General features: G+C 41.4%; 1 pseudogene; it reads left to right on the plus strand.

Annotated features, from left to right (window-relative positions):
• Positions 1-19478: 19478 nt before the first annotated feature.
• Positions 19479-25235, plus strand: LOC142848962 (large ribosomal subunit protein uL6 pseudogene; annotated as a pseudogene).
• Positions 25236-72089: the final 46854 nt, after the last annotated feature.

A 72089-nucleotide genomic window follows, 5' to 3' on the forward strand; every position in this document is an offset into this window, starting at 1 on the left:
ATAGGTTTAGCACAGAAAAAAAAACACAATTTATTTCTATACATTTGTCATTAACAACCAAAAAATGAAATTTAGAGAGTTGAATTTTCAACAGTATCAAAAGGAATACTAAATAAATTTAAGAAAATACATAAACTTTTGGCCCTGAAAATCGTAAGCATTATCAAAATAAAATCTAAATGAATTATAAACACTTGATACTTATAAATCAAAATACTCAATTTTTATTTGCATGACTTTTAATCCTTAAAGTATTTTTGAATCATATCTTAGTATGTAAAATACAATTGTAACAAAGATAGTTTATGTAGATTTGCAATGCTGTTTAATATTCCTTTTACTGTAACATTGTTATTAATTCCTTGAGAATTTAATCCTTACATACAATGTGTTTGGTCACATTTACCGTCTACTCCTTCCTACTAACTCCTGGTTCTCCCCTCACCCTTAATCCCCTGCCATCTCAATGTCTTTGCTATCTTTTTGTTTTCAGTCTCTGAGTCCAATCTGTGTTGCCCATACACTCGGGTCTGGTGCCACCCACTGGAGTATGGCTTCCTTTCCAGAGGATGCACTCTTTAAAAAAACCCAAATCCCTCTCCCTTAGCAACCAATCTCAGCTAGGGATGTGGACTCCCAAGCTCCTCCCCGTTCCATGCTAGAATGTTTACCGAGGTCTTGTGCAGCCATCACCGTTTCTGTGAGTTCGAGTGCATCAGTTTTACCATGGCAGAAGACCTTGTCACTCAAGTCCGTCCTACCTCTGGCTTTTACACCTGTCTGCCCCTCTTCCTGACCATTTCCTGAGCCTTGAAGGCAAGCAACAACACTCAATATTCAAGATAGCAATACTCACCAAGCTGATTTACAGATTTGGTAGACTCCTTGTGTGAACCTCACCTAATTTCTCTATGTAGTTTTTCCAGTTGCTTCTAAAATTAATGCATAATTTTGATAGGTGCAGAAAATTCAAAACAATATTGAAAAAGATGAAGTATTTAGAAAGACTAACACACCCTCATTTAAATACTATAAAACAATGGTGCCTAAGATCAATAGAGTAAAACTAATAGGATTAGAAATAAACTTGTTTCTGTGGCCAAGTTATGTTAAATACGAGCACAGAGATCACCTTATGTAAGAAAAAAATAGCATTTTCAACACGAGGCACTGGGACAACCCACTAGAGAAATGCAAAGAAATGTAGTTGGATTCTGAGTTTATATCACATAAACATTAGCTCAAAATGGATCAAATCTAAATTTAAAAGCTAAAACTGTAAAATGGAGAGAAAACAGTGAATCTTTATGAGCTTCATTTGCAAAATGGATTTCTAAAAGATTTAGTTTCCTCATTTTTAAACATGCGTCTATGTGTTTGTATATGTATGTGTACATACACACATACATACATATACATGTACATGCATGTGAGTATAGGTGACCAAGAAGGCTAGAGGAATCAGATTCCTCTGGAGCTGGAGTTACAGGCAACTGTGAGCCACCCAACACAGATTCAGGTTCTCTGCAAGAATAATGACTAAGATTAAGGGACAGAGCACACACAAGAAAAGCATGTGATACACAAATATGGGAGGGGTGGATGCTATGTAACTGGCCTATAACGGGTCGTCATTCATGAACATAGGACTTTTGTGTTTTGAACCCAATACCAGCTATTTAGCCCACATCCAATCACAGGAATGCCCTTTTTTTTCTTATAAACTGTCTCTATTTCTATCACTATCCTTGTGTCCCTAGTCCAATTCCTTATTCCAGAAATTGTACCTGGAAATCTCAGCCCTCTGGACTCTCACCCATGCCTATAACAGTGAGAAAAGTAAGTGGGAATAGATAAGAAGTATGGGGTTTCCTTGTGAGGTGACATAATTGCTCTAAAATTGATAATAATGATGATGACTACATGTATTATGAATGTACTGAAAACCAGCTGGATTCACTTCCTGTGACTTTCACAAATGAATACCACAAGCAGACTAGGTGGTTTGGTATCTTAAATAATAGGAATCTTGGAAGGATCCCCAAGGCCAAGGTCAAGCTGGTAAGAGTTGGCTTTCTCTCTCTGACTTGCGCGAGGCTATCCTCTGGCTGATTCGCCTTCCCATGGCCACTGCTCTCTGTAAACACAGAAAACTCTTCTCAGAACATATTAATGATACTGGATCAGGGCCCAGCCCTCCTGGCCTCATTTGAACACAATCACTTCTCTAAAGACCTGCACCCAAATACATGTTGAGGTCCTGGCACAAATTTAGGGAGATACACGATACCCCATGATATCATCAGCTCATGATACACTAGAACTGTAAACTCTAAACTGAGCAGATTGTATTATGTATATCTCATTAAATATGTTTTCAAGTAGCATATGAAAGCTCTAACATGATAAAATATTTTCTCAGAGTCACAATTAAATGCATTAGAGAAACGTCAGTCCCTTTCTTTGAAAGCCAACCCCAGGTATTGTGGGGCATTTATAATGAGATGTGCAGGTGATGGTACATGGAGTTCCTTTATCCTCCTAGAGAGGAAGGAAGAGGCCCTGCCATGGTACTGCAATTGGGAGTGAGCATATCACCTGAAATCACCGTTTTGTTTCATAGATCAATTGACACTTTAGCTGTTGCCGTTTTATTTTACTGTAAGTTTTTACTATTTGAGAATTTCACGTGTGTCTAGACACATGGTCTACATCATGTCTTCCTCTTCATCATTCTTTTATTTGTTAAATAAATAGTAAGTCCTCTAGTGCTGTCTATATGTGCATGGAGGTGGGGCCCTCTGCTAAAGCGCAAGATGCTTACACCCTCAATGAAGAATGACTCTCCCGCCTCCAGCTGCTATCAACTGCCAATAACAACTCCAACTGCCTCAGTGTGGGGTAGGCTGCTCCTCTAAGGCCCCAGGGGAAAGAACCTATGTTAGCTATATAAAAAACAGTGAAGACAGATGAGAGAGGGCAGTGAGATTAACCCCAGCATAGAGAGCAGAGCTAGGAAGGACACTGTAAGGACTTGGGTTCTGAGTAAGCTGAAGACCCTTTACAAACTCATAAAAAAAGAGAAGACCCTTTGCAAAGCCCTTGTTTACTTTCCAGGCACCCTCTGGCTGATGCTCTGAACTGGGAAAGGGTGGAGAGTGTCCACTAATGAGAAGAGCTGGTGAAGAATGGATCTGGATTTTATTTCTAAATGTTTGATTTAAGAGCATATATGTGTATAATGTGTATGGGTCAAATCTATCCCCCATTCCCTCCCTGCCAATTCCTATCTCCCTACCACCTTTCCCTCCCAACTTTCTTTTTTTTAAAACATTTTTAATGACTTGTTTATCTTTATTTTATGTGCATTGGTGTAAAGGTGTCAGATCTCGTGGAACTGCATATTCAGACAGTTGTGAGCTGCCATGTGGGTGCTGGGAATTGAACCCAGGTCCTCTAGAAGAGCAGTCAGTGCTCTTAACCGCTGAGCCATCTCTCCAGCCACCAACTTTCATTTTTAAAATAGTAATAAACCAGTGTGCATAGCAAGGCATGAGGGGAAAACAAGATTGGTATAATATAGCAGAACCACAGCCTATCATAACAAGGCATGGGAAAGAGAATATTTCAAATTAATTATTAAGGATAAAACAATCAAATCATAATGCTTAGAAACACTAAGTTAATCTAACAAGAGGTAGACAAAGTATTTTAAAGTGACTGTCACCAGAGACATTAGGGATAAGAGGAAGACGTTTCCAGTTAGGAACTCCCTCACTTTGCTTTTTAAGTCACGTGAATGTCTTGCATCCATAGAATTGTTTGTTGTTGCTTTGAAAGGATCCACACAGGTGATACTTATCTCTGGATTTATTGTTTAGTTGGGAGAGTTATTCAACAGCAGTAAGTTATAACGGAAGAAAAGAAACCCACCTGTTGGAGAAGTCCAAGTAAAATACTTTCAGATGGCGAAGAGCCTAGTTAAAAGAAGAGTCAACTACAAGGGGCATTTAAAGAAACTCGATGGTTAGTATAATGTCTTATTTATTAAATGTTTCTCTTGAGTGTAGTAGAGTTGTCTTGGCTACTAGACATGCTGCGCTAACTTCAGCCCTTGGCTATAGTGAATTATTGATACCCAGAGCCTTACACTGTAAATCCTAAAGATGAAACGACCACTAAGTCAGATTCTTCCACAGCAAAAAGATTTGAGAAGAATGACCAGCTACACTTGTGTGAAGAACCAATTTAGAGGTCAGTAAGGGTCTGTGGTAGCAGGAACTGAGAGAGGTTTGCCTGGTGTCAATGGGGTGGAAATATTGGAAAGAGGAAGAACAGAGACCCAGGAAATGTGGCAGATGATATTCACTGACTGCAAATGATACAACAATTGAGAAGCCGAGATGGGGAGATGACAAATTATAGGGAGGTGGGAGAGGAGATGTTAGGGCACAGTGGAGGGAAGGAAGGGTTCAGCACTGATAAACTCAACCACAGGCTGCAGGAGGGTAATATGAAAGAATGGACTGGAAAGACAAGGGAACCCGGAACTTCTATTCTGGAAAGACTATGGTCCACTTAGAAGGAGCTGCCCTTCCACACCTCCAGCAATCAGTGCCACATGGTGCCCAGTGTTCTCATACCTGCTGGCTTCCCAGAAGGACCCAGATCTGTACTGGGATGTGTGAGTATGAACTTAACACATACAACACATACGCCTTAAAGTCATAATCAAATCTATTGTATACACATCACCCTCCCCCCCCAAAAAAATAATGTCTGGTTTCAAGGTAATAGCTATTAATTTCCATTTCATATTCCTGTAAACCAAATTACATCCAATGACAAACAAATCGTATTACACATCATCATAAACTTCCGTTTTCTGGCCTTCAGTAGTGTAGTATATTCTGCTCATTTCAATTACCAGATTCTACAAGAACTAAATAGATTAATTTGTGGCAGTACCACACGTGAAGACGCACTTTGTTATTAAGTTGTCTTTGAGAGATTTTCACTAAAATCAATGGCATGTCACATACACAAGAATATGTATTATAGCTCACTACATAGTGGATACACTTAGCAGTGCATTCTACGTATATCCACGTGACTGTCAGTCAATGAGAGCTCAAGAATGAATGGTATGGAGGGTGTTAATCAAGGCATGTAGTTTAGGCAGCTGCTAAATTTCTTTCTGTCCCTTATTTTGTATGCTTGCAAACAGTTTTGACTTATCATAGTTGGCCAAGGCTGGGCGAGTGGTGATCTAGATCTCCCTATGGGTAACAAAGGAAGCATGTTAATCTGTACTGTCTCTGTGATTTTAAGGACTCCCTGGAAACAGTTACATTTCAGATGTTTCAGATAGGGACCACAGTGTGGGGTCATCTACTGGTCTGGAACAGTGTAAACGACATTCCTGAAACCCAGAAGGATCAACCAAAGATGGGATTAATGGAAGTTAGTAGAAACTGGGATTAAAGCCAGATAATGGTCTCCAGGAATTTGAAAGGGGACAGAAATAAATCTTGTGCAAAAATTTCCTTATGGAATATACCCACAACTCTTCATGCGGTCAGCAGTCTCAGTTCCAGGAAGTCTTGCTTTGAGCTTAATGGATCTTATGGTAGAGTTTCACACAGCACACAGAGCTGTCTCAAATATGACTTTATTATTATTTGTTTGCTATAGTTCATTTATAGGGTACAGAGTAGTGGTAGTGACTCAAAAGAAAAAGGGTCAAAGACCAGTTGAGAGAAGGTTTTGGAGGCTACATTAATTGGGGGGACAAGCTAAAGAATTTTAATAAAGAATATTAACCATCTACATTAACTATGGCATGTAGCAAATATCTCACTGCCTCTGTGGAATCACACAGTGAGCAACACAAAGCTGGGACCCATAGACTCATTTTCAGTTCATTCCAGTGTGAGAATTTATACACCTGGTAGAGTCTTTGGAATCTGCTTTTAATTAATGATATATGTCCCCAAGAAGAAAGGGAATCTAAGTACTGCATGTCACTGCTTCTGAACCTTGCACACTGATGGTTTCTTTGAGACAACATCAGCCAAGACAAGAACAAGGAGACTTCCCTGGGAAAGTGACATCTCCTCAAAACGCAACCACAAACTCCTAGACAGACACCACCAGTGAAGCCAAGGGTATGAGCTCTACTTCGTGCACCCTGAAAACAACAGCTGATGCGGGCAGGAGAGGTCTGGGAGTGGGTGTGGGGAGATAAGGGAGCTGTATTTTTGCTAGTGGAAATATTCTCTGAGTGAGGCACAGACACCCACAAATAATAAATGATTGGTCCCCCAAAAGCACAGGGAAGTTCTTTTAAGCTTTGGTAAGAAATGGAAGGCAGTAACTTTGATTCTAATTTTCTAATTATTTCTGGATGACAGCGCAAAAAAAAAAAAGTCCTGGTTAGCTTAGATGAAATCTCCTTTGTGAGTTTGCCTCCTTGACAATTCTTAAGCTTTTCACCCCAGAATCACAAAGTACAAAGAAAGCTAGCATTAAATGAACACATGCCAATCTGCTATGTACTGGGCATTTTGTTTGTATTGAGATCACAATTGTTCATGATTTCCTTGCCCACCTCTTTTCCTATTGCATTGCCCTCTCAGTCAATCTTTATCCCCATAAGCCAGAAACATTTAAAAGATATCAATAGCCAGACAGTTGCACAATGAGTGTTTTGAGTTCTTATCATTGTTATTGTTCCAAGTTTAGAGTTTCATGATGGCCTCCTGAAGCTCACGTTGGGATTACATCTAACACATGAAACAACTCATGGTCACAGAAATTCTAGTAAATATCTTAGAGAAAACAGAAATCCAAGTAGAAGGGGTCCTGGACAAGAAGCACCAGCTTTTTGCTTCCAGAGTATTTACAAGTGAACCTACTGTCAAGAATCTAGGAACATGAGGGCTGCTTCTCAGCCTGCTAAAGAATTCTAAAGGCCTTTCTCTTTGCATCTATTTTTAATGATCACTGCTGAGTACCACATGGCAAATAAGGATCTTAATAGTCTCCCAGATGAAGGGATCTATGTGCTCGCCTAAGCAGCCCAAGACCGAGGGAGGGTACTTGGCAGCCTAAGGCACAATGTAAGGATTGATGATGATTATTTATGAAGATGAGAAAATGCTTTTTTAAAATACTTGCATCTTCCCTGAAACTTAAGTTAAGCATTCCTAGAACGTAGTATGGTATTACTGTGCATGTTCCCATTGAGCAAGGTCAAAAGTGGGGCTCTCTATCCTCAAAACGGACCACAAAGGAAGAGAATAGAACAGTGGCTACCAGAAATTAGAGTGGGTGGAATAGAGGGAGGAATATAGAAGAGAGGCACAGAAATACAGCTAGATGAGATTAAGTTCTATTGTTATGTAACAGAATAATTAGCATTTAAAGATCTTTACTTAGAATATACTGTCAAAATGTGGTGTGACAGAAACTGGTAATGGCCTACTTCTCATCCATTGTTCCTTTGTCTTTAAGCAAGAGAGAGATTCAGCTCGGCTGAGGGCATCACTAAACACTGATTTAATGCGATTTTCTGGAGTCACCTTAAAATAAGGGTGTCCAAGTAACTAACTTCCAAGTAAGGCCTTCATGGTCATTCAGTCAGTCAGCTCCTTTCCTTTTTTCTCTTTATGCCTTCTCTTCCTGTCAGGAATGTAGACATGATGGCAGGTTAGAATGGCTATCTTGCACCTTGAAGATTAGGTCACATGGTCTTGATGGTAATACCTGTGTCTAGGACCTAAGTGACACCACAGAACAGTTGTACAATTGCAAGAAGTCAACCCCCAGAATGTCTGCACTTGAGAGAAAAGCCTTCCATGCTGTTATACCTTCCTTCAGACGTCTGTTGTGCATGCCTAAACAGCATCTCTGTTTATCCTCTGTAAGAAAAGATAAATAAAAGCAGGACAAAAGTGTTTTATCAAGGTGTGAAATAAAGAACATAGCATGTAAAATCTATGACTATCGGGGCAGACCAGGTACATTGTGGGGGTTGGAGGGACAGGGTCTAGGAGGGGATTGTGGGAGGTCTATAATTCCTGAGTTGATGGGGAAGATTTCTTACTATAGGAAGCTGAAAAAAAATCCAGTAAATTACCACTGTACTTCCAAATACTTTGTGCTCAAGGTAATTATTAAACAGCATTATTAATCAATACAATTTTCTAAATCTGGGGGTAAAACGACTGTCCCTTGTCAAGAGTTTGTAGGTAGTTTCTGAATCTACATCATGAGAAGTGACTTGACAACCAAGGACAGGCTCCTGCAAGAAGCACGGAGGGAACTGAAATGGTTTTCAAAGAGCTTGGCTCTGCCCTCCTAATTATTCTTAATCCACTAAAGAGCCGGAAACATCTTACACATGCTAATTAATTAAGCCCCCTACCAGTCCGTTGATGAGTCCAGGAAGTGGCCCCAGCGTTCCATGTTAGGACCGCTAAAGAGCAGCACAGTGGGCTGAAATGCATGCCCCTTTAGCTAGGTGAAGAGAAAACTCCAGAAAGGTCAGCAAGGCAGCGAGACGCACGAAGTGAGCTCTAAGGACAGCAGAGAGTTGAAGATGCCAAGAACACAGTCTGCATGAAGTCCGAAACCATACTATGTTATCCTAAGTGCCATTTCCATCTCTCCCTCACAGTGGAGAGATGCCGGCCATCGCGCCTTCCTCTCGAAACTCCTTATCTGCCAGGTTTCTTCCAAGTTTGACCTGTGTGGTTTTCCGTTACCTCTTAACACATCCACTTGAAAGAGATGATCACCTCATGCTTTGCGTTCTGGTCTCATGCCTCCCACATTACAATCGGCTGCATCATTTGAACTGGCCTAAGCGATTTTGACTGCAAATAAAAGACAGCTCAGCTGAAGTGGTTTGAAGGGGATTTGTTGTGTCTGGTTCACTTATCTGAAGAGTTTAAAGACAGTTCCACTTTGGGTATTGTTTTAGAGTACTGTCTCTATAGTTATTTGGCTGCTGTCCTCATTTATTTATTGCTCTTTTCTATGGCAGATTCATATCATAATAACCAAGTGTCACTGCATCCATGGGGTGTGTGGGAGAAGCTGCAGATAAATCACAGCACCAAGAGAGTCAGTGTGTCTTCACCCGGAAGTCTGTTAACAGGAGTTCCTGGAAACTGTGTGCAAAGGCTAGTTGGTTAGAACTGATTTGAGTGGAGACGTTGGAATGCCACGGGCCCAGAGGTTAATTATGACTCATCTTGGTCTAGCTTTAGCCACCTCAACAACCATTCCTTCCCACCTCTGTGTCTGAACTAACATCCTGTGACTAATAGATTAAAAAAAAAAAAAACCTTTGGAATCTACCATCTTAGCAGGCCTCTAGCTTCCGCCAGCCCCAAAGCTAAGAATGCCATCAGACAGCATCAGAACCGCGTCTCTGATGTACCCACTGATATATTTTAAATTTGCCTTGATTTCCTGGTTCTGTAATGCTAGAAAACTCCCTGAAACTACTTCCACACTGGAATATGGAATTCGGGGTAAACTAGATCTACATTTCCAGACTATGACCTCTCAAAATTGAATAAACTATCTCTTACTTCCCATGGAGATAATAGTCATGTGTGTGCACGCATGCCTGTTTCATTAAAAGTCAAATGTCCTGAGCTTCATAGTGAAAGGAAACTAGGTTAAAACCTCTGTCCTGTTAATGGTGCTGACTTCAAACGCAGTGTCATGCAGTGACAGAAGTTTATCCGTTTATGTGTGTGTGAGTGTGTGTGTGCATATATACATATATATATATGTATATATGCATACACGGACACAAGAAAATTAACATTTTTTTATTTAAAGAACACATAACTAGGAATTTTCGGCAGAAACATTTTCTTTTTGAACGTCAGTGATACACATTTTTTGATTTTGGTATCACTAAAGTGTATCCTCTACATCCGAAGTTTAATTTGCCAGCTAAAACTCTATTCCTATCAAGACTGAACAGAAGAACAGCTACTTTCTAATACTTTTAGATCAGTGGTAAAGGACAATGGGAAACATTCATATTGGTGCTGAAATTCCCACTTGAAAATGACTCTCAGAGGTTTCACGCACAGCTTAAAGTGCCGAGAAATCCATCGCCTAACCTCGTCCATAAGATAAGACATAAAATCCTGCTGTAGGAAAACCCAGATGGAATGAGTGTGAAGTTTCATCAGCGGAGAATAACCTGCTTCAAATGCCATGTGCTGACTGCCATAATCTGGCAGGCACATCCCTGGATTAGAGACGGGAGGCAGGATTTGACACTCTTGGGTATTTTTCAATCAAGCCAACCTCTCTAAGCGAGAATGGGATGAGTCACGCCAACACCACGTGCTGGCGCTCACCTACTTACACATGGGGTGGGCTATAGTCTCATTTGACAGATGCTGAAAAGCATCTTACCACTTAAACGGTAGTACCTGTTCAACTCCACTGGGGCCAAATTGGAAGGCAAGCCCTGTAAACTGATTCTGAATCATCGTACAGACTTTGAAGTTGGTGTCCCCACATCTAAAAATAATTTCCTCACCTACCTCATTTGACCAATGATCTTAACTAACATAGGTGGACACTCACTGTTCGAAGGCACTGATCAACCATAAAGTAACTCCCATGTTTAAAATGTGAAAAGCAGGGCAGGGAAAGCACACTTTATCTGGAGAAATCATCCACTCTCCTATAAGGCTCCCCCGGATTCACACTATAAAATCATCTTAAATATCAGTCTGTGTACTAACAAAAGGATCTAATTGTGTTCATAGACTAACCAAGAAACTCACAAATTTATCTCATGTGAAAACCCATGGATGAATAGAAAATAAAGACAAACTGCAAAGAGGCCGGAGAGAGGCTCAAAGGTTTTGTATATACACTGCTCCTGCAGAGGATCTGGGTACAGTTGCCAGCACCCACATCAGGTGGCTCACCTACTTCCTGTAACTCCAATTCCAGAAGATCTAATGCCCTCTAACCTCCACAGGTACCTGCACTACATGCACGCAGTCACAGGCCGATACACAAATACATACAATTTTTAATCTAAAAATTAAAATAACAGAATAAGCTGTAAAGATGTCTTAATAAAGCAGAAATTTGTTACTTTAAGTATTTTTTATTTTTAAGATTATAATGTAATTTTATCATTTCCCCCTTCCCTTTCCTCCCTCCAAACCCTCCCATGTTCCCCCTCCTTGATCTCTTTCAAACGCATTGTATATTTTTCATTAATTGTTTACTATATATATATATATATATTACGTATTTACATTTTCTCTGTGTTACTTGTGTAAATATATGCATTCTGAACTGATCCTTTGTTACTAAATAACCAATTGATATGCTCCTCCCTTCCTTGGTGGCCTGAAGTTCTTTGTCTAGGCTAAGACCTTAAAAACTTACCTCTTACCACACTAGCCTGTGTCATCTTTTGGATGTCATCTTTTGGGAGAGTCTTTTTAGGCAGCCATACCGGTGAGACTTCATGGATATAGCTTCTGATATTTCTAGGAGACTCAAACTCATTTTTTAAGTATCAAAAAATATGCTAAGTAAACCAGATTTATAACATATATTTACCAAAGAACTAAAGAATTATAAATATCATGCCTGGATGTTTAAATACATATTTTTATTGTGGTCTAGTAAACTTTTAAGTATTATATATGTAATATTCTTCCTTTTATATATGTGGGAATAAAGAAGATTTGGGTTTTTATTTTTTATTTTTTTTTTGATTTTTTCGAGACAGGGTTTCTGTGTGGCTTTGGAGCCTGTCCTGGAACTAGTTCTGTAGACCAGGCTGGTCTTGAACTCACAGAGATCCACCTGCCTCTGCCTCCCAAATGCTGGGATTAAAGGCGTGCGTCACCACCGCCCGGCCTTTATTTATTTTTTTGATCTATGCTTATGGTATTGCCTACTTTTCTGCATCATGTATATATTATTTTAGACTAAGAGATGAAGCAATAAAATTTTGTTTTTTAGAGAAATCACCCTCCCAAACCCAAGGCAGAAGAGCAGCAGATGACGTTGCCATCTGCAGATCTAATAAACTCATGAATGTTCTGCCCATTAGACGTGGCTATCTTTGTATACGATTGAGTAAATTCACTTGTAATCCAAGCCATAATGGTTTGTGGGAACCAAACAATGACTACAACAAAAACTGTCTAAAGAACTGAAAACTTCTAGTTAAGAATGGTCAGTGCGACTCTAATTCAGCCCATTAAGAAGGATGCAACTTTAGTCAATCTTATTAGAGTAAAGAAGAATTTTACCCAGGCAGAAGATGCTCATTTATCAAAATGTTCCAGCGTGGTGCTCAAAATGCCAGATTCTTTTCATTTTGATCCTACATGGTTCTAGATACCGTCTGTCATGTGCCACTTTTATTGACTGGTGATGTTCTCACTGAACGTGATGAGGTCAACATTCTGGTCTCTAAAGCCAGTGTGTGTCTGGGGGGGGATTTAATCAGTGTCATTTAATTTGCCAAACTGATTCCAAGCAAGTCCCAATTAACCCCATGATGTAGAGGGTAGGGAAATGGCTCCTTTTCTCCTTGTTATGGCTTCCACTTCATCTCCACCTGCAGTTTCTCAGTCCCACCAGATGTGCTATCCAACACTTGTGAAATTTCATGCTTGACTTTCCTAAGTCTATGTTCAGTGGAGCCTGTGTCCAGTATCTTCCCTAAAACGCTTGACTTAGCACTGGAGGCAGAACTATAGGAGCAGGCCTCCTTCACAGTGCGGCCATGCTTTGCCCTCTGTTTCAGTGATAAATCCCTTCACATATGAATATCCTTGGCACACCGTGCACTCTACACTTTGTTCCTTCCTGTAGCTATTGTTTCTGAAAATGAGGAATGCAAATTGCAAAAAAATCACTGCAACTTTACTTTTCTAATTCTCTTCTCACAAGACTGAGTACTTCTGAGTGCAGAAGAAAAGTTTTTGTCTGAATTTCTCATGGGTGTGGTTTGTGGTACACGTTACATGCACATTTAACTTGGTATGTGAATTCTTTTCCTATGTATACCTAAATAACAGATACACCCAGGTAACCTGATGTTTTTATTGTGTTTTTCTATATCCAATAATGAAAATATCAAACAATTCAAAACAAAATTATATAAACCAAAAATAAAGTGATCTCAAAAAAAAAATCAGACTTGAATCCTGAATGCCAAACTCATCACTGAAAAGATGAAACTCTCACCAGCTTCCTATCCAGGTCTAATTTAATGAATCTATTTAAGAAACATCCTTAAATGTCACTTGGAAAATTGAATCTGTGACTAAGACTTCTCGCTGAAGCATACACCAATATCAGAAATGAGACCTGTACTTCTTCTCAACATTTGTCCAGATGCCAAGTTCTCAGCTGTCTGTGAGGATAGCTGAGATTGCTGCAGTTTTCTCCCCAAGAAATGTACAAAAAAAACCAAAACAAAAAAAAAAGTGGCAGCGAAAAGCACCAAGACCCTGAGAATACTTACTCAAAAATGCCTTTTTAAGAAAACATGAAGTGAATAAAAAAAACAAGTCTGAAATGCAGATACCTCCACATGAGTGGCAAAAGAAATCCGGGCCTCACAGCACTTCTGACGAAATTTCAGTCTGCTCTTCCTACCTGGCACATGGAAGCGTATTTTTCCTTATTTCATTACTTCTTTGAAAATTTTATACAGTGTGTTTTGAACATACTCACTCCAGTCTTCACTTCCCTGCCCACCCAGTTTTGTGTCAGCTAATATGTGTGTGTGTTTGTGTGTGTGTGTGTGTGTGTGTGTGTGTGTGTGTGTGTGTATTATTCAGGTACTCATATGCTCTCAGATGTATGGCCTTCTACTGGAGCATGGTAGATCTACCAGAGGCCATACCCTTAAGCTTTTCGACTCTCCTTCTCCCAGCACCACCTATTGCTGTCCAGTAACTTCTCAGATGAGGCAGAACTTCATGCTCACCTCCCCCTCTATGCTGGGCTAGCATCTGGCTTGAACTTATGCATATTTCATGTATGCTTTCACAATCCCCATGAATTCACATATATAACTGCCCTGTGGTGTCCAAAAAACACTGTTTTAGGACCATCCACTATCTTTTATTCTTCCAATGTTTCTGACCACTCTTCCCGAAAGATCTATAAGCCTCAGCAAAAGGGGTATGGTATAAATGTTCCATTTAGGGCTGAGCCTTCCATAGTGTCTCATTCTCTAAACCTTGACTAGCTGTGGATCTCTGTTAGTCACCATCTACTGCAAAGAGACATTTCTCTGCTGGGAGCTGAGAGGTACACTAATCTATAGATAGAACTATTAGCCATTAGGAGTCAATTTCATACTATGACCATTTAGTAAAATAAAAGTTAGTAGTGGTTATCTCCTAGGCCTATGATCTTTCTACCACAGGCTCCTGACTCCTATTATGGTGCCAAGTATGAGTTTCAACTTGTAGAGTGGGCCTGAAATCCAATAAGAAAGTAGTTGGTCATGCCACTGTTGGCCAGTAAGCATGTCTTGCCAGACCAGTCTTTACTGTACCTCACAATGTTTGTAGCTCAGTGACACTGATGATTTCTTTGCTCCTCTGGTAGCATGATAACATCATTCAGCACTAGAAAACTAACCACTAGTGATAAGCTTCTAGGTTGATTTGGGGGTTTTGTTCATGTTCTGACTCAAGAATGTGGCTTTTTTTCAACAGGAGAACCTTACCATCAAGTTCTGGAGGATAGCCAAGTGCATTGACAATTGTCTGAAAAGTTTGGCTTCCTATGGGACCTCACTGGATAACAGCTCCAAAAGAGATAACCTATTCCTGGCACTGAGAGCTTTGTAAGACTAATAAGTAAGTGTGGAATTAAAATGTACATTTTTATTTCCACAAATAATGATAGAATCTCATAGCTGTGAAAATACCATAAGAAATTTGAACTTGGATCTGGAGAACAAGAAACATACCACTACAAACATCCACAAAGAGGAACATTGTGGGACAATAAGAAGTTAGTTCTCCACAGTAGACTAACGGTTTTAGCTATTTGGTACAGTCTACGGAGGAAAGATCTCAATGGGGACTGATAGAATGTCAGGCACTATAGCAGATGCCAGTGTATAGGGACTTTCCATTGTCCGATAAAGAGTCCAAGTAGGTCTATTAAACTTGACTCCAATAGGATAAAACAAACCAAATATAGACGAGGTTAGGGCCTCAGATATTAGGATATTAGAATTCACTGGCAGCTCTGAATATAATAGACACTGTAATAAGCCTAGAAAACTAAGGCACAGATGCACTGAACACTTGAAAATCCTGGCCAGTGTATACAAACAATGGCCATTCACACAGCTCTCTTTCATGCCACAAAGTATTTTCACTAAATTCCTGCTATTGTGAAAGGCTAGCCCTGAACAGAGCAGACACAGCTGGGAGCAGATCCTAGAAGGAGGGAAGGCTCTACTAACAACCTCAACTGTATGAGAGGCTTACAACGTGCCAGGGTTTGCACTGGGCCTAACATTCATAGTCCTTCATTGCCAACATTAACCACCACTACACCATAAAGTATTTTACTGAGAACATATTATGCTTTCTATATGTATTTTTGCCTTATGTTACTCCCAAAAATATCTGTGTGTGATTTAAATTCCTATTATTAGATTACAGGCTATGAATTGATGTGGGATTCTCCCTCTGTATGCTATGAATATTTTTTCTTACCATTGGTTATTAAGCTGTTTCGGCCGATGGCTTAGTAGAGAAAATCCAGGTGGGAAATCCAAACAGAGATATAGAGAGAAAGTAGGTGGAGTCAAGGAGATGCTTTGTAGCTGCCTAAGGAGAAAGATGCCAGGTGCCAACCAGAACCTTACCAGTAGGCTACAGCCTCATGGTAATTCATGGATTAATAGAAATGGGTTAATTTAAGATACAAGAGTTAGCTAGAAATATGCATAAACTATTGGCCAAACAGTGTTGTAATTAATATAGTTTCTGTGCAATTATTCGTGTCCAGGCAGCTGGGAAACAAATGACCAGTCTCCCGTTACAGTGACTAACTTAGCCTATCCACGATTCAGTAACTTGCTCCCAGGTCACACTGAAAGCAGCTGTCAGAACTAGGAATGCTATCCTTGTTTCTCAAGTCTAAAACCTTAATCACTGCCTCATGATCTCATTTAACTCATAGGAGTAGCTCTTGCTACAATTTACAGCTGATTTAGTAGACTCATAGTGGCTCCTTGGAGTGCAACTCTGTCTAGCCTCTTTATCTTATTGGCCTAGAAAGTCTGGCCCTGGGGTGAACTATTAGCAAGTGGCCACAGCACATGAGAGATGTGATTCCACAACATGAGTGTTTAAAAGTGAGTTATGTGTTTGGGAGTGCCTTATGTACTGTCCCATGGCTCTCCATCTTCCCCCTGGCTACTTCTTTCTTTTGCTGATGCAGAGTTACATCTAGAAAACTGCTGCCACTGCTTCCCCCTTACCAACTTCTGATGTTGTCTTTTCATTGCTGAACACTGAATAGCAAAAGAAGTAAATCTGGATACAGAGAGATGTCCCAGGCACTCAGAAGTTTCTGGGAATCAGATGCAGCAAATGAACCTCGCAATCCAGGTAGTAACCGAAGAGTCCCTATGTCCGCTCCTCCATTGCTGTCTCGAGTCATTGCATCAACCCAGAGAAAGTCCTTTGCTGGCACAAGTCCTCACAGCAGCTATTATAGTTGCTCACTCTAAGCCACAGTAAGCTACTGGCCTGCTGTGCTTAACCAGGGAAATGAAAAGGGTAGATTGTAGTGAGCCATCACCAACCCATGACACCCGCAACTGGACTTTATGTGAAGGAAGGCAAGACGGAAAGGGTACAGGAGTCAAAGGGCAAAGAGTTACTGCTGTCTTCAGAATGAATAAATGCTGGACTGCTCACTGAGGCTACTATGTCAGTTCACTTTTGTCATTTCTCAATGTACCCAATGTCAGACAAAGGACAAACCCTATGGGCTGTTCAAGGTCTTGCAGTAGAAATAATGGCAGCACCATTTTAGAGGGACTCTAGGGCATGGCACAGATGAAACATTTATGGCCTCATTTCATTCTACACAGGGTGCTACCTAATGATGGTATAGGAGGTGGCCCATTGACAAGAACCATAATCATTCTATCTAGGTAGCCTACTCCTACATGGGTAGTCACTTCGGTTTACCTGTTTATCCTTTCTTTCTCTTTTGTTTGTGTTCGTTTAATTTTTTGCAGAATTGTGTATTCTCTTTCAGCATGTGCCCTATATACAAAGAAACTGAGCTTCAGAAAAATTTCCTGCTTCTTCCCTGCCATGGTCTTAGCCAGCTGAAGAACCTATCTACCCCAGAAGTCATTTTGGCTGTTAGCTACAGTTTGAAGTTCAACACCCATGCAACAGTGGGTCATTGTAGTGTCTAGACTCAGGACTTGGTGGAGCTGAGTTAACATATGTGAAAAATTTCCTGAACCTCGCAGAAGAAAAAAGGACATTCCCCTAGTGCATGTACCACCTGTGCCTGAATATAGAGGTTTTCAGAGAGAATTCAGTAGGTTTTCTTGATTGCTTCTAGGAAAAGGAGGATCTGAAGCACGTACTTGTAGAAACGTTGTCAGATAAAACACAAGATCCCAACTGAATTCTTTCTCCACACAATTAAAATATTTTACTGTAGACATGCCCTCCAGGCTATTTAGTTGTGTGACCCATATTGTTTGACTCTTATTATTATTATTATTAGCTAAGTCATATGGAGTTGTTGAACTATGACCCCTTGTCTTATAAAGAGAAGTTGTCCTTGGACCTGAGAGGCTGAAAGGTTCCTGTACTAATATATATCCAAATAATAATGTTGACTTATAGGTTTCATTTTTTTAACTTAGCAAATATAAAATATCAGTGTTCTTTTACCTTTCATTGTTTTGATTGATTTATAATATTCTCTTACAAGTTTCCACATTATTCATTTTTCCTTCACATAAAACATTTTAACTATTTGTATTTAAAAATATAAATAGAAGGCTGGAAAGATGGGTCATTGGTTAAGAGCACTGACTACTCTGAGAGAGAACCTGTGTTCAATTCCCAACACCCACATAGTGGGCTCACAGCTGCCAGGTATTCCAGTCTGAGGGCATCCATCACGGTCTTCTGGCCTCCACAGGACCTGTATTCACATGGTGCAGATGTATATGCAGGCAAAACATCTATTCGCACGAATTTTTTAAAAAATAAATCTTTTAAAATAAAATTTAAAATGTAAATGTAATTAGTTCCTCCCCAATTAATATAGACAATAGATTGTTGTTTGTATTATTTTAACTATCAATGTATTATATCCATATCCTCAGCCGTGTGTGTGTTCTGTTTAACCACTCCTCCATCTTTCTCATCACCCTCCCACCCACATGAATTCCCCTCCTCTCTCTACCTGTCCTTTTCACAGATCCAGGACTTTTGGTTTAATTTTGTGATCCATTTAGTTTAATTAGGACCATCAGTGCAACCATTGGATTGGGGCTATGCACTAAAGTCTAATAGAACCAGTAGTAGATATCAAACTGAATTTAATGGCGCCCTCTTTCCCTGTCTATCCATAGGAAACAGTTCAGTAGTGAGGAGTGGAGCTCCCTGGACAGCCTCCTCCATCCATGGCTAGCAGTCAAAAAAGTCACTTTTGTGTGGGTCCAGTGAAATCATATACAGTTATTAAAAATGTATGATTACATTGCCCAGCAATGTATGGTGACATATTGCCCAGCAAATGCTATTTCACAGCCCTTCTCTCCTTCGGACTCTTACATTTTCTGTTCTCTCTTTCACACTATTTCCCGAGCCTAGGAGAGCATGGAATACATGTCTTATTTAGGGCTGAGCACTCAACCATGACTAATCCTCAGGACCTTTTGCAGCCCTGAGTCTGTATCCATTGCAGTTCACTGGAAAGAGAAACTTCTCTGATTAAGGCCAGGAGTGGTAATTGTCTATTAATATAAGCAATCGTGTTTAGTGGGTCATTGGATGCTCTGTCAATTTAGCTAAACAACCACATTAAGTTCCTACCTAGGATCCATAAGCTCCCCTATATGGACTGCTGAATGATTTTACACTACAAGTGTGGATTTCCTCCCACGAAGCGGGCCTTCCATCTAAGGGGAAAACAGTTGTTTACCCTACCAACTGTCCTATGTCATGACACTATTGCACAACTTGCTTGGCAAGCTTCTATTGCAGTTCAAGCGTTCACAGCTGGGTAAGACCAAGACTTGTTCACCGGAACAATCAGCAAAGGCATTTGACACTGTGAAAACTTCTTGGCAGGGAGGAGCCTTACAGCTTGATTCCAGTTTTATTTTTCTATATCACATGACTTAGTTATGGCTTCCATAACTGTGATAAAACAGCATGGCCAACAACAATTATGGGGAGAAGAGTCAGCCTGAAGTGGGTGAAGCCTTGAGTGAGTGTGCATTTTAACGTGGGCGTGTCCACGTCAAGGACACCCATAGCCTCTGACCCACAGGACAACTGACAAGGTTGTTATCCATATAGCTCAAGCTCCATGGGAGGGGCAAGGCTTTTCTTGGGTGTCCAAGTTTGAGTGTTTATGAACAGCTGATCACTTGTCCAAAGACCATCACCTGTGGCTTCCTCCTCCCAGATGTTTATAGCCTGCACCCGCTGGACTGCAGAGACCTCGTACTGGGACAAGCTAGCTCTTCCTGCTGTGCCCTGACTAATAAACCCTCTGAGGTTCCAGATTGTGGTGGTAGCATTAGAGAACCCCACCTGATCCCATATCCACTGCACATTTGTCTAGGTGTCTGTTATTTCTTCATTCAATCTCGCCATCACTAGGCAGGGTTCTGGGACCAAGCTGCACGGGATATAGCAAGCAACTTGGGGAGGAAAGAATTTATTTTAGTTAACAACTCCAAGGTCACACTCCGTCAATGAAGGATGGCCAAGCAGGAGTGCGAAGCAGGAACCTGAAGGCAGAAACTGAAGCAGAAGCAATGGAGACATGCTGCTTACTGACTTGGTCTCTGTGGCCTGCTCAGTCCACATTCTTGTACCATCCAGGATCACCTGCCCAGGGGTGGCAGGGGCCCAGCTGGACCCTCTTACATCAATCATTAATTTAAAAAATTCCCAATAGACTTGGCTACAGGACAGTTTCATGGATGCATTTTATCAAGCAAGATCACCTCTTCTCAGATGTGTCTAGGTTGGTGCCAAGCTGACAAAACCAGGACATTATGCAGCCATGATATGTGGTGTCTCAGCAATAGGTGCTCATCATCTAACTCCAGTGGACAACCAAGGGCAAAGGCAAGCACTTGCATTGTTTGGGAGGACTCCAGTGACTCTCTTGACCAATAAGAACTCGTGAGGATCTATCACATAGCTTTCACTGTAGAGTTTTTTTTTTAACCATAACTTTAAGAGAAGTTTTTTCCAACCATGAAAAATATATCCTTTCCAAATTAGTTGTGTTACAGTATAGTAGGTTGTAAATGTTTTTCTATTCTACCTTAATTTTCCTTAACCCTCCTCCCGGCCACATTGCTTCCCCTTTGCCACCACCTCTCCTTATGACACATAGACCTTCCCACCCCCATTGTCACCGTCATTCCCCCTCTCTTCCTTCACATTACCTACACTTTACTACCCCGCTTCCTAAAGACACCACATATAGCCAAAGTCTATGTGTTCCCATGATTTATGGTTCCCATGAGAATTCTTAAGTTGAATGTACAAAATTAGAGATTTAAAGCTAGGATGCACACATGAGAGAGAACGTGTAAATTTTTTTTAGACCTCAGTTATTTCATTCAGTACATCTTGTCTAGTTTTGTCAGTGGACCTGTAAATTTCCTAATTTTATTTTTGCTTTAAATTTTTCATACATGAGTAGTGTAGTTATATCATGTCATCCCCTTCTATCCTCCAAATCCTTCTGTGCCCCCAAACTCTTTCTCAAATTCATTACATCTTTTTCTATAATTATTGTAACATACATATGTGCATATATATACACACATATACACATACTGATATATATGCCTATATATGAACAGAGCAGCAATAAATATAAATAATAAGTATCTCAGTAGTAGGCTATAAAGCCTTCTGGATGTATTCCTAGAGGGAAATGGCTGGATCATCAGTTGGTTCTATTTGAGGAATTTATTTGATTTCCACAGTGACTATACTAGCTTGCGCATTTCAATCCTTTCATCCCTACATCCTTTCAATATTTGTTATCATATGATTTCTTGATGCCAGCCATTTTTTTGTCAAGGGTGAGATGAAATTTCAAAGTAATTTGATTTTCACCTCCTTAATGGCTAACAATGTTGAACACTCTTAAAATGTTTATTGGCTGTTACGATTTCTTTCGCTCAGATTTGATGCCCATTTTAGGACTGGGTTTTTTGTTTTCATGATGTCTTGTGTTTCAAACTCTTCGTATTTTTCCTAGACTTTAATCCTCTGTTGATTAAACAGCTGGTGACAAGTTTCTGTCATTCTGAAGGCTGCCTCTTCACCGTTTGACAATTTCTTTTTGCAGTACAGAAGCTTTCGGTTTCAGGAGGTGCCATTTGTCAATTGTTTGTATTATTTCCTGAGCAACCAGAGTCCTATGTATAAAACCCTTGCCTATATGTATGTCCTGCAACATGTTCCTGACATTCTCTTCTATCACTTTCTGATGGAGGAAGGTCATTGGTTAAATAAACTGCCTTGGCCCTGATAGGTTAAAACATAGGTGGGTGGAGTAAACAACAGAATGCTGGGAGGAAGAGGAAGTGAGCTCAGACTCCACAGCTCTGCTCTCTGGAACAGAGAAGCCATGCTCCCCTCTCCCGGACAGACGCGATAGCTCTGCTCTCTGAGGCAGACGCATGAAGCTCAGACCCAGGATGGACGTAGACTAGAATCTTTCCCTGTAAGACTGATGCTACACAGATTATTAGAGATGGGTTGATCGGGATATGAGAATTAGCCTGTAAAGGCTAGAGCTAATGGGCCAAGCAGTGTTTAAAAGAATACAGTTTCCATGTAATTATTTCGGGGCATAAGTTAGCAGGCGGCCGGGGTGCCGGGGACGCAGCCCTGCCGCTCCAATTACTACAACTTTCAAAGTTTCAGATTTTGCATTGAGTGGACTGTTGTGTTTCTGATTATATTGGGATTTCTTCAGTTTTACTCCACTTAGCATGATGTGGATCATTGTTTTGTCTTATATATCCTTTATTATATGAGGTATGTTCCCTCTACCTCTATTCTCTTCATGGCTTTTGTCAGGAAGGGATGCTGGGTTTTGAAACAGAACTTTTCTGTGTCTATTGGGATGGTCATGTGACTTTTGTTTCCAAATCCATATTTATTGATTTGTACACGTTGGAGCATCCCTGTATCTTTATTTTTATCCCTGTAACTTCACCATATTAGGCTTCAAGTGTTTTGTTGAGAATTTTTACATCTACACTTAACAGGAATATGTCATTATGAAATTTTCTTTGTCATTGTGTCTTTATCTGCTTGGTCAGTAAAGGAACACTAGCTTTGTAGAAATAATTTGTAAGTGCTCCTTCTAGTTCTATTTATTGTAAAGGTTTGAGGAACATTGACTGAAAGTCTTCTTTAAACTTCTGGTGGATTCTGATGTGAATCTAAGAAAACACGGGGTTTTTCAGTATTGAGAATTTGCATTGTTGTTTTAATATCATTGCTCATTATAGATTTTATTAATTATTGATCATCTTGGTTGTTCTTTGGTGGATCATATGTATCCTGAAAATCACTAATTTCATTCAGGTTTTCCCACTTAGTGTAATGTAGATGTTTAAAACCTCTATTTATATTCTGGGTTTCTTTTACATCTGTTGTGATATTTCTCTGCTTAGAACAATTTTATTAATTTAGGTCTTGGCTAAGGTTTTTTTAATCTTCTTTCAATTTTTAAAGAAGCACTGTTTGTTTCATTAGTTCCTTGCATTGTTTGCTTGATCGGTTGGTTCTTGTTTGCTTCCAATGCATTAATTACTTCCCAGTTTTACTTCTTTTCCTCTACTGCTTTTAGATGTGGCTTGTTCTTATTTTCCCAAATTCATGTTGTGAGTTATTAAATTATTTATTAGGGCTTTTTCTGATTTTTAAATGTAGGCACTGAGCTTTACATTTCTTTTCTAGGACTCCTTCCACTATATCTGAGAGGTTTGTGTATATTGTGTTTTTATTTTTAGTTAGTTTTAAGAATGTTCTTAAATATTGTTTGACTTTTTAAAAAATTATTTTATTTCTTACGGGTGCTTTGGCTCCATGCACATCTGTGCTCCAAGGGCATGTCTGGTGGTTGAGTCTCTGAAGCTACAGGCAAATAGGTACTGGGAATCAAACCCGGGTTCTCTGGAAGAACTTCCAGTGCTCTTAACAGCTGAGCCATCTCTGTAGCCCTATATTTAATTCCAATAGTTTTTATTTTCTCTTTATTTCTTTAGTAATCCATTAATCAATCAAAAATATGTTCCTCAGTCTCTATGAGTCTGTGTATTTCTTGGAATTTCTTTTGTTATTAAGTTCAAATACACATAAATGCAGAGATCTTTCCCAAAAAGGAAGATAAAATTTGGTACTACAAGAAGAAAGATGAGATTCTCAGTGGATTAAAAGTGACCATTAGTATAGCATGGTATAAGATATGGTTCTAAGTAAATGTTTCACCCAAATAGCATTCCCATTATTTCTAATATTATTTATGCATTCATTAAAATTCCCTAATGTTAAATAATTTACTTAAACATAGGCTGCATTCTACACTCAGCTGCATTCACACTGAGATTTGTATTTTTAATCTGTTAAACTAGAACTAGGCTATAATATTGAATCTGACTCCTATTTTACATAGGGAGTTTGGGGATTAAGGAGATAGCTCAGTAGTTAAGAGCACATGCTGCTTTTGCAGAGGACCTGATTTAATTCTCAGCACCCACATGGAAGCTCAAAACCATGTCTAACTGCAGTTACAAGGGATTCAACTCCTCTTCTGGCCTCTTGAAAACACCAGGTACACACTTTCTGCATATACATCTATGCAGACAAAATACACATACATATAAAAATTTTAAATGACTATATAGGTAACTCAAATTGGACTTGTTTCTTCTTCTTCTTCTTCTTCTTCTTCTTCTTCTTCTTCTTCTTCTTCTTCTTCTTCTTCTCTTCCTTATCATCCCCTTCTTTCTCTTCCTCCTTCTTTCTTGGTGGGAGGTCACAAGAGTAGGAGGGGCTGACCTAGGGGTGACTGGGAAGTAAGTATAGTCAGGGTATATGATGTAAAATTCCCAAATAACCACTAAAAATATTATAGTGGAAAATAAAACATTTGTTAGCATTCAAAAATTTTAATGAGTATTTAAAAGGAGAAAGGGACTGTAGGGATAATTCAACAGTCAAGAAAGCCTATTGCTCATGGTGGCCAGCCCCTGTGAAGACCATTCTCAGCAATCAGACGGTCGACATTCCAGAAAATGTGGACATCACTCTGAAGGGGCGCACAGTCATTGTGAAGGGCCCCAGAGGAACCCTCCGGAGGGACTTCAATCACATCAACGTAGAGCTGAGCCTTCTTGGGAAGAAGAAGAAGAGGCTCCGGGTTGACAAATGGTGGGGCAACAGGAAGGAACTGGCCACCGTCAGAACCATCTGCAGCCACGTTCAAAACATGATCAAGGGTGTTACGCTGGGCTTCCGCTACAAGATGAGGTCCGTGTATGCTCACTTCCCCATCAACGTCGTTATTCAAGAGAATGGGTCTTTGGTTGAAATCCGAAATTTCTTGGGTGAAAAATACATCCGCAGGGTTCGGATGAGGACAGGCGTTGCTTGTTCTGTCTCTCAAGCTCAGAAGGATGAATTAGTCCTTGAAGGAAATGATATTGAACTTGTTTCAAACTCAGCGGCTCTGATACAGCAGGCCACAACAGTTAAGAACAAGGATATCAGGAAGTTTTTGGATGGTATCTATGTGTCTGAAAAGGGAACAGTGCAGCAGGCGGATGAGTAGACCTAAGTTACCAATTCCAGAAACAAGAACCTGAATTTTAATATGATTTGGGGTATCTTTTTGGGACAATAAAAGACTTGTATTGAAAAAAAAAAAGAAAGCCTATTGCTCTTGCAGAGGACCCAAGTTCAGTTCCTATGACCAGCACGGTGACTCACAACCGTCTGTAATTCCAGTTCAAGGGGATACAATATCCTCTTTTGGCCTCCACTGGCACCAAGTACATCTATGCTATACATACTTAAATGGACACCAACACTCAGGTATATAAAATAAAAAACAATCATTTTTAAAATATAGAATTTTTCCATCACATTTTTAAAGCCATAAAGAGATTTAGTAGGTGCTCCTCACGTTACTTACCTGAGTCTCTTCTTGGGAAATAATGTGCCTGATTCCATTGAACAACAAAATCTTGTATTTCTCTGTAAGACTAAGTAAGATATGTTTGTACTCTAGTAGATCCTGCTCTGCTTCTCTCCAGGCAGGGTCCAAACAGGAACTAATCACACAGTAATATGTTTGCCCTGGTGGACTTCTCAGTGAGGTCCCAACCTTCATCATTTGAGCTTATTTTAGTGATATAAATCCATGAGCAACCAATCAGGAAGTTTCCAATAGTACAAACCCCCAATTCTCACATTTCTTAAGCATTTAAGGGGATCTCTCTATTGAATAGTCTACGGACATTGCCTGAGCTCTTACGCTTAATTTTGTCTGTTTTGTAATGCCCATGATCTGCTGGGGGACTCCTCTTTCTTACCACTCCTGAGAATCATCAGAGAACAGCTCTGCATGGTAACAAATCTGTTTGACTTTTACTGGTCACTTTTTACTCTGCACTGTGGCCCAGGGCCCCATCTCTCGATCACCTCTTATAATCTCCCCACTATTTCTCAAACTTTCCTCCTAAGATATTCGTCAAGAGCAATGGATATGGCTAGTATCTTAGCATGGCCCCTACCATGAAGATACAGTCTCACACTCATTTTGTATTGCTCATGCTGGCCTGCAATTATCAGATGAAATCTATTCAAATTTGTAAATGATACAGTGTCAGTGGAAATTTAAAACTGGATATTAAATAGCACTACTCTTGGGGTTCATAAACCCAGGAGTATTTTCTCTCTTCACACACAGCCATGGCTTAATGATGGATTTTATGCCTCAAGATGGGTTTGTCTCCTTTTCTTTATGCCTGGAGACAATGATCTTACTATCTTCAGCCCTAGAGAAAAAACAAGCAAAGGCATAGCATCCATGGTCTAATGAATTTCTTCAGTAGGACAATAATCCCTTCATGCCAAAGATGTTGCTCAGAGGTATAGAAATCAGCATACACAAGGCTCTGGGCTCCAATCCCAGCACTTCACAAAGCAAAGAATATAACCCTTCTACCACACTGGCATCCATATAAGTGCACCAGACTGATAGGAAGCATAGCTCTCTGCGAGTGTTTGTTTGGTGTTCAAAGACATGGAGCAGTGGCCACTTTCACCATAATGAATCTAACTACAGGCTATAGGCCGCATTCATACTCCAGTCCCCAATCTGCTTGTTGTTTATTGGAAGGAATCTGATCTGTGATGTTATAATGGCTTTGGGAGATAAGTGCCCCTATGACATAGTCCAACCAAACTCCCTTGAAAACCAACGGAAATGCATCCTTCCTTTAAAGGGCCCGTCCTATTCAGTTCTCCCCAGTTTGCATGACTATCCATCGCAGAACAGAGGGTGGTCGGAATCTTTTGACAGAGCTTCTTTATTTGTGAGTTCACAGCTTCTTTGTGAAGAGTGATGAGCAGTCATATAGTTAAACATGATGGATAGACAGACAGACATATAGATACACAGATAAATATGTAGATAGATACCTAGACAAACATGAATTTAATGTTAATGATGAAAATGTCTCAGCAAAAAGTTGAGGCCTGGATGACTCTAAGGAGGGGAAGGCAAGGTGTCAGCTCTTAAAGAGACAGAACAATGTAAGGAGGATGTGGGTGAGAACAGGATGAAGCCTCCCTCACTATAGCAATGGCACCATCATCGCTAAGACCCAGTCTGAGAGACAAACACCACAATGCTGCCCGCAACAGCAAGTTTATAGAATATGTGTTGGAACAATTCTTATTCTGAGACCAAAACAGACTCTGTCCAGAATAATTATCCAAAATGTCACTGGCCCAGAGGGAGAACTTTCATTATTCCTTGCTGTCAGCTGTGGCCTAGGTCCTGCAAACACAATGCGAACAGTAAGAACTCCGTGACCTGGAAAGAGGTCTGGGAAGGCGCAGGAGCCATCTAGTGGCGGCTCCATCCTGCGTCTTAACCACTAACAAGCAGGGCAGTGGAAACTCCTAGCAAATTCACTTTTCCGTTTGGTCTCCAGCTGGAAAACATAACACGGATAACTGAGGATTTGAGTTGACTTTAACCGTTTCCAGATTTTGACAGCCTGGCGAGAAGACTGACAAAAGTTACCTCTTAACTGGGCGGACTCAGAAGGCGAGAGAAGAAAGAAATGTGAGACCCTCTAAGGAACGAGCAGTCTCTGCTGGCCATTTAACCAGAGCTTATTCCCCGTTGGGGGCTGTAGCCTCCTTACTCTTTGCAGAGAGGTAAGTGAGCTCCTGGAAGATGGACGGCTGTGACTGATTTTATAAAATTAGTAAGATCTGCCCTCTATTGGCTTGGAAACTACAGCGTCCCTAATTCAATTCGATTGCTCTTGCATTTTGTTTGCTTCCAATGGTTGAGATGCCTCCCTGCCCCCCCAAAAACCCCGCTGTCCCACAGAAAACCTCAGAATGCCAAGATAAGAGAGAGATTTGAAAAAATCACCTGGTCTGTCTTTTTTTCATAACTCAGACCTTCAGATGCTGTACCAGACTTTAGTGTTGATGCTTAACCTCCATGTAAGGACAGAAGAGAACATCGAAATCACAAAAACTTCTTCCCGTGACTGATAAAACAGCCCCTTTAAAAGGCAAGTTATCAGGGGCAACCACAGAAGAAAGGGGCACAATTTGATCCAAAATCTTTTAGAAGGGATAACTATGAAAAGAAATAGACTCCAGTGTGATTAATGTAGCCTCTTATGCCAGCTCCATCTCTCAACAGCAGAGCCTAGCAACAAAATACTGAGAATTCAAAAATAATTTTAATAATAAAGACTATAAAAAGGCATACTCAGTTGCCAACTCAGCATCTTGATAAAGGAAAGGAAAAATGGGTCCAGAAAGGGGAAGTGGGGTGTGACCAAGTAGAACCAACTCCACGCTTACTGAGATGCTGAGCAGGGCTACTCCTTGTTACACAAGAGCAACATGGAGAGAAATGATGTAGAGGTTTGCAAACCGGCTACTGCAAACATGGTGACTTAGCAGCTAGAAGAAGGAAGGGGCTGGGGAACAGCTCTCAGGAAGCAAAGGGAGCCCAAATGTGAAACTCAGTTTCTTTTAAACATATTAATAACAGAGAAAATTCATTAAAATGCGGATCTAGGGCTGAAGAGATGCTCAGTGGCGAAAACCACTTTTTGTTCTTGAAAGGACCTAAGTTCAGGTCCCAGCACCCAATGGTGGTTCACAACCATCTGTAACTCCATTCTAGGGGATTCAATATCCTCTTCTGACCTCTTTAGAAAGCAGGCATTCGGTGAGGTGCATGCATACATGTATAAAAGTATGATCTAAGCAAGATCTCTAGGAAGATTATAAAACATTGACTTCCAGGAGGAGACTGCCAGTTTAAGAGACTAGATTAAAAAAAACACACAAAATGGTTTCAAATGTGATAAATGGCAAAGAAACGAAAGGTGAGTCTGAAAGTACCAGGGACAATGACAGGAAGTACAGAAAAAAAAAAGCCAGAGGAACTAAAGTCAAGATAAAAGATGCAAAGGAAAAAATGTATAAGGCCCCTTGGCATGCTTAATAGAATGTATTAAGTCAAGGAAAGTAAGGAAAGTCAAGAGGGAATTTAAAGACATAAGCTAAGAAAACAATCCTGGAAAGAAGAATGGGCTTCACAGATGTCCATGCACCTGTATCTCAGCGGTAGCATGCTTGCCTCCATCCCCAACAATGAAAAACACAAACGCAAAAGACACTACACCTGATAACAACAGCAGCCATCAAACTGACACTGAATGATCACAGCTGAGTGATTTCCTGGCCAAACAATTAGTATTGGGCATCAAGATTCAAACGAGTGCTGGCAACTGCAGCAATCAGCTGCTTGAAAAAGAAACCAAAAACACACACTGGAGGAAAGACAGCATCTTCAACAAACAGTGCTGGGAAAATTGAAAGGCCACATATAGAAGAATGAAATTAGATCCATATCTAATCACCCTGTCTTGCACAGAAGTCAGCTCTAAGCGGGTCAAAGTCTTCAGTGGGAAACCACTAGAAGAAAATATTGCGATACTTATAAGATATTGGTGTAGGAAAGGAGTTTCTGAATGGACTCTATGTGCTCACGAATTAATTCTGACATTTAACAAATGGAAATTCATAATAAAATGATTTTGCCCAGCTACGAAAACCCTCAGTTAAATAAAGGGGAAGCCCACAGAGTAGGAGAGATCTTTACCAGCTGCACATCTGACAGACTATTAATATCCAGAATACCATAAATAAATAAATAATCAAGAAACAACCCTACAAAAAGGAATAAGTGGGCTATGGATCTGAACAGAGTTCTGAAAAGAAGTTATGAAAATGGGCAAGAAATATATTTTTAAAAATACTCAATGTCCATAGCAATTAGGGAAATGCAAATCAAAACTACTTTGAGATTTCTTCTTATCCCAGTTAGAAAGGTTAAGATCAAGAAAAATGTCCTCTTTAGGTTTCTCTTGCTGTAATAAAGCATCATGAATGTAGGCAGTGGAGGAACCTTGATGAGTGAAGTCCTGATTGAACGTGTATTTTAACATGGGCACAGCCATGTCTAAGATGTCCAAGACCTCAGGCCCACAGGACAATTGGAAAAAGTCATTACTCCTATGGCTCAGACTAAAAAGAAAAACGGCAAGGGTTTTGGTCTGTACCCAATCCCCTAGAGTTGATAGGAGAAGTGGACACAAGCCCCCATCCCTAACCCAGTTTTCTCCAAGGAAGTCGCACTGGAGAAACAAATTATTCTTACTAGTAGGCCCTATGCCTAGCAATAGATGGCAAACAGAAATGAACTCAGTGGTTTCTTTGACGGTTCCTTGTCCATAATATGTCAGGGATTTTATTTATTTTTAAATTTTATCTTTTTCCCTCTCTATTTACCCTGCAGGTTCTTTTGCATATATATCATGGCTTCCAGTTTAGTGATTTTTATAGGATACCTGAGTGTGCAAATGAGTAGGCTTTGGTGTCTATATCTGTTTCTTGTGTTTTGGGTTCTTTTCCTTCTGTTTTTGTTTGTTTGTTCTGTCCCATTCTGATGTGTTAGTTTTGGTTTTGTTTTTAACCTTATTCTATTTTATTTTCCTTTAGAAGTCTATTTTCTAGTGAGAGACAGAAAGAGATGGGTGGCTCTGGTTGGGAGGGAAGGTAGGGAGGAACTGGGAGAAGAGGGAAAGGAAACTGTCATCAGCATATATTATGTGAGAAAAAGTCTGTTTTCAATAAAAGGGAAGAAGGAAGGACAGAGAGAAGGAGGGAAGGAAGGAAGGAGGGAAGGAAGGAAGGAAGGAGGGAAGGAGGGAAGGAGGGAAGGAGGGAAGGAAGGAAGGAAGGAAGGAAGGAAGGAAGGAAGGAAAGAAGGAAGGAAGGAAAGAAAGAATCAAGATAAACTTCTTTAGACATGGGTACAAAAGACACAAATCAGCCACTAGAGGGGGAAGTCAGGCATTTTCAAGGAGCTGCCTTGGCTCTGGCAATGCCCAAAGGCAAGGCAGAGAGACTCCAGGCTGGGAGAATCAGAGCGACAGTAAATACTATGTCACTCAAAGGTGTCATTGAGAAAAGAGATAAAAGGCTGCTTCCTGACATGAGGGCACTTGGGAAATATAGTCTCACGAACTCTTTTAAAAACCAAGGCAAGATAAAACTACCTGACAATCCTATTTGAGAAAACTGAACAAGACTGTGTGCTTTTAATGTCCCAGCTGAGGGGAATCCTGAAGGGACATAACGGTCACATCCACAAATCCTAACAAAGTGAAAATAATAGAATACAATGTAGAGGAGAAAATTCACGGCAGCTCTCCTGTATCTGCGCCTGGGTCAGCACACCACAAGCTGTGGTCCAAAGCTCGCCCATCACCCCTTCCTGACAACTAAATTCTGGACTACAGAGCTGGTCCATTGATGCTCTATCTCAAATGCTTTCACCCTGCAAGGGCAGAGAAGCATGGCTGTGAGCAAGATATTTTATTCCACAGAACTGTAAACCTTTGCTAACCTGTGTTTTATAGCACTGACACAATCCATACATTTAAAATCAAAACAACTTTTAAATTATCTTAGCAAGGTTAGTGATATTTTAACTACAGAGGGATTCACACTGTGTTTTATATGATGCATGTACAGAGGGTCGCTGGAGCAGTGCATATCATGCCTTAACACATGTTCTTCACCTTCAATAGTAAGACTTGGAATGGTTGTTATTAATGCTTTTTTCTCTTAAGTATTTCCTGAATACTGTTTTTGTTGGGAAGCACTTTTTTTCCTCTTGTGTATTTCCTGAATATTGGTCTCATTAGAAGCATGTATAAGCTTTCAGAAAAAAAATATCCTTAGAGACCGTTTTATGTCATCTTAAACCTTCTTTCTAGAGAATACTTACTCAGCTGGCAGAACACTCCCCTGTGCCCCTTTCTTTCATTAAGAAAAATACCCGTAAGTATTTGAAAACCTGATTGGAGGATCTCAACACTTCCTTTTGTCAGGGGTTGAGTGGGAACATATACAGAGTATCAGTGGGAATGTAAATTAATATAGGCACTATGGACATGAGTATAGAGAGCCCTCACATTAAATACAATTGATACGTCATCCAGCTATCCCATACCAAAGACGATCTAAATCAGCGTTCTATACTTATTACTATACTATTACTAATAGACTAGACATGCAGTCAGCTTAGCTGTCCATTGACAAATTGCTGGATAAAGAATATATATATATATATATATATATATATATATATATATATATATATAATGGAGTTTTAGTCAGTCATAAAGAAGAAAGAAATTATGTTAGGTGGACAAAACTGGAGACCATGTTAAGGGAACTAAGCCAGACTTAAAAAGATAAATACATGCAGAATCCATAATTTAAGTGTGTGTGTGTGTGTGTGTGTGTGTGTGTGTGTGTGTGTGTGTATAACATGAAAATCAAAAAGAACTATTTAGGAAGGTGGAAGGGAGCAGTGACGCATAAGGGTGAACATGAATCATGAAATTACATGATATGCACATATAAAAGCATCATAAAGCAAGAGTGAGATGGCTGGTAAAAAGCACTTGTTTTGCAAACCTGGCGAGTTGAGTAAAGCCCCTGAAAACGCTGTGGAAAGAAAGAACTGTCCAAAGTTGTTGTGACCTCCCCACGAACACACATAAATTATTTTAAACATCACAGTAAGATCCATAATTTTGCACAATAGACATATGATTGAGGTAAATGGAACTAAGAGGGGGAAAGAGGGGAAGGGAAGGGAGGGAAGGATGGTGAGGAGCCCTGGGAAGATACATCTACTCTCCCTTTAGGTCATCAAATGGGAGTTTAAAAGGACATGGCCAGCAGGGGGCACCCTCCCCAGTGTTTATGAATGCCTATGCCTTACCAGTCCTGCAGATACAAGTGCAGGAATGACAGAAAACAATGGCACTCTGGTTCTCCATCTCCTCCTGCTCTCTGCCAATCTGTCAGATCCCTGACTTCAGTGGCTTCCCATCACATTCAGAACGGATTCTAAAAGCCGAGAGGACCCTGCATGACCTTGCTCCTGCCTGTTTCATTCCATATTCTACATAAAACGACTGTTACGTGACCATGTAGCTACCGCCAGCAGCATGCTGAAACTGGGACCACTTCTGAGTCTTTTCCCTTGCTACTTCCTGTTCTGACCTCTCTGTGTTAAGAAATCTTGCTCACCGCATCATCCAGGTTTACTGGATCCCCTCAGAGACAGCTTCACTGAGAACCCCATTCAAAACATTACCCACTTACTTTACTATCAGAGCCCTGTGTCTTATTATTCTTGTACGTCTCATAGTCTGTGCTGTTTTATTTGCTTAATTGTTTTTACCCCTATCTCTCCTGGTAGTGCCTAAATCCCCATGGTGGCAGGAATCCACCTGTATTCTCTAGCGTCTCGTCTCCAGTATCTTTCCCAGCAATTGGTGTTTAGTAAGTTTTCAGCAAATATTTATCAGTGAATGAGTGGACTTGCGAAAATATGAGTACTGGATATTATATCAAGACCACCACAGAAAGAGTGGGGATATAAGGCCTTGTTGGGAGCTAAATTCTACCTGTATTATTTGTTGAAGCTTTAGCCCCCAGCATGGTTGTGTTTGAAGATTAATGTAATTAATGTAACTAAGATGAAAAGAGGTTAGGTTCGTAAGATACCAGTCAACTGGATTGAAAGGGAAGAGGGAATGTGTACACACAGGAATGGCTAGGGATGCCAATGTACGCAGGGTTCATGTACGCATCCAGCAACACACGCAGGTCTGAAAATTCAGGGATAAGCTCATAAAGACATGAAGAACTCTGACACCTCTATCTTCCAGAATCATGAAGAAATACATTCCGCTTATGTAAGCCACTTGCTCAGGCTGCTAAAATATATTGCCATGGCAGACCAAACAAACTAATATAGCTCTTGATAAATTAAAACTATTAACCAAAACAATGTCATATGTGAAGGAAATGTGGTTAGGCAGTAAGGTGACGCAAAATGGCCAGAGTGTTGAAAACAACCCTATTGAAATAAGAGAATTTGAGAAATTAAATGCTAAGATATTAAAGACAGGGATACTAATATAATTTGTGGGGCCCAGTACAAAAATCAAAATACGGTTCTCTTATAGGGGAGAATATGCTAAAGTGCCGCTAATTATAAAACATGAAGCTTTGTCTTCCATTCTCCACGGCTTCTCAGTTATCCTGGTGTTTGTTTATGCTGTCTGATGTTGATCTCCAAAAAGTTAAAAATTGAGATTATCAAGATGAATTTTATCATTCATCCTTGTACCTCTTGGGAACTCCCCTACTTCTCAGGTAAAATCCGCGTGCACCCAGGACGCCTAAGAGGTAGGTTCACAGGAGAGAGACCAATTGGGCACTTTGAAGAAGTGATTAGGGAGGAAGGTGGAGGCAACAGAGGGATCACTGAGCCAATTGGAAGCTTGGATTCAAATGATCAACTCTGTTAGGAAGTGAGCTGAAACACTGAAACTCATTCTGAAACATCGAGTCTCCTTGCCCTTTCCTGAAACAAGGGGATTGGGTGTGATGATTCCCAAGGGTTCACACTCTTCTAAAAATAATCAGCACAAACAAAACTCCGGCTAGGGTGGTAGAAACAGAGCTCTGGAGTCCTGTGGGATTGTCTAGCCGTGAATAAGAAACCAAAGCCTCTCTGACAGCACTCGGGGGGTTGGTCAGCTTTGCACACAGGTTTTTAATGTCCCCTCTCTCAAGCTAGAGTGAGGAAGAGGAAGGAGCAGGAACCATGAGCATCATTCTATTCCTTACCTTCCCCACCAGCTGGCGTGAGTGACATCTCTTCCCTTATTCCTATCTAGTTCAGTTTGGGCTGATCAAAGGCAATAATGCCAGAGCGCGATCTGGGATGATTTGAGGCCTCTCTGAGTTTTTAATCACTGCTGTTGTTTTTGACTCCTTTCTGGCCTCTGACCATCATAAGTCTCTGGAACATTTATGGGAACAGACGGGCTGTCGTGATTGAGTTGTTGGAGACAGTAAGTTGGCAGCGGGAGCAGCCAACACTGAACTCGGGCTCAGATGCTGACAAACCACGTGACTTCCAGCCCCTTCTTCCTGAAGTTATTGGGTTGAGTCTTTTATCTCAGGTTATCAGCAGCAACCTGTTGTTCAAACAGACAAACTTCACCTCTTTTGGGAAATCCTACTGTTGACTTGGAATCAGCCCTTTCTGCTAGTCTTACCAGTGGTTTCTCCCTGTCCCAATACTGTTGGCCATACCTATCCCTCCAACACAGTGATGGGTCAGCTCTAAGAACAGGAATAAGTCAAAGTTTGCACAAGTTTGCATTCCCACCAGCAATGGATGAGTGTACCCCTTTCTCCACAACCTCTCCAGCAAAGGCTATCATTGGTGTGTTTTTTTTTTTATTTTAGCCATTCTGACTGGTGTAAGATGGAATCTTAAAGTTGTCTTGATTTGCATTTCCCTGATCGCTAAGGAAGTTGAGCATGACCTTAAGTGTCTTTTGGCCATTTGAACTTCTTCTGTTGAGAATTCTCTGTTCAGCTCAGTGCCCCATTTTATAATTGGGTTGATTAGCCTTTTACGGTCTAGTTTCTTGAGTTCTTTATATATTTTGGAGATCAGACCTTTGTCAGTTGCAGGGTTGGTGAAGTCAGTGGGTTGCCTTTCTGTCTTAGTGATCCTCCTGAATATTAACCTTCATCAGGCGATGAAAGGAGACAGAGACATAGACCCACATTGGAGCACCGGACAGAAATCTAAAGGTCCAAATCAGGAACAGAAGGAGAGAGAGCACGAGCAAGGAACTCAGGACCGCAAGGGGTGTACCCACACACTGAGACAAGGGGGATGTTCTATCGGGAACTCACCAAGGCCAGCTGGCCTGGGTCTGAAAAAGCCTGGGATAAAACCGGACTCGCTGAACATAGCGGACAATGAGGACTACTGAGAACTCAAGATCAATGGCAATGGGTTTTTGATCCTACTGCACGTACTGGCTTTGTGGGAGCCTAGGCAGTTTGGATGCTCACCTTACTAGACCTGGATGGAGGTGGGTGGTCCTTGGACTTCCCACAGGGCAGGGAACCCTGATTGCTCTTTGGGAGGAAGAGGGAGGGGGACTTGATTGGGGGAGGGGGAGGGAAATGGGAAGTGGTGGAGGGGAAGAGATAGAAATCTTTAATAAATAAATAAATTAAAAAAAAAGATTACTAATCTCTGTACTTAATCCTTTTCATTTTCTAAAAATTATTGATTGGAGCTTGAGAGATTACTCATGGTTAAGAGCACTGGCTGCGTTTCCACAGGTCCCAAATACAATTCCCATCAACCACATGGTGGCTCACAACCATCTATAATGAGATCCAGTGCCTTCTTCTGGTGTGCAAGCATACATGTGGGCAGGACATTTTATACATTAATAAATAAATCTTTTTTGAAATTAAAAAAAAAGGAATAAGTCAAGCTGCTGAGAAGGCCTGAGACATATAATAGGGCTTCTGGGAGAGAAAGGTCTCCTGGTTGTTTGGAAGGTGGAGTTATGTGAGGCTTGTCATTTTATGAAAATGAGGCTGAGTCGGTCTTAGAGAAGGCAGCAAGCATTGGGGAAAGCGGGATGAGTAGAAGACAGAGGCACCAGAACCGTGCCTCTGTGATGTTCTCTGACCCTCTGGAGCAAACTCTGTCTGAAACTGAAAATCACCCCTTGACTTTAACCAAAGACTTTCTTCATTTAGCTTAGTTTAAACTGGGCTTTTTTGTCGTGTGCAAGGATAATAATTCTACCATATTTTGTCTTTGTTGTCTTCAATTTTCACCACTGTAAAATGAATATTTCATGCATCGCAATTATCTTGTGTCTGTATACCTGCCCAATCTACTTCAAGAGGGGGCATCATTCTAGGATGGAGGAAGACACTTCTCCAAATGCTAAGGATGACATTCTTTATCCGGCGAGCATCAGATTTCACACGTGATATATGTCTTAGTGATCTTCAATACAGTAATAATCATTATTTGTATGTTCCGATTCTATGTTTCTAGCTGAGGTCTCTGCTGAAGCTTGAGTTAAACCCTGGCAGCTTCCAAGTAGGTTCTCTGCAGCCATTAACATAGCACGCCCCAAACTGAACCTGGGTCTTTAACCCCTTCTCATGTTCCCTGTTGAAAGAGGTCCACCCTTCACCAGTGTCTCTAAGTTGCCCTCCTTTACCTCCCTGTTTCTTCACAGCCCACGCCATCTTCTAGCTCAAACAGGCCTGTGATCTAAACCTCTCTCCTATTTGTGTCTTCCTCTCTGACTCTGCTGCACCTCCGCAGTAAGGCTCCCGTCACTCAACCATATCTAAATGTTTTTGCCTGTTCTGAATGTAGCTCCCTCCCCTTGTCCATTGGGACCTAGAAGGGGTAGCAGTTCTGCTGTTACAGCCCCCTGGGTAACCATAGGTCCCTTTATTATTCCCCCTTTGAAATAAGCCTTTCCTAACCTACTCCAATGTGCTAACCCCAGCCCAGGCTCACTTCTCCCCAAGGCAGACTCCTGTATTAGCTCCTTCCTTGTCTCGCCTTCATCCCTGGACTTCTGTTCATGTAACTGGAGAGGGCAGGTGAGTGAGAACTGGCAAGTCCATTGTGGGGAGGGAGCAAGCCCAGAGTTGTAAGAAGACCTAAGGATTAGAGATGCAAGTATTTCAGATCATTTTAAACATGAGGACCTCTTTGTCTGTGGTTTTGAGGCCTACTTGTCCAGGGTAGAGTAATAGGAAAACTATCTGTTAGGGACCAAGTCAGATACCTACAAATACACACCTAAGCTGGCCCAGCTAGAGGTGGGTTTCTCTGCCAGAGATGTCACGTTGCATAACACATTACAACTGAACATGGGCTTTCGTCCCCTAGGGGCTGACAGATGGCTGAGCAATCAATACATGTTTCAGAAATGATTGATCTACAATTTTCTCCTCTTCAAAGGCAGTGAAGTAGGAAGCCCAGAGTTTCTCATCTTTACATTTCAAGAAAGGAAACCAGGGCCTAAAGAAGGTTTCCTGGTTCAAATGCCCAGTGACCGTAGATGCTCAAACCAGAATCCAGGTGTGTCGAACACCAACACCTTCAAGGGGAAGCCGACAACCATGTCAGAAAAGAAAGAGAGCTTCTTGGGGGCAATTGGGGTTGGAGCTTGTGCTTAAGTACCTTTTCAGCCTCTAGGATCCTACCCTAGCTTTCCATGATCACTCAGGATGCAGTGAGAGCTGCCAGTGGAGAAAGGTAGGTGGAAGTTCAGGCTGCTGACCAGCAGGGAATTGAGCAAAGGGAACAAGAGAAAGGCTTTCCGGTGCCAGGACTCTAGGGACATGTTTGTTGACTTTTTGCTCTGCATTAACGACATCCAACTAGGCTTTGAAGCTAACTTTTGGATTGAAAGGTTCCAGGGGGTGAGCTGAGAAGTTCACGACCTGGTTGCTGAGCATTCCCAAACAACAGAAAAATCCACAACAGCTCTAGGAAAATGCCAGAATTATGCAGAAAGTGGGGAGGGAAGTATAGAGAAAACAGAACTGTGAGGGAAATGGGAAAAGAGCAACATGAATTTAAAAGAAAAACAACAACAACAAGAAGAGAGGCTGCCCAGTAGGCAGCAGCAGCAATTGTAATGGCATCAGCAGGCCTTGATGGTGTTGAAGGCACCTTCACAACACCCTACCAGACCAACCAGGCAAAGACCAAAGGAACCAACTCCCTAGCTTGCTCTCAACTGTATCTCTGAAAACATGGTTTTGAGTCTTTGCTGCCTTGTTCATAGGCAGCGGTTGCTCCCTGCCTGTCTGCTTTGCTCCCAAACAGAGTCCTTAGTGCGGGTGGATATCTTGCTCTAACCCAATAATTCTTCTGATTTTGTCTGATATCAGTGTGCATCCCCTACCCTTTGGCTAAACTCTAAGACTTAAACTTTTCTCCAGAGAAAGCCTTCTGACCCTGTTTGCACCCCAGGATCGGGTCCTATGCCCCTCACATATGTGCCCCTAGTAACATAGACCTTTTCCAGCGCTCACCACTTGCTCCACAAGGGGCATGTGCAGAGCATCCTCAGCTACACCGACATGAAACACGAAGCAGAGAGTACAGCATTGACAATGTGTCAGGTAGATATCTATTGGACAAATAAAAGGGAGAACCGGTCAAAGTCTCAAAAATAGCTTCCTCACTCACCAAATAAAGGAGAGGAAAATAATCACATATGGGGAATTTGAGTAAAGATATTATTTTAAGAGAAAAAGAAACCCAGGGAAACAAACAGCTTTCCATCTAAGGGTCATCAAGACATAGATTACCCCCTTGGTAATTGTGCGGTTATAATTGTCACTGCTGAGCCTTTTGGGAAAAGGATTAGAGAGATTTCCTTCCTTAAAAATAAACAAAGAAAGCCAAAAGCTACCAAACGCTTATGTACCTCCCAAACACTCAAGCTCACCCTACTGTCTAAACAGGACAGAGGGCTGATGGAGTGGGACAGCGTGATCCAAAGCGACAACTTTTTGTCACCCACACTAGTAGCTGAAATGCAAGAGTGCAGGTCACCGGTGTCAGTGTCCCAGAAGATTCCCAAGTCCACGTAGGGGTATTTGGGTTTGTGAAGTCTTCTGATTAAATATCCCCAGTTGCTTAGCACTTTTTGTAGACACCGATGAATCGAAAGAGCAGCTGTTTGTGACCCAGAGAGCCAGTAATGAACTGTTGCACCCGGAAACCTGACTTCCTGGATGTCCGTTAGGTATGAACATGTCAACATCAACCTGCACTTCAAGGTCTCCAAACAGTGTGATTTGCCCACAAAAGGTGATCGATATATTGATCACTACATGACTAGTCAGGGACATGAGGAGCAATTATTGGCACTCAACTCTAGAGTCAGAGGAGGACCCATTAACTATGAAATATATGGCTGCAGTTCTACATTTCTGCCACTAGATGGCGATGTTTGTTTTATTCTGCCACGGTAAACATGGAGCCATGCAATATCACATTAAGAGTTTTATAGATACTTAAACTTAGGTGCCCCACAAATATGAGTACTGTGCCTCCTTTCACACTGTCCTTTCTATCTCTCCTCACTTCTCACCCTTGTCAACTCTGGATACAACTAAAGTCATCAGAAGGGGATGTTTCCCTTAATGTGAGAAAAGCTACATTAAGAAAAGCTTGGATGAACATTGTGGGGAATGATGGCAGATATCCAGACAGCTACTGACAAACATCCCTTTAACCCAAATACAACCTCATATATTTGCTTCTATACTAAAGGCACAGAGATAGTGACTTTGAACACAAGTCATGGTTATGGAAGGCACTGGGGTCTTCTAAGAGCAGTTCATGAACCCAATGAAGATTGAAGCATGAGGCAGAATTCATGGTGGATAAAGGCAGTAAGCACTCATTCATCCAACAACCATTTTTCCTGGACCCAAGCACGAGTGCACTGTCCATCACCTGAGATACACTAGTGAGCGGAAAGCTGCCCCGAAGAGTTCCAAACAGGAGAAGCGATGGATGATTAAAACGTGCACTGAAATTCCCAGTTTTTGGTGAGCAGGAAGGAAAACTATCTGCTGAGATATGTGCTGCTGTGTTGAAAAAGAGGACCGCTCTTCTGGTTCAGAGGGCAATCTAGGTGGTCCTCTGTGAGGAGGCAGCATTACAACCAACGGAAGGGTGAGAAGAAGCCAGACACACAAGGGAGACTGGGAAAGAAAGGGATGAGCCAGGAGTGAGAGCCAAAGAGTTCCCTCGCAGAACTACACCCCCCCCCCATCTGCTCCAAGAATGAGACCTCACGTTTACAAAGCTGCTTCTGCGGGAGGTTGGGAAACCTCCCAGGACATTTGAATTATAACACATTCTTCTTATATCAAGATAACGTGACAGGAAAACAGAAAGAAAAAAGTGATTAAGCAACTGGGCTTCGAAGATGCCTCCACTGCCTACAGAAGCCCCAGCCAGCCTGCTTAACCCTTCATGTGCTGCAGCGTCGTTGGTGAAGGCAAACACTTGGGCTTCATCTGCTTTGAGGCATTCACCCGCAAAGCTCCAGAGACAACAGGAAGAAGCGTTTGTGTCCTGAGTGACAAAGAGAACAGATGTGAGCATGAGAGGCCCTTCCAGATCCCATAGCTGTGTTCTCATGGGCCCTAAACACGGTAGCAGCAAGTCCGTGTGCAGAGATTGGAAAGTTAATGGTGAGACTTTCGTCTTGGAGTACACAAACCCTGGCATCCTGCCAACAGTAGCTGCTGAACAGAATCATAATGACCAAGGCTTGAGTGGCTTGCTGGCAAGTGTGGGGTCTCAGAGACTGAAACGGAACATCACTGTACGGATGTGATGGATGCCCGTGGAGCATTTTGACGTTAGAAATGACAAAAGCAGCCTGACCACCATTGCCCTCTGAGGACAATGACTATTTTTATCTCAGCCATCAGACCTGTTCTTTTTTAGCTCAGGGGTCACCCCCACCCTACCAGCTTAGACATCCTCCACTCTGTTTGTTCCCACTGCAGGTGAGTCCCTGTTCTCCTTATTCACCTACAAGTCTCGTTGGATTTCAAAGTCAAGTTTACGATGATGGATAAAAATGAAATAACAGAAAAGAAAATGGTGGAAGCCGAGGCCAAAAAGACAGCAGCACCCAATAAAGAAGGAGGACCCCAGACTTTACCAGTTTTTAGGTTTGTTCTTTTTTTCTTGCAATATGGTCTCATGGGGCCCAGGCTAACCTTGAACTCCCTGTGTAGCGCTGGCGAGGGTGGGGAGAGATAACCTTGTACTTCTGACCCCTTACCCTAACCCCCAAATGCTAGGACTACGAACCCAGACTACCACACTTGGTTTATGCAGTTCTGGGATCAAACCCACGGTTTCCTGGATGGCAGGCAAGCATGTTTCCTACATCAGCAGCCCACGCCACTTTCAAACTTTACCTTAAAGCTCCGTGTTTTCTAAACAATTGCCAGACCAGCCACAACCTCAGCATCTCTGCCACATCTTCATTCCTTCAGGACTATCATTTCCTTATTTTATCAACACATAGTTAATTTTTACTAAATATATTTTAATGGAAACAATATTAGTACCACCATATCTGTGGAGGGGAAAACAGCATTGGATTAAAAGCAGATAATCATAAAAATTAACCCATGCATAATAAAATGCAAAATGTCTCCAAACCTTTTCTTGAGTGGCTTAAATGTTGTCTTATTTAAGTTTATTTTTGCTGTGATAAAGCACCATGACCAAAAAGCAAGTTGTGGGAGGTTATTTGGATTACATTTCCATACTGCTGTTCATCACTGAGGAAAAACAGGACAGGAACTCAAACAAAGCAGGACCTGGAGGCAGGAGCTGATGCAGAGGCCATGGAAGGGTGCTTCTTACTGACTTGCTCCCCATAGCTTGCTCAGCCTGCCTTCTCATATTACCCAGGACCACCAGCCCAGAGATGGCATCACCTCCAATGGGCTGGGCCCTTGCCCTTCACTGATTATGCTGATGCCTTACAGCTGGATCTTACGAAGGCATCTTCTCCATTGAGCTTCCTCCTTTCAGGAAACAAGTTTGGGTGTCAAGTTGACAAGAGACTACCCAGTGGTCATGTTATCCTTGAAGATGCAGAATGGTTGGCAGTGGAAGTTGAACTGAAAGATTTGAACTCTCACAGCAGAAATGAGACTGTGTTTAAGACATCTGTGTTGGAAACACTTCCATTTTTACTCAGAAAAAAACCTACCAATAATCCTAGTGGTCAAAAGGAAATGAGGGGACATTCTCAGACAAAAGCTTATACTCCAAGGGCTTTCCATTGGAGACTTACTCGAAGCCAAATTTGACAGCTCTGGAGAGCAGCGAACTACTGTGCAAGAACTCAGGGGCTGGTTAAGAACAACACGCTAACTGAATTTCCAAGTTTGGTGCTCTTTCCTTCAGCTGGAGGAGGACTGCTTGGCTACTTGGCAGTTGGTGAAGAAAGAGATTTGGATGAATCTCCTGAAAATAAGGAACTGGCTCATAACTCCTGACTGGGGAAGCCACCATACAAGCATAACAGAATCCTTTGTTCTTTTGATGAATTCATAGCTGACAGCTCAGAAGACAGAGAGGCAAACTCAAGCATTCATCTTCTGGAGTGGTTTGGTCTTTCATTTTCCCATTCTATAAATATTCCTGAAGCACCTGGGAAGCAGGTGATGCTGTGTCGAACTCAAACCATAGTAATGGAGCTACAACTTGACTCTGAATAGCTAGCAGTCCCCAAGAAGGAAAGAGGATGCCGAAGCCTACAGTTCCCACCTGACGGGGAACCCACCAACGCCCTCTGCTTTATAGATGTAATGGAGGAATGTGGGGGCCCTGTGGCCAGTCTTTAGAGACTTAACTGAGTGACTGGGCACTGCACAGTTGTTATTATATGTATGGGACCATTGGGACATTGTTTTCTAAAAGCTAGGGGAAATTAATTTTAAATACTGTGAAAACTAAGGAAAATAAATATGTCTGTGGGAAGGATACAATCTGAAGTCCCCAGAGGGTGACCCCTAGATGTCAGAGTGTATAAGATGATCTGGGACTAATTATCAGGTAACACAATGTCGTCATAAAATTGTGCTATAAATCATGTTCTGTCTGAGTTTTGTCAACTTGACAGAAACCTAGAAATATCTGGGAAGAGGGAATCTTAATTGAGAAAATACCTCGATAACACAAGTCTATGGGACATTTTATTGATTAATGATTGATATGAGAAGGCCCAGTTCCCTGTAGGCAGTGCCACCCCAGACTTGTGATCCCGGATGATATAAAAAGTCAAGCTGAGCCAGTCATGTAGACCAAGCCAGTAAGCCCCACTCCTCCATGGCTTCTACTTTGTTCTGGCCTCCAGGCTCCTGCCTTGGATTTTTCCCCTGACTTCTTGAATTTGTGGAGTGGGACCTGAGAGTTCTATGATGAAATAAACAATTTCTCCCCAAGGCTGCTTTTGTTCACAATGTTTTATGATGGCGATTGAAAGCCCACTAAGACAGAGCATGATTAAAAGAACTGTCTGACAAGACAAAGTACAAACGGAACTCAAAAGCAGAGAGATAACAGCCCCACAGAGAGAGCAAGTGAGTCTCAAACATTATTCTCTAGGGTAATAAAAATATCGCAACTTAAATTTTTAAATAAAAAACCAGAAGGAAAACCAAGCAACTACTAAATGAACATTTACAAGTTAATACAGAAGCTATTTCTGACCACACATTAAGGAACTCAATGACCTCAGTAAGGACGGGACAGAGATCACAGTAGGCTGTTCAGAGAACCCACTGATGAAGCCAGCACTAAGGACAAGCAACTTTCGGGCAGCATTTCCAAGATGTACATCGCTAGCCCTTACCCAGGTATTCATAACAGGAATTTCTTAGATTGAGCACCATATAGTCAAATTTCAAAATATCTCTTTAGTGAGTTCTTCACTGAGCCCTTCCTCAAGACCTCTGCTTCTGCTGTAAGGTTCCAAAGCATTGACAAATGCAACAAATACAGTTCCTTTGCTCTGTCTGTGCCCCCCCCCCCCAGTTTCAAGTGGTCACTCTGAGAGTATGTGCAGCAGGGTCCTACCCAGGCCCACTGTGCCCTCAGCCCAGTGCAACCTTACCCAGGGGAGAGACTTCCCTCTGTTCTCTTCAGAGCAGACACATTTTTATCATTTACCCAAAGGTGCTCTGTGCAGAAAAACCTGCAGAGCTCATAGGAATGGATTCATTTCCAAACCACTCCTCCCCAAACACCGAGCAAAATTTCTATAACCTTTATGTCAGCAGAGGCTGGATGGAAAAGGCCAATAGTTAGGTCAGATCTGTTTGGAACGGAGGATGGGATTCATATGCAACGAAGTTATAAAATCAAGGAAGCTTACCTACATTTTTTTGAGACTTACAACACAAACGTCCTATCAGACACGTCTATGAGAATGCCTTAGCCATCAGCTTTTTCAGAAATATTATTTCATAGCAAAGGAACCCAGCAAGCTGCCCCTACGATTTCTGTTATTGTTGCCACAGGACCGATTTAACTGGGCTCAAATCTGCTCCTCCTGCTACCTCTGACCATCCCTGAATCCCTCCTGGGGGATTTGCTTATCTAAACACTAATCTACTGCCACAAGCAACAAATCTTGACTTAAACTGCCTCTGTCTGAAAGAGGACGGCATTCTTCGAATGTTTGACATATATTTCAAAACCAAGGAATCCTTCAACGTGTTCTTCACCTTCTTGGTACCTTCTCTTTTGAAGTATAGCGGGTTTTTTTTCATTCAAGATTCTATTAAAAAGCAATTTGCACCTGCTTTCTATATCTGTGAAATGGGAGGAGGTGATAACTAGGGGTCTGTAGCAGGCTTTTTCTTTCCGACAACCAACCAGTGTCCAAGTCATGACTTGGAAACATAAGATTAGTTACAAATGTTTAGCCTTATCTTATGCTTGTTTCTTGCTAACTCTTATACTTAACCTGTTTCTCTCTACCTTTTGTCTCAGGGCTTTTTAACCTTTTCCTTTTCTTTCTACATATCTTACTTTCACTGCTTCTGGTTGCCTGTCTTCTTGCTTCAGGCGTGTCCCCCTCTTTCTCCCTTGTTCTCTTCCCCTCCTTCCCTCTCCCCTCTTCTTTCCTCCTATTTGTTCTCTCTGCCTGCCAACCCCTTCTCTTCCGCTCCTGCCTTTGTATTGGCCATTCAGCTTTGTATTAGACTAATCAGGTGCCTTAAGCAGGCCAGGTGAAGCAAATGCAACACATCTTTCTATAATTAAACACGCATCCTAACGTCGTTAAACAAACACAGCATAAACAAATGTAACACTCGTTTACATAGCTAAAGTAATATTCCACGGCATAACAAATATAACATATTTCTGCCCAGCTAAAACAATATTCCACAGCAAGCATCTCCAGTATTTCTAAAATTAATGACTCCATAAAACTTACACAGAGGTCATTAAAATGAGAAATATCTGCACTTTGTGAACCAGACATGCAGTCCAAAATAAAATGAGGGGAAAACTGCTGGGCTCTGCAAGAGGAGGTAATCTCAGCAGATTTGGCTTTGCAGTCAGCAAGTTAAAGACATCCATGTAGCTGGATTCTGTTCTTGTAGACAGTGGGAAATAATGAGCCCTTTCAACTACAACACTTTGTGTCCTATGCATTTGTTAGTTAACAAAAGCTTTTACATTCAGTGCCTTGATTGTTCTTACACTGATCGTGAGAGATAAGTAAAAAGTGATTATTGAAATCAATTTGCAAAGACACTGGAATACATCAGATCGGGTGATGTGGTTGGTTACCACCAAACTTCCATTGTCCTTCTATGAACCCCTCATTTTCAGCCCACGGGCTTTTAGAAGCTGTGACAACACTATCCATCATGATGAGGGTGAGGCCTGTGAATCACAGCATTGGACTCTAGGTCTCACAAATTCCATCAAGGATGGGCTTGTATCTTCAATTGGAGCTGTAGGAAGACTGATGTTGGTTGGTAGGACAAGATGTACGTTGTATCTATTACCTTCATGTCTTAGAACAAAGTGAACAGCAGAGAACAGAACAACAAGAAAGGAAGCCTTATTCCAGGTGAAATCATTGTTCTTCAGTCTAGGGAGCAGCTGGCTTTTTCTTTTTATCATAAATTGACTCGAGCTGGTCTGTTGGTGCCTCCAAGATCATTCAAGATGCTTGTGGTGCCTATGGTCCATGACTTCGCTTTTGGTGTGAGTGAAAGCTTTCTGTATCCGTGTGTCTTATCAACTGGAAACCTCCTTATGCAAAGAGAGAAGCAAAAGGATGGAAATGAAGCCAACTCCTGTTTTCACATCGGAAAACTCCTAGTCGTTAATCAGCCAATGGACTGCATACTCCTGGTTCAAGTGCGCTCTCCGTTCCCCACCCAACCCACCGTGGCCAGAGTGTGGGTAAAGGTGAAGTCAGGTGGGTGAGAAGGCACAGGATATGACGACAGAGGTGAGCTAATGAAAAAGATAAAGACTCAGCGAACTGCTGCATCTGCGAGTCTCAGAGACCTAAAAATTCCCAGAAAGAGGAAGATAGTACAACTTCTCATTTAAATTTTATGATCATTTAAAAACTTCTAAGGTCTGTGCCACTTCTTTGACTAACTCATGAGATTTTTTTTTTACTGAATTAAAAAACAAATTGCCTCCAGTCATACCAGTAAGTTGTTCCGAGTTAATGAAAAAATAAATAAATAAAAATGCTCTTAAGGAATAAGTGATCTATTCACACCAAGTGAAAACCAAATAACGTCATGGAACTTCTTGGTGCAAAATTCTTGCAACGATAAGAATAGAAACTCTGGGATGGAAAACTGAGGTCCAAGGGAACGCAGCCAAGTGGAACTCCAGTAGGCCTCACAGGGTAAGGGCAAGGGGATTTGCTTCTACCTAGAACAGTTCCTTCACGCTTTTGTTCCATTTAAAGGCTAGCTGTTTTCCAATTTTACTTATATTTGATAAATAACTTCATGTTATTTTTGTTTAATACAATCATAAGATGAGCGATTTATTCATACTTTTATTTTTACGTATGTAAATAATAGTTTAACAAAATAAATAGGTTAACATTATGGATCGTGATAAGTAAATTTTTCCTTTAAGGGGGTTAGTCAGTGTCTTCAGCATGGAAGCCAAAATAGTATAGTGTGTGTTCCCTGCCCTCTTGCTTATGGTGTTCACTCTGGGATACCTTTCTTTAAAAAGAATCTTGTTAAATTCAGACTGACATGCAAAAAAATAATACCTATTTAATAACACAACTCAGTGAGCTTATGTATTAAATATCATGTATTAAAATGACAGTGCACAATTTATTCCATGAACATCTATCTCCTGCACAAGTTCCCTCCTATATGCTATATGCACGTATACAACAATCACACTTAGCATATGCTCTACTCTTTTAGTAAATTTTAAGTATCTAATATCTTTAATCTAGACACCATGCTGTGCCTTACATCTTTAAGACTCTTTCCTTCTGGATACCAAAGCCTCATACCCTTTGACCACAATGTCCAGATTTACCTCTCTCCCCAACCACAGCCCGCCACCATTGACTCTCTGTTTCTAGGTGTTTGACTCCTTGAGATTTATCATGTAAGTAGCATTATGTTATGTGTGTCCTTCTGCGTCTGTGTGATTTCACTTGGCATGTCCACCAGGTCTATTTATGTTGCCACAGATGACAAAGGTTTCTCCTGTTAAAAGGACTTACATTTTCTGTATGTATATGCCACGGATGTATGTACCCTGTCAGACATTTGGGTGCTTTGTCGCCTTGACTACCACGGATAGTGTTGCAATGACCACGGGAGTGCAAAATGTCTTTTCAAGATCCCGATTCCAAATTCTTTGGATGTGTGCCCGGAAGTGTGATTTCCCTACTCATGTGGCAGTTCTATTTTAATTTTCTGAGGAAACTTTATATTGTTTTGGCAATTTGCTATCCCAACAATAACATACAAAGGTTCATTTTCTGAGTATATTTTCAAGCGCTTATATCTTAAAAATAAAAATGTAACGGTTATAGTACAAGGTGTAAGGCAATCTCTCCTTGTGGTTGAGCATCTCTCTGCATACCTACCAACCATTTGCTTATCTAAATTTTCTAGAGAAATATCTGTCCACTCCTTTGCCCCTTTAAATTCATAATGTGTTGACTTTTCCTATGGAGCAGGGACTCCGTGCGTAATTATCGCTTCTGTGGTTTATGACTATGACCTCCTTTTTTGTAGGATGTATTTTCCTTTAGTTGGTCACCTTCTTTGCTGCACAGAAGCATTTTAATATCATCTTGTTCATTTTTGCCACCTTTATTTTTTTTCTGCTATAGTCCAGAAACCAATGCCATACCCAATCTCCAGAAGCTTCCCCTACTTTTAACTTTCAAGAGTTCTATGTCGTCAGCCATTGCTCAAGTATTTAATCCCTTTGAGTTGATTCTCACGTCTAGTGGGGTTCACCTTCATTCTTTCACATGTGCCCGACTTACCTCCGCCAATTCCTTTGCTGGCAAGACATTGTTTATTCCTATCACCCTTGCTAAAGGTTAGTTCGTTGTGTGTGCTTGGACCTACTTCTCTCTATTTTGTTCTAATGTGTTTTGTGTCTGTTTTTATTTTTAAGTTAAAAACCTTAATAGCAGAACTTCATTATGACTAATAGTTTGTTTGGCTATTCAAAGTCTTTCAAGGTCCATTCTATGTTTTAGATTAGATTCTTCTGCTTATGTGGAGAAAATGTCATAGGGAGAGTCTGGATAGTAGTGTGCATACCGTTGTGTTTGTCTTCTCAGTCCCAGAACATAGGACCATCCATTTCTTTGTGCTTATTTCCTCTTATCAGTATCAAACTTGTCATATATAATCCTTGATATTTGTTGATATTTCATTGCCTTAATTTTTAAGTGAAATTTTTAAAAATCCTCTTGAGACTTTCATTGTTAGTTCATACGGGCTGATTGTGAGTTAAGGGTGTTTGTTTAACTCTTTGATTTATTTTCTACTCATGATATCATGAAATCTGCAAAGTTAATTTTACTTCTTCCTTTCATGCTTGGGTACGTTTTCTTTCCTTTCCTAATGATTCTGGCTCCAGATTCCAGTGAGTCACTGAATAGATGGTGAGGATATATATGTCTGACTTCTTTCTAATCTTAGAGGAAAATCTTTCTGCTTTTCACCATTTTGTGATGTTAGCTGTAGTAAGGTTACTGCAGTAAGGTTGGTTCTTTCTGTGCTTAATTTGTATCCAATGAATTCTGAGAAGAAGGTATAGACTGTGACGGTTGTGGTGTCCTGTAAATGCTTTTTAGTCTACATGGTCTACAGTATTATTCATGCCTACTGCTTCCACACTGACTACACGCTTAAGTCAAATGTCCGCCAGTGGAAGGCCATGCATCCAAGACTATATGGGCAGCAAAAACTGACTATGGATGATTTTTATTTTTTTAATATTTATTTATTTATTATGTATACAATATTCTGTCTGTGTGTATGTCTGCAGGCCAGAAGAGGGCACCAGACCTCATTACAGATGGTTGTGATCCACCATGTGGTTGCCAGGAATTGAACTCAGGACCTTTGGAAGAGCAGGCAATGCTCTTAACCACTGAGCCATCTCTCCAGCCCCTTATGGATGACTTTTAAAAAAGCAATTTAAAAGTGAAGAGGACACAAATTTGGATGGGTAAAGAAGGATGGATGTTTGTAGTAGGAGCTTGAGAGAGAAGTAATATGGCCGAAACATACAAAGTTCTCAAATAAATAGCAAAAGTATTGGGAAGAGGGATTAACTGTTTGATGAACTGATGTACAGATGGAAGGCTTTCTCCATACATCACTGATGTTTTTAGTGAGTCTTTATAGCTTCATATTTGACTGTTTCCCTCGGTATCTTCGGTAAACTGTGAAACATATGAGAAATGGGAGCTGGTACACATAGCTCAGTCTTTTGTTCTACTACCCAGCACATTTCCCATCTCGAGTCAGCAACCAATTGATTATCGACTCTTTACCCTCTTCTTATTTTACACACAAATGAAAGTGCAGAGAAGGGAAGTGACCAGTTTTTCAAAGTCTTGAGGCTGTTTTATGGTCTCTTTGTAGTAGGGGTTGTCAATATGTCTCTGTGGGAGTTAAGATGAGCTACCACACTGGAGCAGGGAACGAGATGGAGTGTGGAGAGGGGAGGGGAGCCTGCAGAAACTGGGTCAGGACTAATAAGTCTCCTAAGCTGTCTAATGGCCTTTCATTGCCAAGTCTGTGAGTACAAACCTCAATAGGGATGGACAAGACTCTTGAGAAAGAACTGACTTGCAAGGCAGAAAACCCGGATTTCAGCCAGTGCACACCCCTCTATGTGGGCTGGGACCAGGCCCGCTGTCTTTCTGGACACCAAATTCTAGTAATAAAGTGAAACCAACAAAAATAACAATACACATTCACATTAGACCCTTATTATGTCCTAGGCACTATAGTAAAAGCTGTGTATTTTATAAACAAAAATATCTACCTAGTAAGTTATAGAGCCAGGAACCCTCCCTAATAGGGCTTCTTACACTTATTATATTCAGGAATCTTTGGTGGAAAAATTTTCGCTTAACATCTGGCTTATATGTCTATATAATAAACATACAAATCAAGCATGTACTGATAATAAATAACATAGAACAGTTCAAAATAATTATTTGGTAGACATATAATTTTATCATTTATTAGAGATCCAAACAAATTTTCACTCTTTGATGACATGGATGGACATATTAATTTTCATATAAAAAATTAAATCTTAGCAGGGAAGTGTTGGTGCATGGCTTTAATCCCACCATTTTGGGAGGCAGAGGCAGGCGGATCTCTATGGGTTCCAGACTAGCCCGGTCTACAGACTGTGTTCCAGGAAAGTGGTAGCTACGCAGAGAACACTTATCTTGAAAAAAAAAACAACAAATAAACACAAAGATTAAATCTTGACTTGAGTATCTGATACGGTGTGCTACAGAATTTCCACATGTTTAGAACTGATCTATATTTTGACTTTAAAATTGCAATGCTGAGACTGCCACTTTGCATTAAATAGCCCACCACAGGCTGCATATTTAAGACCATTTCAGAAATTATTAAAAATTCTGTCCTAATCCCACACCAGAATTCATGTAATTTTTAAATGAAACTCAAGTTAACAATTCAAACAGAATTATACAAACATCCTTTGCTATATAGACTCTGAGAAAAGGCAACAGGAAAGCATGAAGTCTTTGTTTTCTATAATTAAAGCATTGTGTTTCTTTAAGAACAGAAAGCGCTCTAGGTACGGTAACCACACTGCAGTTTACAACACTCATGGTCTCAAATCTAAGCCCAGCTGCTTCAGGCAAGGTTCATTGGCTCGTGGTCTCACAGCACATGGTACAAAGTGCACACAAAGGGCTCTCAGAACCAAGGCCACGTGGAAGCCACCATGCAGCGTGGATGAGCACCCCACATGCAAGTATCAAGTCCTTGACTTCCCATTGCTCTTTGTATATCCCCATACCTTTTATTGCTGCCAAACTTTTGTGACCTTCACATTCGGCTTTATGGTGACACACACAGGGTCACGACTCACAGCTCAGGAAACTGGCCCTTAGAATGCTGATTCAAACTCTCTAAATTCCAACTTAGCTCCAAAAACATCAAAGGACTTTCTGTCACAAAGTGTTAGTATCTGCCACTATCTCAAAATACATAAGCAAATCAACTTAAAATCAGAACACCTTTATTTTGGCTCATAGTTTCTGTCCACTGTCTGTTAGTATCACTGTTTGGGGACCTGAGGCAAACATGGTGAAGTCCATGTCAACAAAGCCACTTGACTTAATGGAAAGGCAAGATGTTGGGGAATATTATTTTCAGGTGTGTGACTTTTTGCGCTGCATTTGTTTAACTCTATGAAGCTATGTTACTGTGCCTGTCTAAAACACCTGATGGTCTAATAAAGAGATGAATTGGCCAATATCAAGGCAGGAGCAAGGATAGGCGGGCTGACAGGCAAGAGTATAAATACAAGGAGAACCAAGAACCAGGAGAGCAAGGATCAAATGAGATAACAAGAAGAGGAGGACGCCAGGGGCCAGCTACACAGCAAACCACGGAGAAAGAAGCAAAGAAAGGAATATAGAAACAGAGAATGTTAAAAGTCCAGAGATAAAAGGTAGTCGGGTTAATTCAGGTTAAGAAAAGCTAGCAAGATATAAGGTTCACTAATGCCAAACATTCATAACTCAAAATAAGCCTCCACGTGTGATTTATTTGGGAGCTGGGTAGTGGGTCCCTCAAAAAATCAAAAGAGTAAAACATCACACAACAGCAGGATGTAGCCAGGGTCCCAATGTCCCTTTCAAAAACAATATACCTCAGCTACTTAGCTTCCATTCATCCTCAGCTCCTAGAGATTCCACCACTTGCCAATGGCACTGTCAGCAGGGACCAAACTTTCAAGACAGGGACATTTTGGAGACTGTTATAGCTAGGGTTTATATTGCTGTGAAGAGATACCAAGAACATGGCAACTCTTCTAATGGAAAAACATTTTATATGGGCAGCTTACAGTTTCAGAGGTTTAGTCAACCATCATCATGGTGCGACATGGTGGTTTGCAGGCAGATGTGGTGCTGGAGAAGTAGCCAAGTGCCCTACATCTGACTTGCAGGCAACAGGAAGTGGTCTGAAACTCTGGGTGTGGCTGAAGCATGTATGAGACCTCAAAGCCCACCTCCACAGTGACGCATTTCCCCCAACAAGGCCACACCCACTCCAACAAGGCTACAACTCCTGATAGTACCACTCCCTTTGGGGGCATTTTCTTTCATACCACCACAGGGACATTGACAATTCAAACGATAGTCCCCAGTAAGCACTGCGCATCTAGAACTTACTATAGAGCAATGCTGTCTTTAAAGGTATAACTTTGTACAGAGATCTCTTCCAACTGCAGAGAATTTCCCATTTAGGAGGCCATGTCCACACACATAAAAAACAAGAATCACCTGGGATTCTCAATGGGCTGTGATGGATGTTACTTTAAAAAAAATACCTTCAATATGCAAAAAGTCTTCCTTGCTGAAGCTGGCATTTCATCACTCATCTTTAGTTATTATTAATCATGTCAGCAACTTAGCAGAGTGGTTTTATTCTTATCTTATTCCTTCAACACAGTTGCCTGGTTTAGACAGGGATACAGCAAGCACTTGGCAATAATTAATGCTGTTGGTATCTGCATTCCAGACGCCCTTCTTTGGCATTTTCTGATCTCTGCAGTGTGGCTTGGCCACAGACAGAGGTGAGTTTGTGATGTGAGATTCCCCTCTGCATGCTGCGAATATCTTTTATTACCATTGGTTAATAAAGAAGGGCATTGCTATATTGGCCTATAGCAGGGCAGAATATAGCTGGTCTGGAAGAAACAGAGAGAGAGTAGGCAAAGTCAGAGAGTTGACATGTAGCTGCCTAAGGAGAAAGATGCCAAAACAGAACCTTACCCGGTAAGCCACAGCCTCGTGGCAATACACAGATTAATAGAAATGGGTTAATTTAAGATGTAAGAGTTAGTTTTAAAAAAAAAGAGAGAGTTAGTTAATAAGAAGCCTGAACTAATAGGCCAAATGGTGTTATAATTAATATAGTTTATGTGTGATTATTTGGGTCTTGGTGGCCTGAAAACAAAAGAGCAGTTGCTGACTCCTAGTTTGTGTGAATCACTAGACAAGAGCCCTGACTCCCTTTGCCCAGCTGCTTCAAGACATACTAAATGTTCATAGCTAAAGTGTCACGAGTCTCTCTTCCCTTCTGACTTTACTACTTCCAGGCTCCAGTTTCTGAAACATCTCCACCTGAAACCACTCCTTATTTCAGAGGCAGCTGTGATACCCAGAGAGCTGGCTAAACATTGCTTCCTTGTTGTGTGTGTAGATGCTTTGGGAGGGTTTGTCATTTGGATCAGTGCATGGCATAACACAGATTACACTCTTCAGGGGCAGTACAGACCCCATAGAGGGCCTTAGTAAGACAAAGAGATATGAGTGCCTGAATTCACCCTGCCTGTCTGAGGAGCTAGTCTATCAATCTCCCCATTCACTTCAGGGCAGTCAGGAAGAAAAAAGAACATTTCTGATTCTCAAGACTTTAGGTCAAAATTAGAATCCATGCCATTGGTTCTCATGTCTTTAAACATGGCCATCTTGCCTATGTAGGATGTTTGCAGCAAATCATAGGACTTCCCCCATCTCCATAATAATTACATAAGCCAATATGTTATAAATATTGTATATCTGTCTGTCTTCTCACCTGTCTGTCTATCCCTTGGCTGTAGAGAAGCTTGTCTAACACAGACATGGTATTCCCTTTGGTCATCATGAATGGGAAGATTTTGGATACATCACTCAGCCTTTTGCAGACTCTTCTTTGCCTCCACCACTCAGATTCATCCCAGTGATCATCATTTGGTTGTTGCCATCTTCTCTGTGGACTTCAAACAGGCAGCTGGAAGAGCTCATTTGAACCCTCTGAAGCTGTGATGAAAGCCTGAGGTCTTGAGCTGTTTGAAATGTCCGCATCATTGTGCCCCTCGCAGAAAACCCTGCTCCCTGCCAGGGACTCTAAAAGGCAAATGTTCCTTAATGTCTTGCCCATTGTGTCTTTTCCTTCCTTCTATTTTGTTTGTGTTTCTTGGAGATGGAGAAGATAGTACGGAGGAGGTGGGGTGGGTGCCTGCCTCATTGTTGGTCTTGCCATGCACTCACAAGGGGAAGAGAGTTCAAGTGGTTGGGGACACTGAAAACTCCAAGCTGCCCCACCCTTTCCCACCTTCGAGTCCAAATTACAGGGTGGTTTCCAGATAAATGTCCCGATTGACTGGCATTCACCCAGGGTCCCACACAGCCTTCTTTCTGGGTACTTTCTCACAGATTCCTCAGGTACCAAAACGCAATTATGCCTCTGCCTCCTAGTGCTGGGATTAAAGGCACTGCCAAGCTACCTTGCTTTCTTATATATGTGCATGACTTCATGTGACTGTATAAAATCTAGGGCCTACAAGTGAAAGAAACATGCTATTTATCTTTCTGAGACTGGATTAATGCAATTGTCTTGTCTTTGATGACAGAAAGTGCAAAGCCATTTCTGTGTGTTCTGATAGTTTGCAAAATAGCTCTGTCTGGATCCTATGGTCCACACACCGACAGTTAGACACTCTGGACCCCATGGGCACTGTACACATGGACGGCCAGACTGTCTGAGCCCCATAGGCACTGCACATATGGATGATCAGACTGTCGGAGGCCTTTAGGCATTGCACACACAGGTGGTCAGACTGAGGCCCATAGGCACTGGGCACACGAACAGTCAGACTGTCTGAAATCTGTAGGCACTACACTTATGGACAGACTAAGGTCCATAGGCACTACACATATGGGCAGACCATCTGAGGTTCATGCGTATTACATACTTCTATGGTCAGACTACCTGGAACAGGGCTGCAAAACAGCTGTAAGCTAATACAGTTCAGAACTCTCTCTCTCTCTCTCTCTCTCTCTCTCTCTCTCTCTCTCTCTCTCTCTCTCTTTCTCTCTCTCTGTGTATGTGTGTGTGTAGAAATATATTATTTAATAAAAACCCTTCTCGGTTTTTCTTAATACCATCCTGGATATAACTGAGTTTTCAAAGAGTTCCTTGGCAAAGAATCACAGTATACATCTGTAACATTTCGGGCTTCTTGAGTTAATATTTTGCCCCACCAAACTTGACAATAATCCCCCCGAAGGTTCATGCATCTCTATCCTTGGTCAACCTGAAACTGCCTCTGCTTCTTGCTGTAACTGGGCTCTGCCTATGCTCTTGCTTTACGCTGCTTTTCAAAGCAAACCTGGCTTTCCAATGCTTATCTCATCTTGGTCAAAGCACTAAGATTTGTGATACCATTCATCAATTCATTAAAATACCAATCGGTATTCAGCCGAGTATCCTTGCTTTGTCAACATCTCTACCCCTAGCAGCATGCTGACCATATCTTGGAAAGCACTTGTTTAATAAATGAAATGTTCTGAATTTTAAGAATAAGTTGCATTCCACTGTTAGCTCCTACAATTCTGGTCTACAGTAGAGTATAATTTAGCATCTAATTTAGCCTAGAGTTTGTGATATTTGTATTAAATTTAACACAGCACTATGCAATCCTGTTCTATAAAGAGCCCTATGAATTCTAGGAAATTTGCCAGGCCTTATGATTTCTAGGAATCAGTGGACTTCACAAACAAAATGGTCAATTTGTCTCGTTCAACTCAGCCTTCCTAATATGGGCCTCTGGTTCAATTTGTACTCTGCCTTTTCTCTTTTATGTATTTGTTCATAGATGTAGTTGTGTATGCTTTGTTTATGTAAAAGATTCTTGCCAGTTATTTTTGAAAAGGCACAGCCATTAAATAATCCTATAAATATTTATTGCATATCTGTCACATGCCAAGTGCTAGCAAAGATGTGGGAAGCCAACAGCATTGAACACTGACTGGCCTTAGGTTCCTGCATGTTAGTAAGACAGGCAACCAGGAAGATGCTCACAATGCTTGTGTGACATGCTGACATGCTATACTAAAGATTTTCTCAGCTTTTCTATTGAAAAACTTAAAGAGGAAAAGGCTTGTATTTGGAACATGTGTAAAATTACACTCGGTCAATCACACAGCAGAAAGGGATAGTTCTTTATCTTTCCAAAAGAACTATACTTTCTGATATCCAATGAATTTGGATTTAGCACTCTAGCTCCCTTCCTCCTCTGAGGCAAATGAGAGGAATCTGGAATCTGAACTGCACAGGACTCTGCAGTCCTGCTCAGTGACAGGATGGGCAGAAGGAAACAATCAATGATGTCATTCTCTGGGCTGTGCTTTAGAACCGCCCTGGTAGTGGTCCCAGACTCTGGGCATCTCTACTCAGACAACCCCTACCTCCTGAACACATCAGTGTTTGAAGGCATCATGCCCCACTACCTGTGTGTCTCCACTATGACCTTTGACCATAAAGTGGCTACTGTCTAGGAGCTTCACAGCCTGACTACAGTCCATCCAGTCACCAGACATTTCTATTCTTTCCTCTCTGTTTTTGTCCTTGGAGTCTCGCAGCATGCTAAGGTAGTCAAAGTTCCTAACTTTCTCCCCAGCACTCCCTGTCACCTCCTCAAGCATGGCTTCTCTTGTGCTCTCCTGCCACACTGGCAGCATCAGTCTGAGCTTTACCAGTACAGTGTGTACAACCTCCCCATGCTGCCTTCTGCTCCACAGTTTCATTAAGGTTTCATGCTTCCATGTGACCCTACTTTCATTCCAGATTTTGAGTGGCCCACTCCTGTTGTAGAATATTACTTTAAGGTGTGTTATTTTTGTTTATGCTGTGGAATATTTGTCTAATGGTGTGACGATGTGCTGCTTTTGTTTATGCTGCATTTAACTCTATGAAGCTTGATTCTTTGCCTGTCTAAAACACCTGATGGTCCTAATAAAGAACTGAATGGCCAATAGCAAGGTAGGAAAAAGGAGAGGCAGGGCTAGCAGGCAGAGAGTATAAATAGAAGGAGAAATCTGGAAGGGAGCAAGATGGAACAAGGAGAGGAGGACATCAGGGGCCAGCCATTCAGCCACCCAGCCAGCCACAAAATAAGAGTAAACATAAGATATACAGAAGTAAGAAAAGGAAAAAGCCCAAAGTCAAAAGGCAGATGGGATAGTTTAAGTAAGGAAAGATGACTAGAAATAAGCCAAGCTAAGGCCAGACGTTTATAAGTAAGAATTATGCCTCCATGTGTGATTTATTTGAGAGCTGGGTGGAAGACCCCCCAAAAGAGTAAGATAACAACCATGATGTGGGGTTTCCCCTTTGTATGCTCTGATTACCATTAACTAATAAAGAACTGCTTTGAGACTATAGCAGAGCAGGGCAGAACAGAAGTAGGAGGGAAAACTAAACAGAATGCTGGGAGAAAGGAGGCAGAGGCAGAGAGAAGCCATGGAGCCCCACCAGAGACAGATGCTGGGAACATTAACCAGCAAGCCACAGCCGCATGGTGATACACAGATTACTAGAAATGGTTAAATTGAGATGTAAGAGTTAGCCAATAAGAAACTAGAGCTAAGAGGCCAAGCAGTGATTTAATAAATACAGTTTCTGTGTGATTATTTTGGTTCTGGGTGACCAGAACAAACAAGCAGCCTCCTTACAACAAAACCAACAACATTTTGGCATTTTAAGGAGGGGCTAGAGTAATAGAAAATCCAACAACACCCCTATCCTGTCTTGCAAGAATTCTCTTTCCTTCATGTCCTCTTGCTTCCTTAACTCATAGCACTGTGGGTTTCCTTGATTGGTTTCTTATATGAAAGCCCTAATTTGAGAAATTGTTTCCTGCCTCATATTGTCTCCTTGGTAGTCAGTAGTGCTGCTGTCTGGCTGTGCACTCTTAAACTATGGGTATAAAAGCTCCAGGAACTAGTAGGGATCTACTTAGAATAAAAACAACCTGCTTCATATTTTTAAAAATTTATTCCCATCAATCAAAACTATCAAAGCTGTTTCCACAGAGATCCAAGCCACCCAAGTCATCTACCAATGCTTTTGCCTTTGAAAACTTTAAAGAAAATACAGAGATGAATTCATACTTGTTGAGTGTCTTCAAGGCCAAAGCATAGTTCTGGGTGTTTCATAGTCTCCGTCTCCTCTAGTCTTCCATGGAGATATGACTCTCTTCTTACAGAGAAAGGAATAAAGTCTAATAAGATATTATATCATTTTTCTTAAATGGTGAGGGTAAAAGTGTTGACAGAATTTACAACTGGGTCTTTCTGCTCTCAAAACTTGATTGCCTCCTTCTTTTCCACAGTGAGCAAAGCATGCATCATTCAATAGCGGACTAATGTGTTTTGTCCTGTACGTGCTGTTTACAGCATCTGATGTCCTTTGAAAAAATCAATGCTGTAATGCATTTGTGACTGTTTTCCTGCTTTGGGAATAAGCATCATGTACCAGCCGTGGATGTCCATGGTGGCTGACAGCTGTACCATTGCTTTCCAATCATCTCTGGGTCCTGCTGGCTTGATGTGGCATCTATAGTTACTGAAAAGTACCAACAGCAAGATTGAGAAAATTAAGCCTGATGTAACAGCCTGTTCCACACAATGAACAACAGAACCTCTTGTTGAAGAAAGGATCCTGCCTGTGCATATAAACACAGACCCCCCCCCCCCCCGCAGTGGCTCCAGCTCAGAAGAGAGGCTGCCAAGTCGCAGCAAGGTCGGAGCTCCCTTCTGAGCATAAAGAAGCCTCTGCGGCATGCAGAAGAGCATCTCAGCTGACATTTTGGCAACTGAGCCACGAGAGTCCTGAGAGGTGAGAGTTCAGGAATTAAATATAACTTTCCTACCATGAATAGCGACTTAAGCCCTCCTGGAAAGGCTGTGACACAGAACCTCCCAACAAAAGTCACAGAATCCATGAAGTAAATCCTATGGAGTTGGGAGCTAGGACAAGATAACCAATCTTGAACTACTTAGTGAACAACATGCATGTTTCCAAAGGAAAGAAGAATCTGGTACTCGTTATGGCAATATTGGGAAAGCCCTGAAATCATAACGATGTTCTTCACATATAAGTGGGAGTCAAAATGTTAATGGGTGAATATTTTGTGAAATTTGCCTTTTGGTAATTTATATATGATGTATATACAAATATAGCTATAGCTCCCCACTTGTATAACTATGTGTGGGTGAGTGTGTAGGGGCAGCATGAGTTAGAAAAACTGGTGAATCCAGACTAGAAGCATAATCCTGCCTTTCTAGCAAAACATGGCACTTACTAAACTCTTCTGCAACTCAGATTTCCCAGACTTAAAGCAAAAAACAATGGCAAGTTTCCTGTATTGTCAATTAGCATATAATCATAAGACCTGCTATGTTCTTGCGGTACACTAATAAGTTCAATTCTCCATGTGTCTTAGTGTTCTGTTACTGTGAAGAGACACCAGGACCACAGCAACTCTTACAAAACAAATTATTTAGCTGGGACTTGCTTTCGGTTCCAGAGCTTCAGTCCATTGTCCTCACGGCAGGAGACATGGTGAGAGATGTGGTGTGGCTGAAGTAGCTGAGAGCTCTCCATCATGATCTGCAGGCAACTTTGAACCCCAAAACGCATACCAAGTGACATGCTTCTTCCAGTAAGGCCACACCTACTCCAACAAGGTCATACTTCTTAATACCTCTCAAATAGTGGCACTCCCTGATGACCAATCATTCATATATATGAGCCTATGGGGGCCATTCTTATTCAAACCACCGCAAGGTTCTATTCATGCCATGCCACATGCCACCTGTTGTAGGCAGAATAAAATAACAATGTTATAATGCCTCTGGTTAATAGTAGAAGCCACAAAAGACAGAGACTGACCCTTTGATGCTCCTCATTGTGTCCCTGCACCTGGTTCAGTACAATCTACTAGTTTTTGAAAGGAGAGCAAGATGATGAAATGCAACAAGCTGTGGAGAACTTATTTGTTATGAAATACTTCAATGACATGCTAATATGATAAATGCTTTATGGTTTTCTCTGCTTTATAACCTACCTTCTGCATCTTTCCTCAACTTCCTCTACATACAGCATTTCCTAAGACTTGCTGTGTTGCATTCTTTGGTATAGATATTCTAAGCTGTATGCAGAGCTAGTGAATATATTTCTGATTCATCATGGTTTTTATAAGTCATGCACCCAACAGTAGTTCAAATATTTAGGATATAAATGTGTAAATAGTTGGTCTTATTAATATCTATAGATTTTCATCACTTCTTCCCATTCCACCTACATTACTAGCTCTTTCTATGTCCAAATTAGTGCTCATAATTTCCTAGGATCATCGTAACAAATTACCACAAGTCAAGTGATCAAAAATAACAAAAATGAATCCTGTCACAGTACAGGAGCTGGACACCCAAAGCTGAGGCTATCAACACAAGTGGTTTATCTTGGAGGCTCTGCAACCCTGGCACTTGGAAACTGTTGACCCAAAAAAAGAGAGGCTAACCTGGACTACATAGAGACTTAAGTACACCCTAAGCGACATGGTGAGACCCTGTCCCAAAATGTCAAGGGTTATAGGCACAGCCTAGTGTTAGAATGCTTGCCTATATGTTATTCATAAAGTGTTTGCATCTCAATGTTCGAACTGACTGACTATATAAAAGGAAATAAAGGAAGAAAGTACTTTTTTTACATAAGTACAAGAAATTGAAAGATATGGTGTTAATTGTGAGGTAAAAACAGAGTAGAACCCTGTGCATAAAGTGGCAAAATAAAAATAAAATGCCCAAGGATTTACATAATTATGACTGGAAGCTGCCAAGAAAGTGTTGACATTGGTTGCAGAGGACTAGTTGGCCAGAGGCCATGGGAGGGAGTGCTTTTACTCCAAAACATTTTGTACCTTTTGAAGCTTGGACACTGAAAATATTTTGTCTGTCATCATTCGTTGATATATTTTATCATTTCTTCATTGATTCACTCTTAGAATTTTTAAGTTATTTGAAATGGGAAGTTATGAATATGAGTTATTGCTACTCCTTCCTGGAATCTGCTAACGAGACAATGACTTTTCTAGTCATAAGTCAGCAAGGAGCCAAAGAAGAAAATAGAAGGTAAACTTGGATGCACGGTTTCAACATTTTGGATGGAGGGAGAAAATATAGAACTCTTTACCCTAGAATTGGGGGCCTCAGGATTTCTGAGAGTGGAAAATAGGAGAGAACCAAACTACATGGAGATTTTACAAAACAACGATGGTGTAGTCTATTCGAAGAGGACAATATGGGTCATAGAGGCTTCATTAAAAACTGAAACTGCTTGCCTCTGAGGAATGAAGGGGATGCAGAAGTGCAACAGCGCTTTTTTATTGTGTGCAGAAGCTCATTGTGACAGTATACACTTTATCGCTTTATAAATACCTTTTATTGCTCACAATGATTGAGCTTTCAGTGACAGGAATGAACGGTGTAAAACTGTAAACAAACAAAATTGACCCAAAACGTAACAGATGGATGTAAACTGACTAGCAACTGAAGGATGAAGCTGGAAAAAAGCTAACATAATTATTCTTCTTATTCCTATCGCAGCTAAGTTTTTTTCAGATTTTCATCAAAAATTGCTTTTAAAGAAGAAAAGTCTTTGAAATTTCAAAGAGGGGGCAGTGAATATGAGTGAAGTACATTCTAGTCACATGTAATAATGTCATGTGCAAATGACATGTGTCAATAATAGAAATTATTGAACATTAAGTGATTCATTTGATTATGGATTAGTCTAATTAGAATCTAAGAAAGATAATTCATCCACATGGTAAGAGATCATTCTCTGATGAAGAGTTAGTCCTACTTTTTCAAAAGTGGAAAACCACCGAGAAGAAGAAACAAAAGTAAAAATCTGGAAAAAGTCTTTTTTTTTTTTTTTGGTTTTTCAAGACAGATTTTCTGCATACTCCTGGCTCTCCTGGAACTCACTTAGTACACCATGTTGACCTCAAACTCAGAGATCCACCCTCCTGGTTCTGAAATTAAAGGTGTGTGCCACTACCACCCTGTGAAAAAGACTTTTAATGTAATTCTCTATCAACCTTTCTCAGAAACTAGACTGTATCTGTAATAAAAGGAAAAGTGAAACATATGTTCTGTCTTCCAGAAATTTATATGGTTGCTATATTTTGATTTCTGAAAACCTAGAAGAAATTATTTAACATTCAATGAACATTTGATGCCTACCCTTCAAAAAAAAGTCTGTTGAAATCAGGCACTCAATGAGCAAATGGCTTTGGAATGTTTGTCGCCAGGGAGACGTTCTTGAATAGCTTATTGGATCAACATGGATAAGATGGTAGCCATGAACTCATGATCATAGCTGCGACCACAGTGCTTTACATATCTCCGGACCATTCTGTGTGATAAAACTAGACGCCTCACCTAGTAAATGACCAGAAAGACCTCAGCTCTAGGGAAAATAGATGGGTCATGTGCTAGGTGATGGAGGGAAAAAAATCTCCTTTGGGAGCTGAGATTCCAGGACTGGGGAAGGCACCTGTGAGGGAAGAAACCAAATGGTCCAGGACAATACCTTGTGTGATGGTGTCAAGATGGTAGGAAATCCCCCAGTCATTCCCAAGTTGAGGAATAAAGGCAGTCATCAGAATTAAAGCTATGCAATCTATAGCTTCAAATGCCCTAACTACAAAGGCCATAAAGACATGAAGATAAAATGAGGCTCAGAGGGGAAACATAAACACAAGGACATAAATTGAATTCTGGTACATTGAGAATGGCATCCCGAAGTGACGAACATGGGTTGATAGATTTAAAATCTAGTTTTGTTTCTCTGTCAGCACTACATGTGTTTGTACTTTTTAAAAAAGACTATCTTTTGTGCTCCCAAAATATTCACTTTCGCTGAATCATAGGAGACACGTCCTGACTGCAAATATCTCCAAAGGAACTCACATGAGGTTTTCTTCTCATTGGTGGGTCTGCAAATGTTCCTTTATGCTGGACCGAGAAAGGATTTATAAAAAAGACAGTCTCACACACATAGGCAGTACTAAGTGAGCTCAGAGGACTTCTAAAAGAACACACGAAGTCCGGAAGCAAAAGTGCTGAGGGCAGGAGGGGGAGGAAATAGCCAGGAGGGAATGAGGGAGTGGACTTGATTAAAACACATTATATGCATGTATGAAATTCTCAAACAATTAAGAAGTGAAGGAAAAAAGGACACATTCAACAAACCTCTTTTCATGAAATGCCAACGACAGCAAACAACAGTGATACTTTGTTTCCCCTGGGAAAATCCATGATATTAATGAGTCTTTATAATTGGAAGATCATATAGAAATCTAGTCTAGTGGATTTTAAGCTCCCTCTCACTGGATGGCTCAGAGTGCTGCTTCTCGGCTAATGAGATGACAAAGCGAGCGGGCTGGTGCAATTCTTTTCTCCCTCCTCCCACACTCCACCCTGGAACTCCAAACACACAAATAATTCAATCAGAGCAACAGTGCTAAAATATCTGATTCAACTCTGATGTTTCCAAGCATGGCCGCAGTCACAATGAGGAGGCCAGAGAGGAGAGTCTGAGGCCCCACATCTCTGACCTACCTACAGAGTCAGTGTCTGACAATGGAGCCCAGCTATTAGCATCAGTAGACGCCTCCTCTGGTAATTCTGATGCAATCCAAATATGGAAAACCTCTCCATAGAGGACTAGAGAGAGGGCAACATCTGGCCTTTGCTGGAATGCGTTCGGCTGCAGGAGTGTCTTTTCCATAGAAGGCATAAGAATTATGAAATGACAGAATTATGAAAAGCCCATGAAGTCATGCTTCCTTGTGTCATCCAGAACCAAGAAGCCTCCTAATTCTCAGGACAAATAAAGTGAACTAGATGTGGGTGGCCACAGCTTCACTGTCGTGATTGCCCCCATTCTGTCTAGCTTTGCTTATCTTGCCACAACGGAAAACAAGATTCAATGTCAATTCACCATAATTCCTAGATTTCCGATTACAGTCTGTGACCCAAGCCAGTGCAATCATTGTACTTCTTCTAGACTTTCCAAAACTCAAAAAGAACAGAAAAATGTTTCTCTCTGTAGTCATGGAGCTGGATAAATATAAACCTATAGCTGCTGATGGCTGTCTTCTACTGCACCACAGTGGGTATTGTGATGTACCCGATGGGAATGGATGTACCAACATTTCTTCATCTCCATGCAGCTACACAGTTGAACCTGACACCAGAGTGCTCCCTAACCATGGTTATGTCCTCCCTGGATTCAGCCAGCCCACATCCAATGGCTGGGTTACAGAGATAAACAGGTATGGAGCTCTTCTGCTTCAATTAAAGACAAGTTGAAGACCTATCCCAGGTTCAGACCTCAGGGAATTGGCTAAAGCCATTGTGAGATCACTGCCGCCTATTGTCTCTTTCCACTCTTGCCTGTTCCCTTACTCCTCAGCCAGCCGTCCTTTCTAAGGCTGCTCTGAGCAAACCTCCAACCTAGAATCTGCTTTTTCAGATGTCCCAAGCTATGCCTCTCTGCAGGAATCTCATCTGAGGGAAGAAGGGATGGAGCTAACTGAGACAGCAGAGGTGAATAATACCTAGATGGAATCCTACAGCATCTTTGCCTCTACATTTCTTTCTTCCCAAATGTCCTAACCTTGCGTAATTACATATGGTTCCAAACAACTCAACGCTCTGCTAATGTGATGTTCAGACCTGAATATAACTCTCCAAGTGTGCACCTGGAAGGCTAGCGTACTGGCTGATTTTATAGTCTTCCTACTTCTGTAGTTTAGCCGAAGATTAGATCAGCTTTGTAGCAGCCCAAAAATGTTGTTGCTTTACTGGCGCTTGCGTTTCCCAACCACTCCCGTATTTCTTTCTGTCAAGGCAGCTCCCTCTCCTTGCATCCAAACATTTCCACGTCTCAAAGAACTGCCTACACTTTATGGCTGGCTGTATTTCTTAGCTATGTGTAAACACATGCCCCTAATATGGGCAGAGCGCTGGGCAACCTGAGAGGTGAAAGTCTTGTTTTTGCAGCGTATTGTATGAAAATAATATGTGCGTAGAATCTATATTTTTCTAAAACTTCACACTGTTCAGCCATTCTATGTTCAGATCCCTTGGGAGTTTCCAGAAAATGCCTCTTTCATGATTGCCTTATGCTCTCATAGTCAAGGTATGGAACTTTTAAGCGGAACTAATGTGTATGGTACATGTGACAATTGCTTCAAAGATGTTCTTTGCTTGTGATGAGCTATGTTGAAAATTGTTGAAGCAGTTGTTGGTTCTCAGTGAGTAAATTGGAATGTCTACAAATTTAAAGTTTATGATCTTTTCTTCATTTTTATCTCTTTTAAATTTAATTAATTTAATTAATTAATTGTTTATTTCTCCTCTGTTTCCGTTATAAGGAATAGGTTCCCGAGAGCCAGCCAAAGTGTTACGGACAACAGCCGCTCCCATTGTTAGGAGTCCCACAAGAAGACCAAGCTACACAACTGTCACATATATGTAGAGGGCCTAGGTCGGTCTCATGCAGGCTCCCTGGCTGTTGGTTCAGACTCTATGAGCTGCTGTGAGCCACGTTAGTTGTTTCTGTGTGTTTTCTTGTGACGTCTTTGACCCCTTAGGCTCCTACATTCCTTCCTCCCTCTCTTCAGCAGGATTCTCGGAGCTTGGCTTAAAGTTTGCCTGTGGGTCTCTGCATCTGTTTCCATTGGTACTGGATGAAGGCTCTCTGATAAAAATTGGGGTCCTCATCAATCTGATCACAGGGGATGGCCAGTTCAGGCTACATAGCCACTATTGCTAGGAGTCTTAGCTGGGGTCATCCTTGAAGATTCCTTGGAGTTTCTCTTGGACTAGATTTATACTCCAGGGCTATACTAATTAAAAAACAGCATGGAATTTGCATGAAAACAGACAGGTGGACCTATGAAAGTGAATCAAAGACCCACACATAAATCCATACACCTGTGGATGCCTGATTTTTGACAAAGAAGTCAAAAATATACAATGGGAAAAAAGAAAGGACCTTAAACAAATGTGCTGGCATAACTGGATGTCAGCATGTAGAAGAATGCAAATGGGTCCGTGTTGATCACCCTACACAAAACTCAAGTCCAAGTGAATCGAAATTCTCAACATAAATCCAGTTACACTAAACCTGATAGGAGAGAAAGTGGGAAATAGCCTTGAACACATTGATACAGGAGATGTCTTCCTGAATGGAACCGCAGTAACACAGACACTAAGATTAACAATTAATAAACAGAACCTCATAAAACTGAAAAGCATCTATAAGGCAAAGGACACGGTCAATAAGACAAAACTGCAGCAAAGAGAAAAGATCTTCACCAACCCCACATCTGACAAAAGGCTGGTCTCCAAAATATATAAAGTTTAATAGCTTTTAATTTCTAGCAATGGCATGTGTGGAGTTGGGTGGAGGTTTAAGGACCACTTGGTGCCAGGATGCTGGATGCCTCTCCGTCCTCCCACCTTTCAGCCACCCACCATGACAGGCACTGCAGATCAAACCAAGAACTTTCCCAGAGCTCTATTGATGTTCCATTCCAAGAGGATCTTCTCCAGAGCCCAAATGCTGCTCTGTCTTCCTCCGAGCGTCACCTCAGACAGGTGGAATATTCTGGAAAATGGAAAACAAGGTAAACTTTGCTTTTCTCCCCTGCCCCAATCACTCTATTCTCCTAAAGGGGCTCAAATCTAAGACCCGAATTTATATAATGGCTGGCAATCAAGCTTCAACTCATTCACAATTCAGTTCTCGAGTCACCTGCCCCATCTCAAAACTTACCCAGTAATTCCAATGATTATCAGCCCGAAGACTGGTCAGGTGTGTAGACATCTGGGCCCCACATCAATGAGCATGCATTCCTTTACAAAATTCGTATGTAGTCATTGCCTTGGCAGACGTAAGACATGGAAGCCATCTAGATGAAAAGAAGGGGTCAATCTAGGCCTGCGGTATCCATGGGCCGTCGACATGACACCTCAATAGCACTGCTAATAAAACGCTGACAAATGGAGACATGCCCTGTACCCAGTGACTCATATCATTAAGCTAATCCCACAGTGGCTCCACCTTGCTGTTAGAAACAAGAGAGAGAGAGAGGAAAAGTAAATGCCATGTATGTCCATCTGTTTGGTAACCACAACAACCAGTCATAAATGGGAAGTGACAGACAAACGGTTTTGTTTGAAATCGAGACCAGCCCTCTGGCTCCTAAACTATCAGCTGGAGCCCGGGAGAAGCAAACGGCTTTTGGGCTACTTTTGACCTTTGAATCTCCGCATCACCGGCACCCAATTCCTTTATTCCGGAGAGACAGCAGAGCTATGAAATCAACAAGATGGAAAACCACCAGTTGGCATGAGGTGCCCTGGGAGCCAGGCAGGAATTACAGGATGATGTGTCAGAATCCAGGAAATGAATGGAGCTTGCTTTGTCTTTGGCATAAGAGAATATACCTAAACTCCAGCCCTGGACCTTGAGAGTTCAAACACAAAACCAGAATGAATTATAGGGACACTAGACCAGTGGCATCACTTAGTAGATGATTATAATGAGGACCAGAGAGGAAGGAGACTTGGCCAAGGTCACACAAATATGGCTCATGTTTCTAAGAGAATATTATTCTTGAGAAACGGAGGCCCGAAAACTGTAAACATTGTGAGCAACTGTAAAGTTGAATAACTCACCCAGTGAAACACCAGTTGGTCTTTATAGATCTGTTCCCCCTCAGAAAGCACAAACCTTATTATCTGATCCCATCTGGCATCAGCCCTGCCAACGGATCTTCCTTCTTCCCCAGTTCTGATGCTCACCAAGGCAAAGCCCTGGCTTCTGGGTGACTCACTTTGGAAACAAGCCCTGTGACTCAGGCTGTTCTCAAACCACTAGTCTAAGCTCCTGGAGACGTCGGTTTTACTACATCTACCAATAAGCTGCCGTGAGAAGGGCCCACCATGTGTTAAAAAAAAATAATTAAGTGAGCTGTAGACCCGTGCTAGATAGCATGACAGAAACACAAGGACATAGAGACACAGTGCGTTCTTAACTAGGACCAGTGTTGGATGTGCTGTTCACTGGCACCCACACAACAACCCAAGGATAAAAATGACTATTTGATAGTTTGAGAAGATAAGTGCCAGAGACAACAAGTAACTAGAAATGGAGTTTCAGAATGGTACCCTTGTTTCCTTTGCCGCTTACGCTTTCTTCTCAACCCTCACACCCCACTGCAGCTCCTGCCATGTATTTAAGGCACAATTTTCCATCTTATTTTTAATTATTTTTATGGTCCTCTTTCCCTTTCCTCCCTCCAAGCCCACCTATATACTCCTTCCTTGCCCTCTTTCAAATCCATGACCCTGTTTTTATTCATTGTTGTTTCATATGTGTTTGTGCGTAGGTACATGTTTGTCCAAATCCATAAATACAAACAGCTCAGTCTGTATAATGTCACTTGCATGTATGTTTTCAGGGCTGACCATGGGTACTGGAAGACCAGTTGGGGTGCTCTTCCCTAGGGAAGACTCTTTCTCCCTTCGTCAACACTCCTTAATTTTTCCCTGCCCACGTCTCTATTAATGCTCAACTCATATTTAGGCAGCCTTGTTGGTGAGGCTTCATGGGTGTCGCATCTAATGGTCCTAGGAGATTCAGTCCTATGCTATTTCATCCACACTACATGTGTGCGGAAGAGTACCAATGTTATCTAACATATTGAGAGGAAAATAGGTGGGTAAAGGTTCTTGCCATCCTAGAATCAGTGTGGTAGAAGGAGAGACTCACTGCACTTTCAGCTACATGCATGGCTGTGTCTACACACATGCACACAAGAAATGAATGAATGAATGGATGAATAAATAAACAAACAAACAAGAAAGGCTTTGAAGGTGGAAAACCTAAGGGACCTTTAAGAAATCTCACCTGGGGTATCTTCCTTAATACGGCATAGACAAGAGCATCTAATTGGAGCCTGGGCCTCATAAAGGAAACCATGGCTCAAATCCTTTCCTTCTTTACTTGGTATTTCTCAGGCCTTAACACGTGTTGGATAGAGTGGAACATTCTGGGTTAAAAATTATATTTCACTCTCCCACAGCTATTTGGAAGCAGGTGCTCCGAGGCGCCTGAGTGTGGACATGAGCTTTGAACGTGGGTCCAGCCTACTCTCAGACCCACTAAGCTCACTGCTATCCCCGCGCACCACCTTCGGCAGGTTTAGATCGTGGAATCGCTTGCTCAGGAGCAGAGAGATGTGGGCAGACTTAATTTGGTAGTTGCTGCCTGCTGAAGAAAACCCCGCCTGGCAGCGTGGCTCCAGGTTCACTCCTGCCTGCTCTCGGTGTCTGTGTGTGGTCTCCCATACTTTCCTGAGTACAGCCGCTATTTCCTCATGCCTCTCTCCAACGCATTCTCCCACAGTGCTTTTTATGACCTTCTTTCCTGAAGTTTTCCTCACTCTGAAAGACCTTTTCTCTCCTCTTTCCCTGACTCTGTGTCCCGGTTTTCCTCTAAAACTCTGATTCACTCTGTAAGCTAACAGGGAAGGCTAGCCCAGCCTCAAAAGGCAAATTATAGACAGAAGTCATAAGTAGGGTATGCATGGAGGTCTTCGTACACTTGGATAATGGGGAAGTGTAAGCATTTAAGGATTGGGCTCTAAATCCAGTCTCTGTTATAAGGGACAGTGTAATTCTGGGTCTTGAACTACATTTTTATGTAAACTTCAAAGTGGCCACCAGTGTTTAAAAATCCATCACAGAGATGAGAGGAGATAATGCTGGGCAAGGAGGTGTTAAAGAATAGCCGGGATGTATGTGATCCAGTCACTTGCTCTGCTTCTCCCATGCCACTAAAGATCTCTCCAAACACATCCCCTCTCTTAAGCCAAAGCTTCTCCTTACCCACCCCACCCAGCTCCCCTAGAGATTCATTCCCATATAAACTCTTCTTCCCCACAGTATCACCCATGTCTTTGTCCATCCCATACATGATTCCTCTTGATAATCTACCGTTTACAGTCAGTATCACACTTGGTAACCAGTGTTGAGACTGCTGACACCACCAAAAGCGGCCCTCTGACACAGTCGCAGCCACCAGACCGTGCATCCTTCCATACTGCCTGCCCTCATCATCCTGTCCTTCCCATAAGTCTTACTGCCATCCCTATACCCTCTTTCATTCCATGGCTCCCTTCCCAGCCTTTCCTCTTGATTCCTTTGCTGCCACCGTTGAAGGCTCCTTTCTTCTTCTGCATGGAAGGTAGGTAGTGCTTATCTGCCCAAACATGGCGTATCCAGATGTCTCTTATTCCTAGTTGGTTGCCACTTCTCATAACCTACCTACTTTTCATATTATATTATTATACATGTGTACTTTGTCTCTAAGACATGAGCCCTTCAAGTATGTCTCACAGTTACATGTGGCTCTTCTTACCATACCAGGTAGAGAGCCAGACACAGAGAAGGCCCTCAGAAGATGTACATTGATGATGTATCAGCCTGCATTAGTAAAAGAAACTGTCTGGGTGGAGAACTACGTTAGTGAACTCTTACTCATCCTTCATCACGTGCTAGGCAGTGGAGTTAGTGACAAAGGGGATGAAATGAAGTGAAAAAGAATAGTCACCTACCTCTGTGCCCAGCACTGGTCACCTACCTCTATGCCCAGCATTGTACCTGGAATTTTTATATAGTCTTCAATACAGTTCTAAGCAGCATCAACTATGCCTGTTTTGCAGCTGGAAAAGCTGAGATGTGAAGT

The sequence above is a fragment of the Microtus pennsylvanicus genome, chromosome 4, assembly GCF_037038515.1.
Source record: "Microtus pennsylvanicus isolate mMicPen1 chromosome 4, mMicPen1.hap1, whole genome shotgun sequence".
Taxonomy (NCBI): domain Eukaryota; kingdom Metazoa; phylum Chordata; class Mammalia; order Rodentia; family Cricetidae; genus Microtus; species Microtus pennsylvanicus.